The sequence below is a fragment of the Tursiops truncatus genome, chromosome 7 (assembly GCF_011762595.2).
Source record: "Tursiops truncatus isolate mTurTru1 chromosome 7, mTurTru1.mat.Y, whole genome shotgun sequence".
NCBI classification, from domain to species: Eukaryota; Metazoa; Chordata; class Mammalia; order Artiodactyla; family Delphinidae; genus Tursiops; species Tursiops truncatus.
This window is the reverse complement of record NC_047040.1, coordinates 24158707-24230795: the sequence shown is the minus strand read 5'-3', so window position 1 is coordinate 24230795 and position 72089 is coordinate 24158707. Positions and strand designations below refer to the sequence as shown.

Sequence of the window (72089 nt, the reverse complement as noted above, 5' to 3'; positions counted from 1 at the left end):
ACTTACTTCACTCTGTATGACAAACTCTAGGTCCATCCACCTCATGACAAATAGCTCAATTTCGCTTCTTTTTATGGCTGAGTAATATTCCACTGTATATATATGCCACATCTTCTTTATCCATTCATCTGCCAATGGACACGTAGGTTGTTTCCATGTCCTGGCTATTGTAAATAGAGCTGCAATGAATATTTTGGAACATGACACTTTTTGAATTATGGTTTTCTCAGGGTATATGCCCAGTAGTGGGACTGCTGGGTCATATGGTAGTTCTATTTTTAGTTTTTTAAGAAACCTCCATATAGTTCTCCATACTAGCTGTATCAATTTACATTCCCACCAACAGTGGAAGAGAATTCCCTTTTCTCCACACCCTCTCCAGCATTTACTGTTCATAGATTTTTTGATGATGGCCATTTGACTGGTGTGAGGTGATACCTCATTGTAGTTTTGATTTGCATTTCTCTAATAATTAGTGATGTTGAGCATTCTTTTGTGTGTTTGTTGGCAATCTGTATATCCTCTTTGGAGAAATGTCTATTTAGATCTTCTGCCCATTTTTGGATTGGGTTGTTTGTTTTTTTGATATTGAGCTGCATGAGCTGCCTATATATTTTGGAGATTAATCCTTTGTCAGTTGCTTCGTTTGCAAATATTTTCTCCCATTCTGAGGGTTGTCTTTTCGTCTTGTTTACAGTCTCCTTTGCTGTGCAAAGGCTTTTAAGTTTCATTAGATTCCATTTGGTTATTTTTGTTTTTATTTCCATTTCTCTAGGAGGTGGATTAAAAACGATCTTGCTGTGATGTATGCCATAGAGTATTCTGCCTACGTTTTCCTCTAAGAGTTTTATAGTGTCTGGCCTTACATTTAGGTCTTTAATACACTTTGAGTTTATTTTTGTGTATGGTGTTAGGGAGTGATCTAATCTCATACTTTTACATGTACCTGTCCAGTTTTCCCAGCACCACTTATTGAAGAGGCTGTCCTTTCTCCACTGTACATTCCTGCCTCCTTTATCAAAGATAAGGTGACCATATGTGCGTGGGTTTATCTCTGGGCTTTCTATCCTGTTCCATTGATCTATATTTCTGTTTTTGTGCCAGTACCATAGCGTCTTGATTACTGTAGCTTTGTAGTATAGTCTGAGGCCCAGGAGCCTGATTCCTCCAGCTCTGTTTTTCTTTCTCAATATTGCTTTGGCTGTTTGGTGTCTTTTGTGTTTCCATACAAATGGTGAAAATTTTTATCCTAGTTCTGTGAAAAATGCCATTGATAGTTTGATAGGGATTGCATTGAATCTGTAGATTGCTTTGGGTAGTATAGTCATTTTCACAATGTTGATTCTTCTAATCCAAGAACATGGTCTATCTCTCCATCTGTTTGTATCACCTTTAATTTCTTTCATCAGTGTCTTATACATTTCTGCATACAGATCTTTTGTCTCCTTAGGTAGGTTTATTCCTAGGTATTTTATTCTTTTTGTTGCAATGGTAAATGGGAGTGTTTCCTTAATTTCTCTTTCAGATTTTTCATCATTAGTGTATAAGAATGCAAGAGATTTCTGTGCATTAATTTTATATCCTGCTACTTTTCCAAATTCATTGATTAGCACTAGTAGTTTTATGGTAGCACCTTTGGGACTCTCTATGTATAGTATCATGACATCTGCAAACAGTGACAGTTTTACTTCTTTTCCAATTTGGATTCCATTTATTTATTTTTCGTCTGATTGCTGTGGCTAAAACTTTCCAAACTATGTTGAATAACAGTGGTGTGAGTGGGCAACCTTGTCTTGTTCCTGATCTTAGTGGAGATGGTTTCACTTTTTCACCACTGAGAACAATGTTGGCTGTGGGTTTGTCATATATGGCCTTTATTATGTTGAGGTAAATTCCCACTGTGCCTACTTCTGGAGAGTTTTTATCATAAATGGGTGCTGAATTGTGTTGAAAGCTTTTTCTGCATCTATTGAGATGATCATATGGTTTTTCTCCTTCAGTTTGTTAATATGGTTTATCACATGGATTGATTTGTGTATATTGAAGAATCCTTGCATTCCTGGGATAAACCCCACTTGATCATGGTGTATGATCCTTTTAATGTGCTGTTGGTTTCTGTTTGCTAGTATTTTGTTGAGGATTTTTGCATCTATGTTCATCAGGGATATCGGTCTGTAGTTTTCTTTTTTTGTGACATCTTTGTCTGGTTTTGGTATCAGGATGATGGTGGCCTCGCAGAATGAGTTTGGGAGTGTTCCTCCCTCTGCTATATTTTGGAAGAGTTTGAGAAGGATAGGTGTTAGCTCTTCACTAAATGTTTCATAGAATTCGCCTGTGAAGCCATCTCGTCCTGGGCTTTTGTTTGTTGGAAGACTTTTAATCACAGTTTCAATTTCAGTGCTTGTTACTGGTCTGTTTACATTTTCTATTTTGTCCTGATTCAGTCTTGGGAGGTTGTGCTTTTCTATGAATTTGTCCATTTCTTCCAGGATGTCCATTTTATTGGCATATAGTTGCTTGTAGTAATCTCTCATGATCCTTTGTATTTCTGCAGTGCCAGCTGTTATTTCTCCTTTTTCCTTTCTATTTCTGTTGATTTGTGTCTTCTCCCTTTTTCTCTTGATGAGTCTGACTAGTGGTTTATCAATTTTGTTTATCTTCTCAAATAACCAGCTTTTAGTTTTATTGATCTTAGCTACTGTTTCCTTCATTTCATTTTCATTTATTTCTGATCGGATCTTATGATTTCTTTCCTTCTGCTAACTTTGGGTTTTTTTTTTTTTTGTTCTTCTTTCTCTAATTGCTTTAGGTGTAAGGTTAGGTTGTTTATTTGAGATCTGTCTTGTTTCTTGAGGTAGGATTGTAGTACTATAAAGTTCCCTCTTAAAACTGCTTTTTTTTTTTTTTTTTTTTTTTTTTTTTTTGTGGTACGTGGGCCTCTCACTGCCATGGCCTCTCCCATTGTGGAGCACAGACTCCGGACACACAGGCCCAGTGGCCATGGCCCACGAGCCCAGCCACTCCGCTGCATGTGGGATCCTCCTGGACCGGGGCACAAACCCGTGTCTCCCGCATCGGCAGGCAGACTCCTAAACACTGCACCACCAGGGAAGCCCTAGAACTGCTTTTGCTGCATCCCATAGGTTTGGGGTCATCGTGTTTTCATTGTCATTTGTTTCTAGGTATTTTTTGCTTTCCTCTTTGATTTCTTCAGTGATCTCTTGGTTATTTAGTAGTGTACTGTTTAGCCTCCATGTATTTGTATTTTTTACAGATTTTTTCCTGTAACTGATATCTAGTCTCATAGCGTTGTGGTTGGAAAAGATACTTGATATGATTTCAATTTTCTTAAATTTACAAAGGCTTGATTTGTGACCCAAGATATGATCTGTCCTGGAGAATGTTCCATGAACACTTGAAAAGAAAGTGTATTCTGTTGTTTTTGGATGAAATGTCCTATAAATATCAATTAAGTCCATCTTGTATAATGTATCATTTAAAGCTTGTGTCTCCTTATTTATTTTCGTTTTGGATGATCTGTCCATTGGTGAAAATGGGGTGTTAACGTCCCCTACTATGATTGTGTTACTGTCAAGTTTCCCTTTTATGGTTGTTAGCATTTGCCTTATGTATTGAGGTGCTCCTATGTTGGGTGCATAAATATTTACAATTGTTGTATCTTCTTCTTGGATTGTTCCCTTGATCATTATGTAGTGTCCTTCTTTGTCTCTTGTAATAGTCTTTATTTTAAAGTCTAGCTTGTCTTATATGAGAATTGCTACTCCAGCTTTCTTTTGATTTGCATTTGCATGGAGTATCTTTTTCCATCCCCTCACTTTCAGTCTGTATGTGTCCCTAGGTCTGAAGTGTGTCTCTTGTAGACAGCATATATACGGGTCTTGTTTTTGTATCCACTCAGCTAGTCTATGTCTTTTGGTTGGAGCATTTAATCCATTTACATTTAAGGCAGTTGTTGATATGTGTGTTCCTATTACCATTTTCTTAACTGTTTTGAGTTTGTTATTGTAGGTCTTTTCCTTCTCTTGTTTTTCCTGCCTAGAGAAAGAAGTTCCTTTAGCATTTGTTGTAAAGCTGGTTTGGTGGTGCTGAATCTCTTAGCTTTTGCTTGTCTGTAAAGGTCTTAATTTCTCCATTGAATCTGAATGAGATCCTTGCAGGGTAGAGTAATCTTAGTTGTAGGTTTTTCTCTTTCATCACTTTAAATATATCCTGACACTCCCTTTTGGCGTGCAGAGTTTCTGCTGAAAGATCAGCTGTTAACCTTATAGGGATTCCCTTGTATATTATTTGTTGTTTTCCCTGCTGCTTTTAATATTTTTTCTTTGTATTTAATTTTTAATAGTTTGATTAATATGTGTCTTGGTATGCTTCTCCTTGGATTTATCCTGTATGGGACTGTCTGTGCTTCCTGGACTTGACTATTTCCTTTCCCATATTAGGGAAGTTTTCAACTATAATCTCTTCAAATATTTTCTCAGCCCTTTCTTTTTCTCTTCTTCCCTGGGGCCCCTATAATTTGAATGTTGGTGCCCTTAATGTTGTCCCAGAGGCCTCTGAGACTGCCCTCAAATCTTTTCATTCTTTTTTCTTTATTCTGCTCTGCAGTAGTTATTTCTACTCTTCTATCTTCAAGGTCACTTATGCGTTCTTCTGTCTCAGTTATTCTGCTATTGATTCCTTCCTGAGAATTTTTTTTTTTTTTTTTTTTTTGTGGTACCCAGGCCTCTCACTGCCGTGCCCTCTCCCGTTGTGGAGCACAGGCTCCGGACGCGCAGGCTCAGCAGCCATGGCCCATGGGCCCAGCCCTCCACAGCACGTGGGATCCTCCCAGACTGGGGCATGAACCCACGTCCCCTGCATCAGCAAGCAGACTCTCAACCACTGTGCCACCAAGGAAGCCCCCTGAGAATTTTTAATTTCATTTATTTTGTTGTTCATCACTGTTTGCTCTTTAGTTCTTCTAGGTCCTTGTTACACATTTCTTGTATTTTTCTCCATTCTATTTCCAAGATTTTGCATCATCTTTACTATCATTACTCTGAATTCTTTTTCAGGCAGACTGCCTATTTCCTCTTCATTTTTTTGTTCTGGTGGGTTTTTACCTTTCTCCTTCATCTGCTGTGTGTTTCTCTGTCTTCTCATTTTGCCTAACTTACTGTCTTTGGGGTCTCCTTTTTGCATGCTGCAGTTCTGTAGTTCCTGTTGTGTTTGGTGTTTTCCCCCAGTGGCTAAGGTTGGTTCAGTGGGTTGTGTAGGTTTCCTGGTGGAGGGGACTGCTGCCTGTGTTCGGGTGGTTGAGGTTGTATCTTGTGTTTCTGTTGGGCAGGACCACATCCGGTCGTGTGTTTCGGGGGTGTCTGTGACATTATTATGATTCTAGGCAGCCTCTCTGCCAATGGGTGGGGTTGTGTTCCTGTCTTGCCAGTTGTTTGGCATAAGGTGTCCAGCACTGTAGCTTGCTGGTTGTTTAATGGAGGTGGGTGTTAGCACTGAGATGGAGATCTCTGGGAGAGCTTACACCGTTTGATATTACATGGAGCTGGGAGGTCTCTGGTGGATCAATATCCTGAACTCATCTGTCCCACCTCAGAGGCACAGGCCTGACACCTGCATGGAGCACAAAGACACTGTCAGCCACATGGCTCAGAAGATAAGGGAGAAAAAAAAGAAAGAAAGAAAGAAAAAGAAAAGAATAAAATAAATTTATTAAAATAAATTTTTTTTAATTTTAATAAAAAAAATAGAAATAAAAAAAGAAAAAAGAAAGAAAGAAGAGAGCAACCAAACACAAAAAATCCACTAATAATAACAAGTGCTAAAAACTATACTAAAAAAAAAAAGAAAAAAGAAAAAAAAAATGGACAGACAGTACCCTAGGACAAATGGTAAAAGCAAAGCTATACAGAGAAAAGCATACACATACACACCCACAAAAAGAGAAAAGGGGAAAAAAAAATATATATATATATATATATAAAGAAAAAGGAACAGAGCAACCAAATCAGTAAACAAATCTACCAATGATAAGAAACTCTAAATACTAAACTAAGATAAACATAAAACCAGAAACATATTAGATGCAGAAAGCAAGCCCCAAGTCTACAGTTGCTCCCAATGTCCACTTCCTCAATTTGGGGATGATTCGTTGTCTATTCAGGTATTCCAGAGATGCTGGCTACATCAAGTTGACTGTGGAGATTTAATCTGCTGCTCCTGAGGCTGCTGGGAGAGATTTCCCTTTCTCTTCTTTGTTCTCACAGCTCCTGGGGTTCAGCTTCGGATTTGGCCCCACCTCTGTCTGTAGATCATCTGAGAGCATCTGTTCTCAACTCAGACAGGACAGGGTTAAAAGAGCAACTGATTAGGGGGCTCTGGCTCACTCAGGGCGAGGGGAGGGAGGGGTATGGAATGTGGGGCGAGCCTGTGGCGGCAGAGGCTGGTGTGACGTTGCAACAGCCTGAGGCGTGCCGTGAGTTCTCCTGGGGAAGTTGTCCCTGTATCATGGGACCCTGGCAGTGGTGGGCTGCAGAGGGTCTTGGGAGGGGAGGTGTGGATAGTGACCTGCGCTTGCACACAGGCTTCTTGGTGGCTGCAGGAGCATCCTTAGCGTTTCATGCCCATCTCTGGTGTCCACACTGATAGTCACAGCTCGTGCCCGTCTCTGGAGCTCGTTTAGGCAGTGCTCTCAATCCCCTCTCCTCGCACCCTGAAACCATGGTCTCTTGTCTCTTAGGCAGGTCCAGACTTTTTCCTGGACTCCTCCCGGTTAGCTGTTGCACACTAGTCCCCTTCAGGCTGTGTTCACGTAGCCAACCCCAGTCCTCTCCCTGGGATCTGACCTCTGAAGCTCGAGCCTCAGCTCCCAGACCCCACCCACACCGGCAGGTGAGCAGACAAGCCTCCAGGCTGGTTGAGTGCTGGTTGGCAATGATCCTTTGTGCAGGAATCTCTCCGCTTTGCCCTCCGCACTACTGTTGCTGCTCTCTTTTCCGTGGCTCCGAAGCTTCTCCCCCCGCCCACCCCTGTCTCCACCAGTGAAGGGGCTTCCTAGTGTGTGGAAACCTTTCCTCCTTCACAGCTCCCTCCCACTGGTGCAGGTCCCGTCCCTATTCTTTTGCCTCTGTTTTTCCTTTTTTCTTTTGCCCTACCCAGGTACGTGGGGAGTTTCTTGCCTTTTGGGAGGTCTGAGGTCTTCTGCCAGCGTTCAGTAGGTCTTCTGTAGGAGTTGTTCCACATGTAGATGTATTTCTGATGTATTTGTGGGGAGGAAGGTGATCTCCACGTCTTACTGCTCTGCCATCTTGAAGGTCTCTCTAAGGTTTAGTTCTTACTTACGTAACGTTGCTGAGGGGCTGCAGTTACTCTACAACATCAGGAACATAGTTACATCTTATAACTCTGCCATCTTACACAAGTTACTTCCAAGGTTGCTATTACAAGATAAGAAAACAGGGGAGGGGGAACATGACGTCTGAGAGACGGATGTTGGGATCACAATGTAAGAGAGAGGGATTCTGGGAACATTATCAGAGATTGAGAGAGAGAGAGATGCTGGTAACATGAAGTCAGAGAGAGATTCTGGGGACATATTGCCAGAGGAAGGGATCCCTGCAACACCCTCAGAGGGATGCCAGAACACCCATCAGAGAAGGGATCCTGGGAACATCCCTTCAGAGAAAGCTGATGTACCAAGGCCTGTTATTACCTATCCGTGGGGTCCTTATTCAGAAGTTTAAGTGTGCAAAGGGAGGATCCTGAGATGTTTAAGGTATTAAATGGTACAGACAGTAAATGTATTAATTCTCTGAGTAGTTGTGATTGTTTTAAATCTTATACTTGTTTAATTAAAGTTCATATTGTCTTTCTTTGGCTGGGGAAAAAAAACGAAAACAAAAAACACCCTGGCTTTTTAACTGTTTCAGCTCAGATGCAACACAAGCCACTTCTGCTCATAGTTCAGTAGTCAGAACTAGTGACATGGCCCCCACATAACTGAAAGGGAGTCTGAGAAATGTGGAGGACCACATGACCTGTTGGATGAGTGCTGTTTCTCCCACAGTTGAAAATTTAAAAATTCTGTATTTCTTTTAGAAATCCATCTAATTCAACAAGTATCTTTGAGCTCTGCAACAACACGTTGTTGAACGTACAAAGTTACCTAAGACTTCCCTTTCTTCAGTGGATTAATTACTGTTATTTTAACATGCAGGTAATTATTAACCATTAATAGAATCACAAAAGGATCATTTTTTGCCATGACAAACCCAGTCTCACTGATATGAAAAAGGCTTGGTTTTCTATAGCTTATAAATTCCAAAATTTACCTGGGCAACATTCTACTCAGAAGCTGAGAAACAGAGAATACTGTGGTGATAAGACCTCAGGACTTATAGCAATAATTAAAGTTTTAAAGTATTTATAACCACAAATGAATATGTGCTGTGATTAAAAGCAATGTTTTGGGCTTTAAAATTTTCAGATGCTATTTACCATGTGGAGACAAAGATGCTTAATAAGAGTGAGTGACATATGGGATTTGTTTTAAAATTTTTATTTGGGCAAATAAAGTAATGCTAGTTGCAGAAAAGATGACAGATACAGGTTTAAAGGGAAATAAAATAAAAATCTCCCTAATTCCATCACCCAAATATGACCTCTGTTAACATTTTGGCATAGTTGATATAATTTACTTAAATGGGCTCCTGTTCCCTCAAACTGTATTTTTCCCTGTCCCCTGAATAGTATACCTTTCTATGTTACTGAATAATCCTTTATTGTTCCCAACATAATGCCATTGTAGGGATTGTTACAATATATTTAAGCATGACCCCCAAATCCTTCAATATTAAGGATGTTTGATGGATACTTGATTTTTGGCTGCCCATCATCACCTCCATCTTCACTTGGTAACAACCCATATTGTCTTTGGGGGAATTTCCTTTCTCCCAACTTTTGCAGGCTTGTTGAGAATATAAACAAAGGTTCGTGCTCATCCAATCTCCAAATTAGGTGAGTGTGTTTTCAGTTAATACATATAAAGTACGGAGAACATTATGTGACACTTAATAAGGATTCAACAAAAAATATGAGCTATGACATGTCAGATGATCAAAGCCACTGCTCTTTCACAAATGGCAAACTGATGATTTCGCACATGGTGTCAGTCTAAATTAATATGCTTCATGGTTTTCTTTTAGGATTCCTCTCATAGTTTACTGTGGAATAATTTAGGGAGGTAGAAAATTAAGGAAGGAAGCAAGAAAGTGAGGAAGGAAGGAAAGAAGGAAGGATTTATTGATGGAGTGAAAGATTTAATGTCATTAATTAACTTAATTTCAGAGACATACCTTGTAAGGCCAAAGTATTTTCTGACCTGTTTCAATTTCTTTATCTTACCTATATCTGTACATTGTTGTAAATTGTCTTCACTCTTCTTACTCAAATCTATAAAATAGATTTAAGCTTCAAGAGCAGAAAGCAAGTTCAGGGTAATATTTTCTTGTTATATTGTGCCTCTTAAAGCAATAGCTTCTTTTCTTGTCCATTTCAAAATCCCTGTGTGAATATTTCATTTTAATGTCTTCAAATTCCACTGAATAAAAAAGGCTTTGGTGTTTTTCCCAAGACCCTAAATCTATTTTTAACTTAGAGCTACTAACTTTTATCATATCATTTCATATATTTTAAATGGTTATTGTGGTACCATTTGCCAAATAATACACTAAGTACTGGCAAACCCCAAGTGTTCCGTATATTTGTCTCATGAAGGTCCTTCCTATAAATAAAATTTCTTCTCCCTTACCTTTCTCTATTTCCCCCCTATTTTTCCACATAAAAATATTTATTCAATACCATATTTGACCATGATAATATCATAAATAATCCATCACTTGGGTGGCACTCATTGAACTATGTTTCGGGTGCTCAGAGGAAGTAGGACAGTGACTAGAGTAATATATCATATTCTGAAGTCCACGATCAATAACACCAAACTGCAAAGGGAATGAGAGCCACTAATGCTCAGATGTTCTGGACTTTTGCTGAACACGGGACGTGGAATGAGATTAAATATTTAACAACCATTATTGCAAACCAAGTCTTCCAGGACCCCAGAGACAATAGTATTCAGTAAGTATTTTTTAACACTTTCTATGAGCAAACCTTGGTGTTCATGGTGCTATAAGGTAAACACTGAAAAATATAACCTACCCTCCATTTAAAAACAAGATTACAATCCAGTAGTAAGATAAGTAAGTGACTATCTAAAGATAGACCATGGTAAATACCATAAGAGAGACGCTTATAACTTGCCAGTCAGTAAGAGATCAAAGGAGGAAGCAAGTGCATCTGCTGAAGGCAAGGAGAGAGCAGGATTCAGCAGCAGCATGAACCTCGAATGACATTGGCTCCAGCCTCAAGTCTGATCATCTAATTTTACATGAGGGCTGGAAATCTGAATTTCTATGTGTAATATCCTTCTACAATGTTGAAATTTATTTTTAAAAAATCAGTGTGCAACTTTAAGACAGCAGAGGCACTATATTCAGAAATATCATTAGAAGAAGCAGAACAGGATTTGGAATCAGAATGTGGAAATCTTTGCAGCATTTAGGATTTTATCCTTAAGAGAGTAGGAAATGGGGATAATTGAGGGGTTATTAAAAGAGACATGAAATGAAATGGCTAAAACAATGCTTAAGAAAGCCAAGTTTAGCAGCAGTAGGTAGATTGGATTGGAAGGCTGAACTGAAAGGAAAGAAGTCGATTAGGAGACTGTTGCAATGGATCAATAAGAAAGTGATCAGGGTGATAGAAGTGACAATGGAGAATAAGGCAGAGATGGTGGTTAGAATGTAGAAACACATGCAAAGTTCACAGGATGCTGCTCACGCTAACTCTTTCTTCCTAACATAACGTAATTTCATTTGAAAATTCATTTTTTGAAAAGCAGGCTAGCCCCTTCATATATATATATTCCCTGGTACACAGTAGCAATTAAAATAAACGTTCAACTATTTAAAATAATACTAACCATTGGAGTACATAATCACTTATTTTTTATATACAGAATCTCCCCCACTGACTTCCCTTGCCAATCCTATTCACCTCCCTCTTCATGACTGCTCCATGAAAAGTAAGACGTCAAATTACATAGTGCCAAATATTTACACCGTATCAGAGATATTTTGCAGAGAAGAGAGGATTTCCACCAAACCTTTGGTGGAACAATTATTTGTTGGAACAACCCTTTGGTGACAGTTACTCTGTCTTCATTGCCCTTGTAACTGTTTACAGCTAACTTTTGGTCCTGATATAGGTAGAGAAATACAGACATATTCTCTAGTAAATATGTTTATATACACACACTATAAATATACTATAGATAAGCTATAGCTACTGTTCTAACATCTAAGTTTTTTTTTTTTTTCATTTTGTTGATTTCATAGTACCAAGTAGGGCATGTTTTCATTACTACCACTTAATAAATGTGTGTTATGATACAATTAATTTCTGATATTCTAAGTAACCCCTCCCCATTAAAGTGACCTTATTCAGAAACATAAGTGAGGGTGAGACAAGAAAAGCTGTATTCTCTCATCTAACTCTTTTTATTACCTTTTAAATCTGAAGCATCTAACTTCCTCCTCCCTTCAGGTGGCCTGAGCCATGACTAAGGCGTCATGGTTGTTTGCTATGTACCTTCAGGTATGCCCTCATGGGGATTTGCAACTCAATAGCTTCGATTTGGAATAGGGAAATCCTACTAGATTTTTCATTTCATTTAATTTGCATCTCTTAGGTGTCTTCTATATCCAAGAGAGTCAGGCAACTTGGACAGACAGAGGGGTAAATCAATTGCCTGGATTTTGTACTATATAATAGAGAAGACAACTCTAGAAAAGTTTAAGAACAGATGTTCAGTGTTATAATTAGCAATTTTAGCCATAAAGAATTATAGTTCCTATAGGACTCTTGGACTGAGTCAAGAAGATAAAATGGCTGCAAGAAGTAGCTGAAAGTTGGTGAAATAATTAACTTGTTGCCCTCTCTATCCAGAGGTTTTACTTATGTTGATTTCCACATGAAAGTTAAGACACCTGCCAAAACCCCACAACTTTTCCTCTGACATAGTTGCTGTAGAGTTTCTCAGACAAGAACCAACCAGTAAACCAACCAAAAGGTTCAGTTGCTTCCTCAGCCACACCTGGTTGAAAGAAACCTGACATCCTTTATGAAACCTGGCTCATCTCAAGTGCATCTTATCTCTCAACATGACCGTGAACTTTGTAGTTTCTGCCTTTATGCTGAGTCAGGCATTCTCTTCATATCCTCGCTAGTTAAATTTGCTGTTGTGCCTTCAAAATTTCACGCTGTGCAATTCTAATCCAGTAGCAATGAGTGATCTAGAAGAGAAATCTTCCCATTTTAGTTATAGCAAAGAACTTTGATTGCATAACCATCCATTATTTTTCATGAAAGTTACTGGACCTTTAAACCGTGAAACCACATCTCTTTTAAGTAGCAGCTTTTTAACATCTATAGCAGAAGAAAATTTAGGGATCTCAAACTGTTGCAGTTATTAAAGTAGTTAGCTCCCTTTCGAATCTTTACTTTCGCAAATTTTTCTCTGCTTGATGTTTTAGGTGCCCAAGTACACAGAACATAAAACACTGAGTAGCATTGAGTGGTACAATATAAAGGGTATAACATAAACAAAGAGAAATAAAAGGAAATAATTAAGGAAAAACAATAGTAGCGTATACCAAAACAACTGCTTGTTTTTTGTTGTTTCAAGCCAGATAATCTTGGGAAAGAGACAAATAATCTTGGGAAGGAATGGTAATATGGGGGAATGGGGAGTGGGGTGCAGAGGAATAAAAGAGTTACCCTAGAAAGTACAAACCTCTCTGGTCAACAACTAGAGTTGACTAGACTCTAGTCAATTTGTTGACTAGACTACAAATTCTATTTCTTGAAGGGAAATGATAACCTATTTTCCAATAAACATTGATATATTAGTTTAAATTTAAGAATGATAAAACTAAGTTACTTTCTGTGACTATTCTGTTTCAGCGAATTGAATAGCAAAATAATTTTCTGATGAATGAAAGCTGTTCTTTCTTTGTAAGTCTATATGTGTTGTCATCAGATAACCTCCTTTCCAAAATAATTTCAAGCAAAGGTAGCAAAATAATGAGGAAATAACTCTGAACTTTGAGACCAGAGATTTCTTTGAGGCTGGATCTCTGTCTATTATTGTATAATCTTGGCTGATCATTTAAGTTCTTCAGCTTCAGTTTCATCTACTAGATCAAACGGAAAAACCTTCAAAGCCAGGAAGCCAAGCGATACCCACCTTTGTATCCCCAGCATCTAACAGAGTGCCAGGCACAAAAAGGATTTTAATAAGTATATATTTAAAAAATAAATTTAAAAATGGGGATAAAATCATTTACTTTACAAGGTGATTATAGCAATCAAAAAAGTAATCAAATGCAATCATTTTTAAATCTGTAAATTATGCATAAATATAAAATATTTCATTATTATCTCATGAACAAAAAAATTTATTTTGTATTGTATACAGTTTTATAAGCAACCTGATTTATTTTTCTTGAATAGACTCTCAGTACATGTGTGTGTATTTGTGTGTGAATATATATATTTTATATATATATATATATATATATATATATAAAATTCAATTGATCTAAGCCTGCATGTCCTCACCAGTTAATTTAAGAATTGTAGACTTGTGTTAATTATCTTCAATAACTTCTGGCGGGCAATCAACTTATGATCTAATGTTTTATATGAATATTAGATACACTTACATCAGATGAAATATTAAGTAAGTTATTAGAATTTCTTTTTATCTAAGTGATATTTTTAAGTAGACATCAAGGTCATACAGCTCTTTTTTTACCTCATGGAATGCTCAGTTTATTGTAATGCAGAAACAAACATTTCAATAAACTATCAAAATACAAAAATCAAATTACAAAAAACTATAAAAATTTACCAAAATAAATTATCAAAAAATACAGAAAACCAAAACTTCAAAAATCCTGTCAAATATTTTTATTGATCATTGACTGACATCCTCAAACAATTTGAAAAGGGTGTTTAGAAGTGTAGAAATTCCCTGAACTCAAGGAATTTGCAGTCTAATTGATGAAACCAAACCATCCTATAAGAGAAGTAGCAATTAACTCAAGACAAACTATAACTAAATATCAGGAGTTATATAGACTCTAAATGCTATAGAGATTCAGATAAGTGCTTTGGAAAAACAAAAAAAAGGGAAGACATGTCAAGAAAATGAAACCTGAAAGATAAATAAAACTTGACAAAAGACAGTGAGAAGAACCTTCCAGGCAGAGGGTATAAATCAAGTTGTGGAAGCAGAAAAAACCTGATTTGTTCATTGAAAGTGAAGAAATCAAATCTGACCAAAAAACAAGCATATGTTTCGGGAAATAATAGGAAATAAGATTGGTAGGAAAAAGGGGGAAACAATATAGGAATTCCTTGAAGAACTGTAAATAGAGGAATAATATATTGGCATGTGGTAAGCCCAGAATTGAGGAGAACAGCTAGGAAGGAGGTGTAATCACTAATGTGGTAACCATGGGAATGGAGAAAACGCAGTGTAAGAGACGAATCTCTGCATAGATAACTAATAAATGATCCCTCATTCATCTTCAATCAAACTAAAGCCATGTCTATTCTTATCTTTCAACCCAGTGACATAATTTTTCAGGCACTAGATGTCACTGTTCCACCTAAGCAAAATAAAATCTAGTCATTCTGAAGCCACAATTGCATCTACCTAATAATTACATCTACCTCTATGTAGATCTGAGTCTGCTTTACTTGGTCCAGATAATTTCAAAATAAACCTAGGGATTAGTACCTACTGCAGTCTGAAGAAAAACCAGCTCTGAAGTTCTCTTTGACATTTTCTTAAAGTCTTCCTTTTTTGTAAAGAACAAATACAACAAAATTGTTAAAATGTTTTTAATTCAACAGGGAAATAAATAATTTATACCATTGAAGAATAGGAAATTTTCTACTAGTAGAAAATGGCTTTGCTAATTTCTATAAAAACAAAATAAAACAAAACTAACATCATTTCTTCACAATGAGTCCATATTTGATTTGATTATAAACCTACCTATAGAGAATCCTATATAATTTTCTTTTATCTGTTCAGAATCCCACAGTTGGACATTTGACCTCCTTTTTGAAATTCCTCTTTGGGCTTATCATGAAAGTATAGTCAGTCTCACACTAAAAACAGCCTAAAGGACTAATCTGTTCGCTGTCTGCTGACTCAAGTTTGATCAACGGGACACTGGAACTTCTGACTCTTGAGTGATGCAAGGATATGGGATTGTTGGAGGTATTTCTTTAGAAGCCATGGGGGTGCTATCCTGATACTGACCAGACTGACTGTTCCCACTAAAGGCTGTCTCTGCACTTCCTGTGGCCGATCGCTCTAGTGTCCCCGTGACTCCTGGGTGTTCCCAAGCCTGGCTCTCCAGCTTCTGGTTGACTCCATGAGACTCCCACCCCAATACCACCACAACCCCAAGACACACATACAAACACATACAGACCCACACACATAATAACACTACAATAAATATCCTTTTCTTTATGGCAGCCAGGGTCAGTTTCTGTTGCCTGCAATCACACAAAACAAAACAAAAACCTAAATTCACAGCATGCAGAACAATGCAAATATTGTGCTGGTATTAAACTACCAGCTCTGTCTTGTCAAGTTCATGCTTACTGAACCTCTAAGGACTGGGAGAAATACAAAGGAAATGGTTCTCAAAAAAGAAATATTTTATGTACCTAAAGACTGCAATTCTGAACTCTAGCATCCTTTTCTTCTAGAAGTGTTCAGGTACTTAATTATCCTCAACCTCTAAGGTTCTAGTTTTTGGACATCAGTCTTTGGACACCCTAGTTGGTATTTCCATGAGAAATATGAAGTAACTGAAAGACTAGAATTTTTTAAACTACTGGCAATATAGTCAGTTACCAAAGCATCCCCAGAAGCTGCAGGAATGCAGGTTGGCATTTTAGAATTGACAAAGGGCCCAGCAGCAAAGAAAGAAAATTAGTTTAGAAGCAGTTTCCTGCCCCAATCCTAGATGTTATGATTTCTTTCTGAGAGATGACCTGGTATGGTAGAAAGGTCACAGATTTTACCTATAGGTTTTCTATTCCTAACTCAGCTATTTGTTAGATGTATTAACTTTGATAATTTAGTATAATTCTCAGTTTTGTTTTTTCAAACAGAAAAATAATGCTGCTTCTAAGGGTGGCTGTGAAGTAGATGTAAAGTTCCTTGCAAGGAGTACGGTAGAAATGCAATCTCATGTCCTCTTTTCTGTCTCTCCCCTCACTCCTAACCCACCCCAAGGAACCTGTTCTGGAGGCCTCAGATGTGGATACCTGGAAATAGATGACTAAAAGTGAAGGGAGCATGAAAAACACCCACACATTAAGCACCTGGAGACAGTCATAGAATTACTAATTTTTGGAGCTTGAGAGAATCTTATTGATCTTATACATATGTGAAAGGAACCAATGCTCAGAATTTTAGATTTTTCCAAGGCCACAGCTAATTCATAACTAGAAGCATATAAGTGCCTTATTTCACAAAAATTTCCAATCAATAGTTTTATATTACTGAAAAACACGACCTGAAAATCTGATGCACTGAAAGGTACTTGTGCTATAATGACACTTGCCTAGAGAATCTGCATTTTAAACTACTGACAGAGAGATAAGTATACAATATTATATTTGGGTGATATTTTTTTTTTTTTTGCACGGGGTTCATTCCTACCTGTCCTCAATTAACATAAGGCATGTGTCCGCCTATGTGAACAGGTGCAGCTACTTGAGTCTGAAGAGACTGCAAAGACAGAAGCGTCTGGAGGCTCATTTCTTTTCCTTTTCATACTGTTTTGGTTTAAAAATATTAGAAAATACAAAAATATAAAGAAGAAAATAAAAGTTTTTTCTAATTTGACCACCAAGGAATAACAACTGTTAAATCATTGCTTTCCCTTGGCCTCACATTCTCTTTTTCCTGCTCTTTCTCTCTCTGTAATATATGAATATTTCACAAAAATGTGATCTTTCACAATTTTTCCACTTAGTCCAGACTTATGGAAGGCTTAATTTGAAGTGAATAGTAGCCAGCAAACCTATAGGACTTCATAGCTTAAAAGTACTTTCTGGTACATTATCTTTTACACTTTATGACCACAGGTCTTTGGGGGAGAAGGGACAGCAGATAATGTTTAGAAAAGAAAACAATGGTAGAGTTACATCAACAAACACAAGTCCTTCTTTCTATGCAAGAGGATCATTCTGGAGAAGAAAATACTAGCACAGTGCAAAGACTGGCTATGTGTTCTTTACATCAAAAAGTAAGGTGTCCTTACCCAACGAAAATTGATTTTTTCAAGGAAAAAGATACCTACAATACATGTTCAAATAAAGACTGCAAGACAGAATTCAAAACAGAATTCAAAACAGAATTTATAATGCCCTGCAGCCCTGAGATCTCCCTATGCTGTACAAATGTGATATTAATCTCTACAGTAAAGTAATATTAATGGTCTCAGAAAGGAAAAATAATTTTAAATCTTATGTGCATACTAATTTAGAAATATAGAGATTAAAAAAGGAGAGAAAGAGTGGAAGTCAAAGGCATTAAACTTTAAGTGTTACTGTCTAGTTGATTATTGGAGTGGGTACTGTTCAGTGTTGCCTTATTTCAAATCTTTTTAAAAATGTGGATATATTCCAGAGGCTAGGAATCACATCTATCTTGTACACTGGTGTATCTCTAATACCTCAGTGTATCTCTCATACTAAGCACAAGCCTGCAAAAAAGGAGCTTAGCGAATATAGTCAACCAATTAAGATAACTTAATTAAGATAACTTGGTAACTTATAGTTACCAATTAAGAAGAACAGAAGTACCTCAAACAGCCCATATTCCAAAATTAACATTTTTATGACTTTGAAATGAATGTTTAATTTGTTTTAATTATGCATCAATTAATGAACATACAATATTTATTGAGACTCTGTTTTCTGCAATATGATATATCCGAAGGGAAAACACACACTATTCCTGCCCTCCAAGAGCACATTCCCTAGTTAAGAAATGTGTCTGATAGGCTGAAAAATGCACATCTGAAAGGAAATAATGAATCCATTATTTTGCTTTTCATTGACGGACACTTCCCTAACCTTAACTTCATTCGGGGATTGTATGACTATGTATGACTACGCTTTCAGGTCACTTACTGTAAAGTAGCTTTAAATTTATGTGAACAAAATGCATCCAGGACTTCAAGGGAAATCGGGTCAAACTATGCGTGCCAAATGGACCTCTAAAACTATGATAAAGAAAAAAAAAGGTGGATAAAACACTGTGTGTCCTGGAGTGGAGACACCCAAAAGAGGCAGGAAACACAAAGAGAGAAGATCAAAGGTTATAAAACACATACTTACTTATCTGATAATTTACCTATGATTTTCCCTGCTGGTCGATGTGGGTTAGCTGACAATGAAATGGGATAAAGTACCTAAGGTTCTTAACTCTTACACAGGGCCTGAGTGGAAAAATGTTAACTTGTTGTATGTGTGTTAGAGCATATAAAGTGTGTTGAAACAGGTATTAAAGTCTAGGGCCAGGAATCATTTTGAAATGGTCTTTAAGTCTATACTGTTTCTCTTATCCTCTCAAATGAAATTTGTCTTTTCTGTTTTTTTTTTTTTTTTTTTAGCGGCGGAGCAATGGCTCCAGACGCGCAGGTTCAGCGGCCATGGCTCACGGGCCCAGCCACTCCGCGGCATGTGGGATCTTCCCGGATCGGGGCACGAACCCGTGTCCCCTGCATCGGCAGGCGGACTCTCAACCACTGCGCCACCAGGGAAGCCCTGTCTTTTCTGTTTTTATGTGTATTCATCATCTGTTCCGCCATACTGAAGACCAGACCAAATGGCCTTTTTTGATTAATGGCATAGGGACTAATGGCTGATAAAGAAAATAATTTATTAATTGCTACAGATAGAAAGCTAAGTATGGATTTTCAGGTACAGTAGCCTGTACTAACTCTGCCCACAAGGAAGATAAGGCCTTAGAGAGAAGTTGATGGAACATTTGCAGAAAAAGATCAATGTTAACAATGTTATGGTATTCCTTAGCACGGGTGGTACAAAGGTCATATAGATTCTCAGCCAAAGAAGAAAATCATAAAAATTTCCTGAAAGGGCAAGGCCAATACTTATTTTTAAAATTAAATATAAGGTAATGCTGAAGACTTTTATATGTTCTGCCAGTGGATGTATGCATTTGATGTATTTGTGTGCCTTTATCAAGACGAATACAGCCAACTAAACAGTTCTGTTTTCTCAGGTACCTTGTTTACACTGTTTTGTTCTGATCTTTTTAAGATAATGACACAGAATCTCTTAAAATCCAATTTCCTGTTCATGCTTCTAAAAACCCTTGATGTTTGTCTATGATCAATTTATTCAAAAGACAGAAATTTATTTATTTATTTATTTATCACAGCTTTTCATGCATAAAACTCAAAATCATTAGAAAAAGATTGAGTTAAAAGAGTTTAAAAAAATCCACCTCTTGGGAAATGAAGTTTAGCCTTAGAATGGATTCTATGGGAGATAAGGAACATGATGGTGACTTACCTTCTCATGCCCAAGCTACATTTAGAATCAATATTTAAAACTTTCTAGTGAAAATTCGAAATACAATGATCAATCATTGATTGTGGTATGAAGAAGGAATTAAAAATAGGTGTTTCATTTTGGGATTATGCCATATACATTTCCTCATATAGGGTTCCTTAGTTCCTCAATTACTCTTCCTCTCCACCTTTCAATCAATGCTATTGAACCCAATGCTATTGAACCCACTGATCTCTGATGAGTTCTTTTTACTGGACTCCTTACTTGGCCCAAATTGCTCCTGTCTATCTCTGGAATTATAGGGACTCTGCTATGGGTCAGGACACTTGGTCACAAGCAAATATCAAGGCCAGAAAAGAATGGCCAGGAGTATTCGGGGAGAAGATAGTTAAAATCTCTGTGGTCCTTGAGAATGTACCCACTACATTCCTCTATAGGACTCCATTCTTCCCACCATAAGTAAATTCTTTATCTGTGTATAAATTCAACCACATCAGAAAGTCCCTGATGGGGACTTCCCTGTGGACCAGTGGGTAAGACTCTGAGCTCCCAGTGCAGGGGACCCAGGTTCGATCCCTGGTCAGGGAACTAGATCCTGCATGCATGCTGCAACTAAGAGTTCGCATGCCACAACAAAGATCTCGCATCCTGCAATGAAGATCCCACATGGCGCAACAAAGATCGTGCATGCCGCACGAATACCTTGCACAGCCTAAATAAATAAATAAATAAATCTATATATATATATATATATATATATATATATATATATTAAAAAGAAAGAAAAAAGAAAATCCCTGATGGACCAGGTAGGATTATCTGGTGGGGTAGCCTATGAGGAATACAATTTAGATCAACTCAATGAGACAGACGAGATTTATATCTTTCAAAACAAGAAATGGAGGTGCAGTTTCAAAGTTTTAAAACGAATTGTGAAATCATTTTAAACAACTGTTCTAAGCAGTAGGAAAGAATAAGCAGAACTAATTGGTGTTTCCTGCCTATAATCTTATGGCTTAATTTACACAGGCACTAGAGCACTAACCTATGGAATAAATTTGACATACAAAATTGTTCAATATGTGCATCCACAACATCCACATGAATATGTTCATGTTACATAAACATATGGAACACATCAAACAAATCCAGAAAAACTTGGAGTTCAAATACCATATTGGGATCTTTTTTTTCTGACCTAAACAAATGTTGCTTATGAACAGCTGGTGAGTGGGTTATTAGGAAGGAAAGTATGGCAAAGGAAATACATGCAAGAAAGTTTTCAAGAGCACACTAAGGAGCACATTCAACCATTTGAATATATCAAATAGTTAACTTGTAAAGAAATGACTCACCTCTTCTTTGTCAGCGTCTGAAGAATTTCCTCAGCACTCAAAGTAGTCTTTTTTTTTTTTTTTTGTGGTACGCGGGCCTCTCACTGTTGTGGCCTCTCCCGTTGCGGAGCGCAGGCTCAGCAGCCACGGCTCACGGGCCCAGCCACTCCGCGGCATGTGGGATCTTCCCGGACCGGGGCACGAACCCGTGTCCCCTGCATCAGCAGGCGGACTCTCAACCACTGCGCCACCAGGGAAGCTCCTCAAAGTAGTCCTTTTTAATGGCAATAATAGGTACCATTTAGTGAAAACCTACATCATAGACAGCACTAGGCACTTTATAAATATTTATCTTGTTCTCACAGTACCACTCTTTAAAAGTTATGATAAAATGCTTACTTTAGTTTTCAATTTTCAGTGAGAAGACCACAAACTAAGGGACAAATAAAAAAATACTTGATAACATTACTACAGCAATTGCCGGCTGATAGCGTGATCTCAGCTATGCCAATAAAGATACTCTACACCACAGTGGAATAATAAAACTGGGCCATTTTTATTATTCCACAAAAAAACCCCACAGTATGTGTTGTGGTAGGCTGACCCCAAAGTAGTAAGGATCTTAGAAATCATCTGATCTAATGTTTTCATTTTACAGATGGGGCAAGCTAAGGCCCAAAGAGTTTGTGTAACTTGCCCAAAGTCAAACAGTGAGTCAGTGGAGTGAATAAGATTAAGCATTATAGTTTATTAATTAAATCTGAAACGCAGATTATTTTCAATGTAGAATATTGCCCCTAAGGCTAAAATTTCTTCTATTTAAAAAAGTAATAATTCAGATCTTCAGAAATTGTGTTTTTGCTTTGATTTTTGTTTATTGTGCATGTTTGTGTGTTTGTGTGTGTGTGTGTGTGTGTGTATTTTGTGTTATGAACGATTAGAAGTATCACCAAAAGGTCAAAAAGGTCACACATCAGAAAAGATTCTCTTTTCAGTTTTACTGATACATTTGAACAGTTTAAATTTATTGAAATTCTCCTTGAAATCTACATGCTTCAGTCTACATATCAAAGACAAATGATATACTCTTTCTTGCCTATATAATACTGAGTTCCTCAGCCATAAAGGAATACCAAGTGAGGTATGGTTTATTTCCTTTATAGCCAAATGGATAATTTTAAGGCTCATTAAAATTATAATTTCATTTTGAATGGCTGAATGAAGATGGTGGTAGTTTCCCCAGCTGGTTTCTTTCAGCCTCACAGTGTTACCACAAAAGCTTTATTAATTATCTGCTGAGGTTTTCATCATGATAATGTTAATCAAGGAATAACAATTTTGTTTATCAAGAAATACATGAAAGCTATTAATTTGGCCAAATGATTAAAATAAAACAGCAAGAAAGTACATTAATATTTATTTATATATAAATGAAGTGGAAGTTAGATGGAAACTTTGAGATGGTTGATATGCTAAAAAACTTTGTTATTCTTCACAATGAAAAAGTTAAAATATAAGCATCAAATTATCAATGTAACTATTAATTTAGAATTAATCTTATGATAGAATATGGATATTGAGTTTGAGACTTTTTTTCCATGTAATTAAGTAATGTTATAGGCAATATGATGGCAAGCTCTAGAGTTGAGTTACTAAAATAGCATCCTGGTCCCACCAGTTACTTACTATGTGACCTTAGATAAATTACTTGAGCTTCCTATGCATCAATTCCAGGGCAATATTATTAACAATATCATTGATTTGGAGTGTGAATTAAATGTATAGCATCTAGAATAGTGACTAGAACATAGTAAGCACTCAATAAATGCTGGCTGTAATTATTATTATTAGAATATATTTACTGTTACACATACTAATATCTGCAAGGCTTGTATACGTAGTTTTACAGAGATTATAGTAACAAGTGATCCACAAACCTAATGATGTTTACTTTTACTACAGTAACCCTCATTAAGTTACTAAATCAACAACAGTAAATAATGCAATTCGACTCATTTGTTACTATAATTTTTGCTAATGGCTGCAAGGAAGCTCTTTCTTTTGAACTGGACAAAAGTCCCAACCTCTAGGATACTCCAGCCTCTAGGGTATAACATTATTGAATACATAGATGAGAGTATTGATATGATAAAAATGATACCCTTAATACTACCAGAAGGAATAAATTGTCACATCTTTTCAAGAAGAAAGTTTGGAAACATATGATAATCACCTTTTGACTTAGTAATTTTACTTCCAGGAATCTACTCTGCAAGAGTAGACATGCAGACAATTTACACCCAAAGATACTCATCACTGTAATATATACAATAAAAAAAGTAGAGAAAATCTAAAAATCAAACAAGGCAAATTCCTGAATTAATTAAGATATATCTACGTGATAGAATAATTTGTAGTCATGAATAGGTGTATTCATGCATCGTGAATAGATTTTTTTCATTTCTCTACCTTTAATATTCTCATTATCAATAAATCAATACTGAATACTTCTGTATCCATGGCTCTGTAAAAGGTGTTACAATTAGTAAGAGATAGAAAATCCTGCATCAGATCCCCATTTCCTGCCCCAGAGTATTCTTACTGATTTTAAAGGAATAGGCTTTACAAGTTAGAAAATAATATGGTATAACATATGGTAGGTTTCAAGTAAGTGGCACAATACAACCCTCATTTCATCCCTAGATAATGTGCTTCAATATGATACAGTTAACTTATATGTCTTTTAAAATTAGCCATAGAACACATGTTGTTATCTTATAAAGAATTTCTGGAGAAAAAAATCCTGTCTTGTCCTAATACCCAGAAAACTTATCCATTCCATTAGTGATTGGCAAGTTTTTAATCTCAAAAATATTGTAAACTTCAGAATTAATCAAATTTTCCCTCTTTTAGCTTTTAGCTTTTGGAAAACTTAGAGCCATATATGTGGCCCACTATGGTGGGTATGTATTTTTTGCTTCATCTTTCATCCTACTCTATTATTCCCATCTTTGTTTTCATTAATTTGCCTAGACTTTAATTGGGGCTGCTTTATTTATTTTATATGTCTTTGTAAACCACCTTATATCCTTGCTAAATATACACACTATATATATATATATATATATATATATATATATATATATACACATTACATACACATTAATAGAAGTAATGCAAGGAATTAGGAGAATGTGTCAGACAGTTTAGGCTAAGTTATGATGTCCTAACAAACTACCTCACTTTTTCAATGGCTCACAAACCAAAAAGGTCAGTACTTGATCATACCACATGTTCATCAGAATAAGCTTCAGTTAGGTTCAATATTGTCTTTATTCTAGGATTCACACTGAAAGAGTAGCCCTGGACTAGTATACTGCAGGTCTCATGGAAGGGGGAAAAGCACAGCTCTTTGAAGCTTCTGCTCATAATTGGTCCATATCACTTTCACACATACTTCTTTGGCCACAGCAAGTAATTTACCAAACCTGATATCAATGGAACAGGGAGGTACTCTTCCCATAGGGAGAGACCACAAATAAATGAATAGCACTATAATCTAGTCCATGGAAGAAGGAATAATTGTGCTTTGAGGTTTTTGAAGATGTCTACAGCTAGAGGACAGGATATATGATGCAAAGTGCTAGATGGCATTCCTCAGTTTCTCTACCTGCAAAATGGGGATGATAACATCTTTATCATGTTGCTTTTAAGAGGGAATGAAATAAAATATGTAAAATATTCAATTAATGTTGGTTCTCATTACTTCATTTTGTAGATCCTTGGGAAGCCAACAGAAGGAGCAGGAAAGTAATCATGTCAAACTGAGCTCTTGTCTTTTGTTTCCAATCATCTTGCATTTACAGTTTCCCCATCTCAATGGATGACTAGTCCATTCTTCTAGTTGTTCAGGCAAAATCCCTGCAGTCAACATGATCTCCTCTCTTAAGTTCCACATCCAACCTACCAGTAAATTCTGTCCGCTGTCACTCTGAAACATATTCAGAACCCAACCATTTCCTACCACCTCCACTGCTACCACCTTCACCTGAGCCATCAAAGCTTTTGCCTGCATTACTGCAGTAGCCTCCCAAATACTCTCTCCACTTTACCTTTCCTCCACCAAATTCTGCTCCCAATATCACAGCCAAGTTTTCTGTAAAACACATAAATGAAATCATTCCTTGCTCAGAACCCTTCAATGATTCTGCATTGCACTCAGTAAAGACCACAACCCTTTAAATGAGCTCCAAGGCCCTAAATGAGCTTATTCCCTGTTATCTCTCTGACCTCACTTCCCACTCCTCTCCACTTTGTTCAACCTCTGAACCTTTCCACATTTCAGCCATTCTTTCTATCCCTAGAATGTGCCAAGTACACTCTCACTTTTGGATCATTGCAGGCTCTTCCATGTGCCTGGAGGGCATTATCCACAGATTATCCTTGCCTCCTTCAGAGCTTTGTTCAAATGCCACCACCTCGTAAGACCTCCTGTGGACACCCAATACCTCAGAAATCCTCCCTCACCTTATTCTACTTTGTCATTTTTCATGGCACTTTTCACCTTCTATCATCCTGTATAATGATTTGTTATATCCATTGTTTATCATCTCTCCCTGCTGGAATGTTTGTTCTATGAGAGCAGAGCTCTGCATTTGATTCATGGATGTATCCTGAGCACCTAGAAGAGTACAGCACTCAGTAAACATTTGTTGGATTAAGGAGTGTAATATCGTGAAGATAGTATCTGCAAGACTTTGGTGAGTGACTGGGTGTGGTAGAGGGGATGTAGCACTTAGGGTTGGGGACGAAGGGAGGAAAACAGATACTGCAAGGTTCTTAGCCTGCACTTTTGGAACTCTTTTGTTATGAAAATAGGCCTTGGTGTAGAAATCTACTGAAAAACTATCCATTCAAGGGTAGTTGAATTTTACAACTCAACCAGTCAAATTTATGCCTAACAAAAAATTACCCAATAAAACATGAATTTTACATAATAGAAAGTTTACATAAGTTAAGTTTACATAATAATTAAGTTTACATAATAGAAAGGACTGATAGATTTACCATGAGGTGTTTAAAAAATAAATAAATAAAACTTGGAGGGGATCACTATGAAAGAACCATGCAGAAATAATTTAACTCTTTTTTTCCCCAGTTTGTGCTCCACTTGGCCTTGGAAGGAGGTGAAGAAATGGCACAATACAGTTAATCTTTAAATAATAAAATATCATATATTCTCCCCTCTCTATAATTTTCTCTCTTCCAAAATGGACAGGTTGGCTAAGGAAAGATAAGCAGGATTATTGTGCAGATTAATAATTCATTTACTATTTTACTATATAGGGATATTTAGAATAAGGTATATTATTTAATTAGTACATTAAATTTTATTATATCTACACCATATATATTATATATGTGTGTGGGTATATATATATATATATATATATATATTATACATATGGTATGGCTCATTAGACTAGTGACAAATAGGGATTAAAAACAAGGGTCTGAAAGACTCAGATAAGAGGGAATGTGAAAGCATCTTAAAGGTAGTTGCCATGTTTTATACTGCTATACTGTTATCTGCATCAAACACAGGGCAACATACATAGTAAGAGTTTGGAAGTTATTTGTTGATAGATTAAACAAGAGACGAATTACTTGTAGTTTAAATACCAGCTATACTGTAGACTTGGCTTGAAGGCCAGATGTGCTCAGAGAGACCCTAAATCATTAATCTAGAAAACTGCTGAAGCCTAGCTTTATTAGAGCATAAGTATCTTTTTCTTTTTTTATTAGTCACAGCAATTCTTTCTAGAGCATAGCTTGCAAAGGGCATTATGTTAATCAAAGTCCTGGAAGAAAACATATTGAAACTTGCTAATTGAAGAGAGTTTAATAAAAAGGATTAATTTGAAGGTGTGGATAGGGTTTACAGGAAGAGTACAGCAAGTGATAGTGCAGTCTCCCAGGGGAGCTATCCCTACACTCTCCTCCACCACACCCCCACCCCCAGCCTGGGCCTAAAGGATCTGAGGATAGAGCAGTTACTGAAACCTGGAGAAAATAATTCTATGGTGAAGGCCACTTGTCAGGAGTTGCAGCAAATTGCCTGAAGATATAAATACCCTGACTAAATCCAACTGGAAGCCAGGGGCAAGAGAACCCATGGAAGTAGTCCATGGAGGTCCACCTCCCAGGGCACAGGACAGCCAGGAGAAGAAAGCAGGTAAACTGAATTGAAAAATGGAAAACATCAAGCACAGGTACAAATCACTCACTCCACTAAATGTGGTAAGAAGCAGATGTCACAGCAATTCCTATACTAATGAATAAAGCAAATTAGAATCATGTTTCCTTGACATATGCAAATGAACACTGACTTCATTGGGAATTGTGTATTTAGTCTCTAGAAAAATTTTATATACACAAAAAATACATATTTTTATTATGTTAATAGATTACAGAAATAGGTAAAATATGATCAATTGGAAGTCAAATGAATAAATCTTTTAAAAATTTTATACTGGAAATAGATTTTGAAACTTTCTTCTATGAATTGCTTACCACTTTTGCACTTCTACAAAAATACCATTCCCATTAATATTATATGAATATTTTATGGCTAATTTCACAATTACAGTTCCACTAATATGTTGCTTATAATGTTGTCCATTCACAAAATTCATTTTTGTGAAGTACATTGATCTATTTTAATTTTACATTGTATGATATAAAACCTTTCTATTTGCTTTATAATCACCAGACTTTTATCCATTTTATTTGTCAACCTGTTAAGTATCGTTTGACTCACTGACAGCTTCAATTCCTCCTCAAAGTTTATTCCTTAGTTTTGTTACTATAGAAGTCTCATTCTATGAAGTGTGCTGATACAAATATAGTGACTGCACATATACTTAAAAATAAAAACTACTGTTTAAATTGCCTTTGGTAATTTGTCATTTTCTCCCTTCTATGGTCTGTACTGCAGGAGCTAAAAAATTGGAGCTAAATTTCCAAGTATCCCTGCCATTAGAATCCATCAGTGAGAGTCTCTTGCATGGGATTCTGAAGGTAAAAGAGAAACAAAACACAAAACTATTGTTTCTCCAAGTTGAGCAGCTGTGACCATCACTGGTATTTCCTATGGATCCTGCAATCTCTGGACTGCGAGAAATGAACACAGATTTAGAAGCAGGATTTCTGACTTTAAATCCTCCTACCTTTCCTATGGATTTATAAGCAAGCACCTAACTTACTGTTAATAAATACTGCTCTACAAATATACGTTCTTGCTTGAAACACTTCAAGTTGTTTCTGTTTTCCTGACCTGATATGAACAGACACAAAATTTGGCTTAAAAAGGGAGAGGGCCACTGCCAAACAATAACCAAAAATATGTAGCACTGCTTGTTGGATGGGTAATAGGAGGTGAAGAAATTATCAGAGAGCCTGCAAATACGGATATGCAATAGAAAAAATATTTGGGTAAACTGTCACATGAGATAATTTGGAAGGTGTACCCACTGAACACCTCCATAGAGAAGACCATGAATCTAGAGAACAATGGTGTGCAGAAAAGAGTTAAAACAGCAGAACAGAGATTGCTACCCTTAGAAAAGCCTGCTTGCAAAGTTGGCCCCAGGCTGGTGTCTGAAAACTTAGATTTCAAGGAGGGTCCTTCTCACCATAAGAATGGCTTGCTGTGCCTAAAATATTTGTGAAGCAATATGGTTTATGCTAAATACCTGCTTTCCTTCTGGGAGACTGAAACTTTGGTACGTGCTAGGCAGAAGGTGCTTACATGACCAGTTCCCAGTGAAAATCCTAGGCAATTAGTTGCTAATGAGCTTCCCTGCTAGACAACGTTTCACATGGATTATCACAGCTTGCTGAGGGAGTTAAGCACATCCTATGTGAATCCACTGGAACAGGGCTCTTGGAAGCTTTACCTGGTTTCCTCCAGACTTTACACCATATGCCTTTTTTCTTCCCTGATTTGGCTTTGTACCCTTTTGCTGTAGTAAATCATAGCCATGAGTATGACTATATCCTGAGTCCCATTAATCCTCCTAGTAAGTCATCTAAGCTGAGGACAGTCTTGGAAATTGCCAATACAAATGGGAAATCAAGTTCCTCCCAGATTGTGTAACAGGGGCCTAATTAAGAAATTTCCCTCATTCCTAAGGTACAGAGTCTTCATGCGTCCTACCCAGCTGACTGAATCACCTCCCTGGTTATGGACCAGTGACTGCTATGTGTCTCCCATTCTTCTCCTTTCTGAATGGGCAATTTTACTGTAGTTGTCTTGTGTCTGCTCCACCATGGAGAACTGTATAGGTGTCTTGTCTATCAGCTTCTAACCCACCCTCCTATACAGTATCTTCTTTGTGATGTCATCCTGAGGCTCTGAAAACCACATTTCTGCTTTGCCAGCTTGTCCCCTGGCAATGCTATGCCCAAAGAGGATACTTGTGGCAGCCCAGAAGGCTGGAAAAGAAAGAAGAGACACTATACTTCCCGTTTGTTCTTGTTTGTGTCTGTGCCACACCAGCCGCACTGGAAGTGGCAGTTCATTTCAGTAGCAGCAGTTGAATCCATTTTGCAGTTTTCTCCAATCCCCACAGAACCAGCTTCATTGCAGCTCCTCAGAGGCATCAACACCAGTGGAGCAATGTCCCATCCTCAGAGGTTGGGGTCCCAGCCCTATAGAGCACCTTCCTCCAAATTTAGAGATACCAGCAGTGGTTGATCAGCAACTCTTTTATGAATTCTACATTTCAGCTTCACAGAGTCTCTTCTCCAAGCTTCTAAATGTTAATAATTCAAACCTCTTCCCTTTACTCCCTATGTCCTAGTGGTGGTAGCTACAACTTTCTGTGACCTCTTAGAATTCTTATTTTGACTCCGTTTTTCAAGGACCAGTTATTAACACTTTGTATTAAATCCTCTTTTAAAATAGCTGATGTGATCTCTGACTCCTGATTGCATCCTGTTTGTGGCAGGTGTGGGGGGGAGGCAGTAAAGTGGGGAAGGTAACAATTTGTCTTACAGTTCATAGGTCACCTGACCATGAAAAGCCCCACCCAGACTTAATGAAGAACACTGCATCATCTAGAGACCCTGGGCTACCAGCCTGCTGCAGTGATTGGAAAGAACTTTCTGTTGTCTCTCTTGGAGAGTGTGTAAGCTTCAAATGTGGCAGGAAGTGTGAAATGGGTGTTAGGTGGACAGAAGGGCAGACTGTGGCAGAGACCATTTAGCTGTTCACCAAACTTGTTCCCCTTTCCTCCTAGGTAAATAGCTAAATTACAGTTTCCAGAGACTTTGCTTTTAGGTGTGGTCACATGATGGCTCTGGCTCAAACTGGGTGGCTTAACCAAGAGTAATTTATTGTCTCCCAGTTCTAGAGGCTAGAAGTCTAAGACCAAGGTGTTAGCAGGGTTGGTTCCTTCTGAGGGCTGGGAGGGAGAAGCTATTCCATGCCTCTCTCCTAGCTTCTGCTGGTTGGGACAATCTTTGGCATTCCTTGACTTGTAGAGGCATTACTCTGATCTCTGATGTCTGAATTCATGTTGACATGGTATTCCCCCTGGTTGTATATCTGTCTCCAAATCCCCCCTTTTCATAAGGACGTCAGTCATATTGGATTAGTTAACTATGTCTACAATGACCCTATTTCCAAATAAGGTCACATTCAGAGATAGTGTGGGTTAAGATTCACCATGTGAATTTTAGGGGGACACGATTCAACCAATAACACTGACGACAAAATGTAGTGTGATGTATACCACTCCCAGGTTGGGCCCATAAAAACACCCATATTATATATGCTCTCTTTCCCATGCCTTCCTCTTAGATATCAAGCTCTAGGGACCTTGAAATCCACATACTGAAGAAGCCTGGAACCTTGAGTGATGTATAGAGCAGAACCCCAAATGCCACCTCATCCTTATGCTGACTGGACTCTTTGTGAGTGAGAAACATCTGCTACATTGAGACACAGAGGTTTCTGCAGCTATCTGTTATAGCAGCTAGCATTACCTTAGCTAACACAACTACTTTGTTGAAAGTAAGTACTCTTTAAAAAGAGTATCATTATTCCACCTAGACTTTTATCTACACTTCTGGGACAGCACTTTAATAGAATAGTTACCTTATATATGCCTAATCTTCCTCTAAGCAAAGAGCTCCCAGAGGGTAGGATTTATGCTTCATTTTTTATCTCCTACACTGTCTAGCACAAGTTTTTGAATTAGCACTGAAAAATATTTGTTCAGTTGAATAAAGGAAAATAAAGGTCCAAGCAAACAGGGAAATTATATTAATACAGAGTCCATATGCATTGATTCATTGTGATTGTCAAAATTCTTAACTAATCAATTTAAACAATTTTCTTTAAAGTAAACCTATGCATTTTAATGAAATTTTCCATTCAGAAGAGTGAAGAGGATTCATGCCTAGAAAGCCTAAGGAAAATGATTCTAAAGAATTTCACCTGGTCATCAGACCACAAAGCTGATGCAGTCATTGAGAATATTTAACACTGAAAGGGGGACAGACACGTGCACAGACCCAAGTCACAGAACATAAGCCAGAGAATCAAACGACAGATTTCTTGAGTAAATAGAAAAAAAGAAATATTATGGACATTTGTAGAAAAGCACTGGTGAAATTTCCTGAAGGAAAAAGTATGTCTAAACTGCAGTTGTTTCTGAACTTAAAAGTAAACTGTCAGTTCTTCAAACTAGTGGTTACCAGTCAGGAGAGGAAAGCAGGGAGGGGCAAGACAAGGGTAGGGGATCAAGAGGTACAAACTATTAGGTATAAAATAAGCATTAAGAGGCACAAACTATTAGGTATAAAATGAGCTATATTGTACAACATGGGGAATATAGCAAATATCTTACAATAACTATAAATGGAATATAACCTTTAAAATTGTGAGTCACTATATTTTATACCAGTCACATATAATATTACATATCAACTATAGTTCAAAAAAATTTTTTTAATAAATAAACTGTCAGTTCTTAGTGAGAGTTTGATATTGAGAAGCACTAAAAAAAGTCACTAAAAACACTATTCTCTGTATGAGGAAGGATTAGATTTTACAGTCATCTGAAAAAGTAAAAATTCCAGAAATTTTGGCAAAGGGAAAGATATTGTATTTCTCCATAAATTAGCATATTGAAAATACCTTCAGGAACTTCTCAGCTTTATGTATGAAAAAAAATGGTTGAAGTGAAAACCAACTTGAACCCCTGTATTTCTAGAGAATGCAAGAACGCTATTTTAATACATTATATAGTTAGCTGCTAGCAGGTCAGCATAAATCAACCATTTGTTTTGAGTATTCCAGGTACTTAGAAAGAGAAATGTGTTTAAAGTCATCAAATTTACTAATCTAAGACATTTTCCCCTGGTTATCTGGTGAAATGCAGTACTAATTGGAAGACTCATGTTGGCCTTCCACTATGTAATCATGGGTTTTCAACACAAATCTAGGAAATTGAGTTTCTGAAAATAGAATAATAGAATGATGTCTTTCGTTCAGATAGATAATGTTGACAGGAATGACTTTCCAGGTAACCATTTTGATGGAAATTACTGAATTGCACCCAAGCTAAGAAATTGAAAAAAAAAATTCATTTGCCACAATATAGGTTAATATTTATTTGTGATAATAGTACAAAAATAAGGATGATAAGGTACAAGAAAAAGAGAAAAAAATGTTGAATGTAAAATATCAATAGCGTACTTTTAGAAAATAATTTTAAAAGATAGGGAATTGAATATGAATACATGGAAATTATATAGATTTAAATGCAATAGTATAATTTAGATACAGGAAGTACAACACTATATCTGGAAGGCAGAGTTACTATTCTTTCTCTTAATTGGGCAAACCAGAGTTACCATCTTATCTCCTTTTGAAATGAAAGAAATCCCAGGAGCTGAACCCATAGGAGTCAGCAAATATTTATTCAGTATTCACAAGAAATGAAATGTTAGAAGGGACTTTGGAGAAAGAAGATTCTTTATGAAAGGGAATAATCCAGCTGGCTCTAGATTCCTGAAATTATCAAAACAAACTACCTCAATAAATAAATTTAAGTAAAGTTCAGTAAAAATTTTTATGGACAATTTCAGCATGTAAGAGACCTTCTGCAAGTCACTTAAGCTCTCTGAATCTCAACTTTCCTTTCTGTGAAAGGGGAAAATAATGGCTAATTGCTGGAACCCGTGAAAAGTACAGGAGCGAATATATGCACATCCTCCAGAATATCTTCCAGCTAACACTTTCTTTGTAGAATGCCTTTTGGTTTAGAGTACACAAATTTCATGGAATGTACGTATTTCTCAAGATAATGCTTTTGGCTGATGTTTACAAAGAAACAATGTAATGCTCAAAACTCACTACACTTTTAACAAAATAATGTGTAGGAAATATCTCTAATTACCTTCCAAATACAATTGTTAGACCATCAAAATCACATTTAGACCTTTTGAAAACAAGGTGTCAACAAAGGAAATATATAGTATGCTTCCAAACACATATATGGGAAACAATATATTGATTGGTGATCAATAATTGACAGTTTAATTATTTTGCTTCTTAACATGGTGTGTGTAACTCACACACAGGCAGTTTACTTTGTCTTCTTTACCTTTTAAGAAACTGAATGGGGGCTATGAGTGGAAAAGAAACACCTTAAAATATTTCACATTTTTAAAGAAAGGGGAATAGTCTACCAGTCAGTACTATTGTACAGAGTATCAGATTTTCATGATTTTGTCACTGACACCAAGCAGGTGATGACTATATATCCAACATAACTGCCACTTAGTAGGGGATCAAAATATGTAAAGAATCTTATAATAAACCATGATAAGAAAGAGAAACCAGATCCTTTATCACTATATATTTTTGAGAATGTTGTTGTTAAACACAGTATAATAAAATACTTATCTACCAGAACTGTCATTAAAAGAAGTTCATACTCAGAATTACAATATCACTATTTTAAATCAAATATACATATTTAAAACCTATTTTTGATTGTTAAAAAGTTTTACTTTGTCAGAAATGTTTTAAACTGTTTTCAATATTTTTTGATGGATGTGTATAAAATACAAACACATGTGCTCTTTTAATTGTCTGGAAAGAGTTTGTATTCATGCAGAGCTGCCACATTTTCATTTAAGACTTCCAATCTGTTGCCAAATTTTATTATTCTTTTGTATCTGCTGTGATTGCCAAGCACCATATCAATAAACAGATACTCTCTTAGAGAGAACCATACAGTGCTAAGAAAAATGAAGAAGCTAAACAGGGTCTCTGAGGATGCAACCACATTACAGTAGTTTTCTATTTTTGTGGAGATGCTAAGGACCATTTATTATTTAGGTTATAACTCCATTCACTTATTTGTGAATACCTCAAGAAGTATTTTGTGATATTTAATCTATTTGTAATATTTAACAATACTGATATTATGGAACAGTGGTTAAGTTTTGAGCCACCTATATTTGAATTAATTTCTGATTATTTTTAATAACTAAAAATCAGATATTTTTCTTTTCTGTACAGATAACATTTTTATTTAAAACTCTTATGAAAGTAATATGAAGAAACATAGCTTGAAACATATCCAATGAAAGGAAAGCAGAAGTAGAAATGTGTCCTCAAGAGATAAAAGATTATAGTCAGTTGCAGTATGAACTCCAATATATTATTTTATAAGCCCCAATATTCTGTAGCTTCCACACTCAGTCATCTCTACTCTCTCTTTCCATTGGTATAATTATCTTTTTGCTTAAAATTGGCCATTTTGAAGTAATAGAAATAAATGATAGAATTTTAGAAATGATGTGTCACTTAGAGACTATTGAGGTAAAATTTTTATTCATCTCTATATTCCCAGAATGTATTCCCAGCTTCCCATAGTAGGCATTCAAAGCATATTTTTGTATAAATATATCAACCAATCTAGCCCACTGTTTCCCAACGTTTTTCACATTATAGAATACATGGGAAAAGATCATTTTGTATGGCACTCTTGGGTAAATGGAGCAGGCTACTTAAAGCAAAAGGTCACTGGCCCAAAGACTCTGGCCAGCCTAGGTGTTGTCCTGCTGCCTTGAGTGGCAGCACAGGGACTGGAAGCCAAATGTACTGAATTGAGATCCATTGGACGATGCCAATCCCAGCTACCCTGAAAAAAAATAATACCACTTCCAAATCAGGCTAAAGTTCTAAAGCCTAGCTCTTAATTTGTTCTGAAGAAAACTTCATCAGAAACACTTGAATAAGGTGTCTTTTTTCCAAAATAGTATTTTTAAAGTTACATATTTGTTTTGTTTTCCTATAGAAATGAGTCTTAATTACACCCAAATATATATGTAGCAATAACATGAAATCAGAGACAATCTCTGGCATTTGCTTGTAGATGCTATATTGCCTTTGATATCTCCGTAGCCTATAGAGGTACATGACTACTATTTGACTTTTGGGTATCTGGTACACTATCTAGATGTTTGATGAGATTCTGCTTTCATACCCCAGGGTCATTTTCAAGACTTTAAGTAATTACCCATATTAAGTAATTCATCCTGTGCTCCATGATTTCCTTAGCACTAAATTCTGGGTCCTCACTGGATTTAAAATGGAAAGAAAGACAATAAATGGGTGGGAAAATGACACTTTTGGAAGTCTATGCAGCATGAGTGCCTTTTATCTTCTATCTTCTTTGCTCCATTAAGGATGAAACACCTCTTTAGGGCAATAATCTTGGGCTGAAATATTTCATGTTCTCTTTGGAATATTTTTGTCCAATTATCAGAAACATCAATTTATCAGCCAAATAAACAAATTCCCTTGGTTAATATTCATCCTACTTCATTGATGAACAAGGTATAAGTCATCATTACCCTGAAAAGACTCTTAACATAAGGGTGTTCCCTGTATTATGTTAACATTTAAATGCGCTTCCTTCATAGAATCATCAAAGACAAAATCAACACCAAAAAATGCTGTCAAGCTTGCTCAGCAATCGTGAAATTACATGTGCGTGTATGGAGTGCAGCTCTTACCTAACAGGAAATTATCTATCAACTATAACAACAGAATATTGTGGCAAGTGTGGGAATAAAGTGAATATAAACTAGCCTGTGAAGGGAAAAATATATTCATTAAAGAACCAGTGGAACATCTCGGATCAGCAAAGTTCTGACGCACATTGCAAAAGAGACCTTCCTAATTCTCATACTACATCCTTCTTCCTGGGTCACTAAAAATCAAATCCAGTAGATCTTCCAAGGACTTAATAGAGCATCTCATTTCTTTATTTAATAAATAACACTGGATATCTACTAATTATTTCAAGATCTATTAAAAAACAAAGTTTATGCCTTCATAGAATTTGCATTCTAAATATACAAAATGCCTGAAAATGCTATGAAGAAAAAAAAGAGGGGAGAGATAGAATGATGGAGTCAAGGTACATTTTTCGATGGGGTAGCCAAGGAAGATCTCCTTACAAGGGGGAAGTTTGAGGATCAAAGAGAAGGTATAAAATGACTGCCTGGGGAACTGAACTGGTAGAAGCAGGAAGGTTACTGAACACTGAGGAACCACCTCAAATCTGTGATCATTTTAAACTGTGACCAGTCAGTATGGCCATGGATTATTCTCTAGCTACACAGAGCTGCTCAGGTACAGGTGGAGAACAGGCAGAAAGATGGATTTCATCAGGTTTGGGGCAAGAACGTCAGGAGAAAGAAGCAAGGGAGCTGAGGGTGATTTCTATGACTGATCTTAGAACCTGACACAATGAAATGAGGTTGGGATGGTATGATGGAGAGTGAAAAGGAGATTGGGCAACGGTTTAAAACTCCTGGTGTGGTTGAAGTGAACTTGGAGTATTGCCTAGAGAGCTGAAAGATAACTTGAATTCTGTGCCAGAAAAGGCCTTGAGAAAGTCAGAAACTCATGCTAACTAAACATGGCAATAAAGTCTTTCTCCTGAGGGCCTAGTCAAGCTCTCAGGAGAAACAAGCAAACAAAAGAAACAAAACCAAAAAATAACTGCTTTATCCAGAGAAACCCAACCATGATCATTGCTTTTTGTCTCCTAGTGACTTGTGTGGGTGAGTTTAAAATACATATGTAACAGCCTCACGCTGCTAGAAACTGAAATCAAAACTTTACATTTTGGGCTTCCCTGGTGGCGCAGTGGTTGAGAGTCCGCCTGCCGATGCAGGGGACGCGGCTTCGTGCCCCGCAGTCCGGGAGGATCCCACATGCCGCGGAGCGGCTGGGCCCGTGAGCCATGGCCGCTGAGCCTGCGCGTCTGAAGCTTGTGCTCCGCAACGGGAGAGGCCACAACAGTGAGAGCCCCGCGTACCGCAAAAACAAACAAACAAGCAAACAAAACCTTTACATTTTGATTGATTTCCAGGTGAAATTCAACAGTGAACCAAACTAAAATATTCCATTTATCTACATTCTTGACACAGATAATTTTTCTAGGTGAGTTACTTTCTTTTTTTTCCCTAATCCTGATGGTTGGAACTTCTTAACCGGACTAAAAACTCATTGCCTGTTCTACATCACCTACCAAAATCACCTTTTTCTGTGATTATTCGATCCTAACAGTGGCAGTTTGCTTTCTCTCTCCTTTTCCATCTTGTATACTTTAAGTCCCTTCTCAAATTTCATGTTTTGAAAGATAATTTCAATGTCTAGATTTTCTCAGCAAGTGGGGGAGTGACTCTGAAACTACTGAATAAAAATTACATATGCTTTCTCGACCTTTAATTACGGTTCTGAATATAAAGATTGATGTAAGTATTCTCAAGTTGAGTGAGATACGTAAGTACATTGTAATGACAGTGAGTCAGCTCACCACACCTCCCCTCGAAAGCTACTTTGAAATTAGACGTTCTTCCAAAAATTGGACGGATGTTCTGCTCATTATTGATGAGACTAACTAAACATATGAGTGCAGGGTTCTATGTACTCCAATCACAGTGGGTTAAGTCTCATCAGAGAGTATGATATAATTGTAGCCGAGAAAGATGTGCTCTAATCAGTGTATTATTTCAGGACTAAAGAAAAACTATGTAACAGAGAGATATACCCTGGAACCCCAGCAGTGACTCTCACCACCCCCCAACCGCCTGCCCTGTTGCAATATCTGACAGCAAAACAGTGGAAATTTACCCTGAATTTAAAAGGCAAACACTAAAAGCAAACACACATATAAGATAAAAGAATTAAGGCCCCAACTACCTTGTATACATAGTTGCAGTGGTGGTCTCCTTCACCTTTTATGAGAAGCATCTGTACGTTTGCAGCAACAAAGCTAGTCCTAATGAAGCCTTTTCCATTTTACAAAAGTAAACCTATGCTAGTTTTTATAAAATATTTTTTATGATAAAACAAAACAATGTATAGAAACAATACATCTTTCTCTCCCCAGAACCCTACTACCCTTTCTCTCCTCTCTTTTTCCTCTCTCTAAAATTGAATCCTGGGACTTCCCTGGTGGTCCAGTGGTTAAGACTTCACCTTCCAATGCAGGGGGTTGCAGATTCGATCCCTGGTCGGGGAGCTAAGATCCCATATGCCTCCCGGCCAAAAAACCAAAACATGAAACAGAATATTGTAACAAATTCAATAAAGACTTTAAAAATGGTCCACACACACACACACAAAATCTTAAAAAATAAATAAATAAATAAAATCTTCTCTCTCCTTGCAAATATGGCCATCCTCTTTCCCTCTGTTTCCATTTTCCATACTCAGAAATAGTCTCCTCCACCCCAAGGTTGTTATCCATTATTCCTCTGTTATGTTTTTGTTCATTTACTACTTATGGATTCCTCCATAAACAATTCAACCTACTGTTTCGTGTGTTTTTCAAATATGATCTATTGTATCAGATTGTATGTATCCTTTTGCAACTTAACATATTTTTGAGATACACGTACACATATTATGGAAATATATAAAAGTGCTATGGACTGAATGTTTATGTTCCCGCAAATTCGTATGTCAAAGTCCTATAGTCCTCAGTGTGATAGTATTTGGAGGCATAGCCTTTGAGAGTTAATTGGATTTATATGAGGTCATGAGAGTGGAGCCCCCATGGCAGGATTAGTGCATTTATAAGGAGAGACCAGGGAGCTTGTCCTCTCTCTTCATCATGTGAGAATACAGCAGGAAGGCAGCTATCTCCAAACTAGGAGGAAGGTTCTCACCAGACCCCAGATTTGCCGGCACCTTGATCTTAGACTTCCCAACCTTCAGAACTGTGAGAGATAAATGTTGTTGTTTCAGCCACCACTAGTATTTTGTTACAGCAGCTTGAACTAACACAGAGAGGAATACATGTCTATCGAATTCATTCATTTTAACTGCTGTAGTATAATATTCTACCTTATGAACAAATCACCCTGTGTTCGCTCATTCCTTTTTGAGAAGGGGTGCCAGGTTTGGCATTCTACTTCTTATGGACAATAATGTTATTTCCACATTTTTACTCTTATAAACAATGTCATAGTAAACATCCCTGAACCCATGAATAAATTGGTTGAAGACAGACACCAGAAGAGAAACTGCTGGGTTGAAGTAAATGAATATCCCCCTATATTAAGTATCATTAAATGCTGGATCTAAGTGTATGAACATCTTCTTATACTTGGTATTCTAAAATTGCTCTCCAAAGGGTTTGTAATTGATACTCTAACAGCAACAGCTAAGGGTTCCTGTTTCCCCCCATCTTGACTAATATGGTTATTATTATTAAATTTTCCATTCTGTTGGAAATGAAAAGGTATCTCATTGTTGTTTTACTTTGCATTCCCTTGGCTGTTAGTGAAGTCCAGCACGACACTTACCTAAGCAATGTATTAAGTAGCTCTATAGAATAGTTACATGGGATGGCACATCAGGATATTATGCTTCTCCTGTTGTTTCATTATGTGAGCACTACGAATGGTTCCGGGTAGAGGAGAGAGATGGTCATAGTCTCTGAACTCCGAGTCTTAGGGGATGTTGACTAAATGAGAACCTGAAGAAAGGAATGAAAATTTAGTTGTGAAGAGTCCCTCAATTCCCCTAACAACCTCAAAGGGCTTGCATGACCATGTGAATGGCCTTTAATACATTTAATTTCCAGGTTGTACAGAAGTGAACTATTACAGCTGTCTTGCTTGTACAACAAAGACTAATAATTAACTCATAGCTACATATGGGTGACAATAAGCCTGATGTTACCTAGAGATTCCTGAAGAGAACAATGGGCTTTTACAGTTTATCAAGGCACGGCATAAACTAGGCTGTTGGTCTATATCAGTTACCATCAAGCCCCTGCCTCGGCCTCCAGCTCAATTCTGAAGAATTTCCTTTCTTATTAAAGTCAGCAAGTATGTATGATGTAGGAACATGGAATGGACTCCCCTCGTGCATCAAAGCAAATCTTCTTAGCTTCACGTCTTATTTTAGCCACTGCCACAGAAACCAGGTGTGTAACAGAGGGGCAACCTGACCACATCTTACATCAGGCTTAGATGGGGGGGTTCTTTAGCTTTCATCCAGCCAGGGGTTTCTTTGATACCACGTTGTGGGACACCTGAGGGAACCCACTTCTTACGCATGCACTCGCATCTTGGAATGCAGACGAGATGACGATTTATGGGGCAGCGCTCGACCAATGCGGATGGGATCCAATGGATAAATGCTTCTCTCTTTCTTTCCCCAGGTGAACTCTCTTGACACATACTTTATAAGGATCTAGGAACTAGTCTTATCTTTAAGGTAGATAAAAGTTGGGGAATCCAGCAAAGCCAACTATGAAGGTGATGCAAGTGAGATAAGAAGAAAACCAGGAGAGGGAAAGGAATCATTGTGGGAGCAAATTCTTAAGGAGGTAGGAATGAGATGCAGTACATAAGTGGAGGGGATGGCTATAGATTGGAACAGGGGAGTGCGTCCATTGTATGACGATGAACGTTAAAATGTATGAGGTAAATATGGTGGCAGAAGGATAATGTTCTCTTCTGATTTCATTAATGCATTCAGGAAAATTTAAAGTATTGTCATCATCTAAGGGGTAGAAGAAGAGGTGAGGTTTTCAAAGTTTGAGAAGAGAAAACATGTGTAATAGTTGATGAGAAACAGAAGTCCTAGAGAGGGAGTGAAGTGATTAGGGAAAGAAGTAGAATTAGTGGCAACATCTACCTTCTTGATTTATTTCCCATGCACTATCCAATTTAAAAAAGACATTTTCATAATTATTACAATTTTAAGTCCTGCATTTTTAGAACATATTAGGCTACTGCAGTGGTTCTCAAAGTGAGAACCCTGGACCAGCACATCAACATCACCTGGAAACTGGTTAGAAATGAAAATACTGAGGTCTTCCCTAGATCTTCTGAATTTGAAACTGTGGGGTGGGGTCCAGCAATCTGTGTTTTTAAAAGCCCTCCAGGGGATTCTTATGAGAGCTAAAAGTCAGAATCCACTAGCTACCGTATGTCCTTACTCAATTTACCTTTACACAACTTAACTGTGTATATTTGATTTATAGAAGTATTCTTTTATAATAAAAATGCTATAAGATGAACACAAACTTTCTTTTTAGAGTATGTTAATATCTAGAGCCGCCCACTTTCTTTAAATTATAAAGTCAAAATATATAATAGAACACCAACGATACTACTTTTCAACCAAAGCTATTATAACTACTATGATTTGAGTTTGAGGCATTCCAAAATCTTATAAAATGTAAAAACATTTTTTCTATATGTGTTAACTGATGTACAGCCTAATTTCCTTATTGCATTTTTAAGAACTGACAGCTGTTGCTTCACATTAGATCACAATATTGGAATTAATTCTGGATGTTAATGAGGCATACATTTGCCCAGATTTTACACTGATATTTTATATTGGAATTGAAATGAATTTATTTTAAAAAATGATGATACTGAACATTTCCTTCTATTATTTGACCTTTTGTTATGCTAAATTACTAACCAATTTATATGTGTTTTCAATGCCATCAATATGCTTAAGAACAAAAACACTTTTAAAGATAATTAGGCACATTCTACAACATAAAAAGAACTGTAAAGTAAATAAGACATTTTTATTACCATTGAAATGCATGTTGAAAAGAATCTTTATTTCAATAGCTTGACACTTAAAGGCATAATAAAAGTGCAGCTCTATTATCAGTAGTTACTGATGAGAAACACAAAAGTATATGAATCTAAAATACCCGTTTTATCAATCTCAATAAAGTGGTTTCAATGTGGGAGTTATTTGGCTACTACATAGATTATCTTGAACATAATATACAGCATACAAAAGAGTTCTTCTGCCAAGAACACCTCCCACGGTGCACTGTAAGGAAATGCCCCCTGTATTTGGTCAGTAATGAAAAAAACAAAATAGTGCTTGATATCACAACATCATCAATGATTCCCAATTTCTTACCATCTGGGGACTGCTACAACCTAGTCTATCTCCTTCACTGTCTGATGCCCACTCAGGAATTATTTGCCACACATTGTAGGGAAGTCATCGTCAACATAATCATCGTAAAGATATATTAAATATTGATTTCTGTACAAAATGAATAAAAGAGACATGTTTTTTGTCTTCTTTGAGTAAAACAAAAATGAGGACTTTTCACTGCATTTTGCTGGGCTTTGTTTCATATTATTCCTGTGTTCCTCTTTTTTTTTTTTTTTTTTTTTTTTCTAACTGTTTTTATGACATTCTAACATAAAATAAAGTTTAAAAAAGACCAGGATGATCTGACACAATATCTGATTTGCTACAAAATACTCCTGTGGTGGGTATGGAGCAGAAATGGGAGGATATAAATGAAATAAGATTTGACATTTATTGATAACTGTTGAACCTGGATCAATGGGTCCATAGAGGTTTGTTGCTCTTTTCTTACTACTGAATATGTTTGAAATTTTCCACAAGAAAAAGTGAAAACCAACTTTAATCACATTTAATTTTGTTTGGGAATTAAGAACTTTAATGCAATCTTTGAAATAACTGGAGGCATACTGGAGTGTTGCAAAACAAAGATTGAGAATTAATGTTGAAGCTTGTGGGACAAATTTTCACAGTAAGAATTTTTAAAAATATCTTTCTAGAGATTGATAGGGAAACAGCACCAATTTTCTCATCACTTTCAATTGGTGGTAATTATGAATAATTCCCAAGTCTCTCCAGGGTGTTTCTGGTGTGATTTGACATCTGAACTGAACCCAGTCTCAGATACAGCCGGTTACCATGGAAAACAGCTCAGCTCCAGCCTGAGATTTTGCTGTCTACACAGGCATGGTCTTAGACAAGGCATGGGTGGGTATAAAGCATAGTGGAATGAGATGACAGAATTTTGAGAGAGAAATACACCAACGAGCTCAATAACTGGATGAAATCACAGAGCTTTCACAGGTATCCTACAAAAGCGTACTGTACACAGACTTCAGCGACAGCAGGTCTGTGTTTGAATTCCTTGTCTGTCTCTTAGTTTCTGTGTCACCAGGGATAACTTACTTTTCCTCTGAAGCTTTGTCTCTGTTTCTGTTTTTCTTTCATTTGTAAAATGAAGATGATGATACATATCAGAAAAAGGTATTGTAAGGATTCAGTAATATTTGTGCATGTAACATTCCTGAAACATACTAGACAAAAAAGCAGATGTAACAATTCATCCTAACATGTATTCATGCCACTACAACTGAAATCGACTAAGCTCTGATTCCCTGACATTCATGGATGCAAGTGATAGGAAAAGAGACACCCTATTCCCACATATGACTGTGCAAATTCCAACTATCCCTTCAGTGAGACTTTGTTAACCAGAGGTTCAACCAGACAGTTCAGAGCTGGCCATGGTAACATTGTCTGGAAATGCAGCTTTTGGATGGTTTGGTTAAGTAGAAAGGGGAAAATCCTGATGGGAACACTGGACATCTCTCTAATATTGACAAATCTAGACAGATTAAGGAGGCGCTGGATGGCAGACAATAACTATCTTAGAATGTCATGGAGCTATAAGGCAAATATTTTGTTTTATGGATTTTGTTTTTTTAAAGACCTACTTACTTTAGACAATAAGAAAGTAGATGGTAATCTTGGTGTGAATAATTTTTGCTTACACCTTAAGAGTGTCTTGGTTGTTGTATACCCAACACCTAATACTGGCATTTAGATCTTATCCATTTATTCATTGATCAAACAATTACTAAGTGTGTACTAAGTTCTAGGTACTGCTCCAGGCACTGAGGATACAGCAGGGAATGAAGTAAAGTTCCCTCATAGAGCTCATATTCTGGAAGCAAAGGCAAAAAATCAATGTTGGGAGTTTGGTATTAACATATACACACTACTATAATGAAAATAGATAACCAACAAGGACTTACTGTCTAGCCCAGGGAACTCGGCTCAATATTCTGTAATAACCTAAACGGAAAAAGAATTTGAAAAAGAATAGACACTTGTATGAGTATAACTGAATCACTTTGCTGTACACCTGTAACTAACACCTCACTGTTAATCAACTATACTCCAATATAAAATTTAAAATTTTTTAAAATTAACCATCAGAAAACAATCAGTGTTTTCTAAATTAATGGGTACTTTAAGAAGCCCCTCCAAAACAGGCTCAAAACTTTCCACAGAAAGTAAGTTGGAGCCTGTTCAAGACCCAACTTTCTGCACTATCACATGAAAAGAATAATCTTTGTCTGAAAGATTATTTTCCAGCAGCATTTTCCCAATGCCTAACTGTATGATTAGATTTTGAGCAGAATTCTCACTTGTTTAGTAAATCAAGATAATGTATTTCAGGTACCTACATAAATAAGTAAACCCCTCGACTACTACCTTTTTTAGTGTAATTCATCTAGATGCCAAAATTTTGCTAAATATAAATTTAGGTTTGTCGCTAAATAAAATGTACATGATCAGAAAAATGTGAGAAAGTTAAAATAGACCTTCTTTTAATTTAAAGGTGATAACTATTTGAAACCAATATTTACATAGTCACTAGTAAATATAAATAATAGTATTTGTTAATATATATGATATTTAATTACCAAGTAATAGGTATTGTTTTAAGCACTATAGATACATAAACTCTCCTAATCCCCACAAAACCCTATGAAGTAAAGACTCCTATTATCTCCATTTTATGGATGAAAAAACTGGGGCACAGATGGGATTAAGTTATGTGCCCGAGCTAAGTAAAGGGATGAATCAGAGTTTGAACCTAAAGTTTGTGCTTATAATCACATTATGTATCCTCTAAGAAGATAAACAAGTACATTTCAACTGGTACATCCACAGATCACAAAGGAAGTACATTTTAACTTTAATGTGATAACAAAACAAAATACGTTTATATTGGCTTCTCTGGCAATGACTCCTTGGTAGACGTTGTTTTACATGTACTCTTAAATTATTTAAGTGGCTTTAGTAAACTGCTCCAGATTTAGAATTTCCCTAATTATTGAGTTTATTTTGAAAATTGATAATGTACTCTAATCTAGAAACTTGTTTTTCTTATTCAGAAAGGAAGAGAAATTTTATTGAGCATGTATTGTATGTTTACACTCAATTACCTTATCTCATTTAATCCACAAAACAGTACTGAAAAATAGGCACTGTTCCCTGTATTTTATAGAGGAAGAAAATGAGACCCAGAAATATCACAGAACTTGCTCAAGATCATACAACTATTAGTTAAAAGGTCTGAGAGCCAAACATAAGTCTTATGCTTTGCCTGAGTTTTTGAATCAAATAAATTTTAAACTTTGGTTATATTTTACTTACATATATTGTATTATAACTACACAACTGTTGCAAATTTTTACCAATACACAGTTACTCAATACTAAGGCATCAGAATTACACAGAAGAAATCTATGATCTTACAATTGTGTTATGCTGATCATTTGAATCCTAAAAACATAAAGATGAGAGTTTTGCAATTACATTGTACATTTGAGGGCGGCCCTTTGTATGATGTTTGATTCCCTAATTTTTAAAAACATGTTATAGAAAATACTAGAAGTGTTCTAACCTCTCAACATGTTTCCAGTCAGCATGGAAATAATTTGCTAGGAGTTTTGGGGAAATGGTCATTTTCATAATTCAAACACAAACTTCTACATCCCGCTAAATATTGAACAAAATGAATGAATTGATGAGGCTTTTGTCTTATTTGAAGTCAATAAAACTGGCATCTCCTGACTACCAGTTATATTCCCTAGAAGATTCAAGCATGAATGAAATTAAGCTCGGAGTTAGAAGATTCGGTTTTTCATTTCAGTTCTGCTGCTAGTTGGCTCTATGACTTTGGGAAAATATTTCAGATATTTGGGACTCAGTATTCTCCTCCATAAAAGGAAGGAGTTAAATAGCAGATTTGAGGGTTTCTTTCATTCTATGCTGCCTGCAGTTTACTTTAGTTTTCATTTTGGAAAATTATCATGCTCAACTTCCTGTTGAAAATGTATTTGATATAATGTGACCAGATCTACAAAATCTATGTTAGTCTGTCAGATTAACTTCCTACTCAGTTCTATCCAAATATTACATCTGTAAAAACGTATCCCACAGATATGCACTACAAGAACGTATGACGTATATTAGAATGTGCAAAACAAGAACACTGTTTAATTGTCTAAGCTCTATTTGCTCCTTCCCCTCTCCCTCCTTCATCCCTTCCTTCCTTCCTCCCTTCCTCCCTCCCTTCCTTCCTTCCTTTTTTCTAAAATAGTTAAGTATCTACTCTGTGGCAGGAACTGAGAAAACCCTGAAAATTTATATATAGTTAAAATTCACCACATTTTGTGCTTTTATCTGTAGTTCTTTTCCTTCCTGCTAGAATGTAAATTCCAGGAAAGCAGGAATCTTAGTTTTGTTCATCGATGATCACTGGTGATACTTTTATTCTATGCTTTAGTGACTTATTTCTTAAATAACTGCTCTGAGCCTTCTCTGTTAGTCTCCTTGTTCCTGGCAGTTTCAAGGATGATTCACATCACACCAATAACTTCAGGGTACCTGGTATTATCCAGAGTCAAAAGTCCTTTCCCATGCTTGCCTTTCACACAGTGAAAATTCTTGGCCATTTATCTCTTTTTTCTTTTCTTCATGATTTTATCTACCAGATCACCATTTTTCATTAGTTGGTGATTCTTAACGTTTTGAAGGTCATTATTCCTCTGATTAAAATTTGGGGTCATATCCTTTGAAAATGCACATATTCATATACATTCACAAAAATTTGGCATTTGATTTCAGGGGTTTCAGTGAACCTCAAAAGCCTCAGAACCATGGAACCAGTGTTAAGAAGTTCTGATTTAAAAGTATGGCATGGTATACATAAAGACAAATGAAGACAACAGAAAGAGTTTTACACACACACACACACACACACACACCAGAAATCTACAGTATGTTACTTTCATTTTCACAAACTTCTACTTCTTCAGTAATGCAAAATTAACCCTTGACAAATGTAAAACCACTCAATTCATGGTTCAACTTGTATATCTAAATAGTTTGGAAGCAGTAACTATTAACAATTACAGTAAAGTTTATATTCACAGCTGCTCTGATTGATGTGAGATTCATTTGTAGTTGTCCATGTATGAAAGTGATATTGTATAAAGCACTGTTCTCTGTTGTACCAAATCCATTTAGTTTGACGCTGTTTCCTTCAAAACTCCTTTGTCAGATACTGAAAATGCTTCTAGTGTGATTCAGACTGATACTCCAACTGATATTCCTGATAAGAATTACAACAGGAACAACTTAGTTACAAAACACTAAGGCACTCCTGTTTGTTCAAAGTGCCCTAATGTTTCCATGGTAACTTTCTCTGCTGTTTCCATGTTCAACCTTCCCCACCCACTAATGATACTGTGAAATTTGTTGATTTATTAGTCATCCTCCTTTTCCTTATTTTATTGGCTTTTTTTCCTTTTACTCTTCCCTCCTTCCGTGTCTTCCATGTCCCGACCTCATCCTCACATATCTCTTTCCTACTCTGATATGTATTGATATTTGTCCCCTTTCTCAGTCTCTAATATTATTTCTTTTGTTTCTGTTTTTGAAACAGTGTTCAATTTTCTACGATATATATATATAGATACAGATTCCAGTAGAAGTCCAATTATTTTCAAACCAGTTTAACTGGCAAAATGACACTTCATTCATGAAGTCAGATTGTCATGTTGCTAGGACAACTGCAAACATGATAAAGCTCAAATCCTTCCTCCTGGAACACTACTCATGTTGCCATGACAACCTATAAAACTCGGTTTAAGTGTCATTTCTGTATGGAAGATCTGCATATACTTTGGTTAAAATCAGGAACATTTGACAAATTTCTGTAAATTTTTACACTTCAGATTCACTTCAAACTTCCAAACTAAAAGTAATCAAATCTGATAGCAGCTTAGAACATGCGGATTTTTACCATTCTACAGAGTCAAAAAGTGATATGGTTGATATGGAATATATAAAGCAGTGGAAGTTATGACTTATTGTGATCTTTTAAAAGCTACTGGTAACTTGTGAATTGTTTTGCCTGATTAATATTTGAAATTTGGGTGTGTAATGATGAAACCTGTGGGTCCTTACTATCTATATAGTAGTGGAGTAAGTTCTGAATCAGTGGTACCTATTTCTTAAATCCAGTGATCCTTCAAATCATAATACATAATGAACATTAAATGTTTAAAAAAAAGGAAGTTTTGATAAGAGTGAAATTTTATTGCTCTGCTAATTGTGTCTCTCTCTTCTAAAAGGTTTCAATGATTCATTGATTCAGAAGGCTTTACATGCCCTTTTTTGTGATCTAAAACCTTTCTTTTCACTTTACTCAATCTTCTATTACTAATATCTACATTGGATACTGAATTGCTGACAGAGTAAAAACTGCATTATAAATCTTTCTTCTTAAAAACAATTTTTATTCTCTGTTCTTTATCATCTCTAGAACATATCCCATGTCACATTTCTTTACAAATAAATCAACAGTGGCTTTTTACTATTCCCTTTCTTTTTTCCTGTTTTATAAATCTCAAATTAATACCATCTCCAATCCTTTAGCATCATTTCTTTGGCACTGATATGGAAGAATTGTGATTCAAGTAATACTCAGTGAGTTTTCTAATGTCACACTCAACCTTATGCTCTCAAGATCCTAATTACATGAATTCAGAGCAGAGCTCCTGGGAGAGTTCGTGGATGGGCTTCAGAGTGTCCAAAAATGTGCCTAAAATTGTATACAAAGTTTTAAGTGTATGTTCACATGTACATCTTTATGGGAGAAAAGCCCACAACTGGCATAGCATTAAGAAAGGAAGTATTACTAAAAATTATTAAGGAACATTACTTTAGGGCATAATATGGCATTGCAAAGTATTCATGATGAAGTGGAATGAGCTGATTTTGAGTCAAAAGAGCTGGTTTTTAAATCCCAAATTTTCCCTACCAGAGTGACACATATGAGAAAACATATAGGGATTATGTATCCTACTATAAATTTTAGAATATACTAATGACTGATAATTCTGGAAAACAGTGAAGTCTATTATAGGAAATTAAAAATTAAATGCAGGTAAAATCATTAATAGTAATTCAGCTTAGAGTCTTTCATTGATGCAAATTAACTTCCATATAATATTCCTCAAAGAACTGTCAAGGAAGATGTTTTTTAAAGGACTGCATTGTCTCCAAGGGACAAGAACAGAAAAAAAAAATACTGGAAAAAACTGAAAATTTTAATATGGTATATATTACAGATATCTTTTTTTATATAATTTTATTTATTTTTGGCTGCAGGTCTTCATTGTGGTGCATGGCTTCTCACTGCAGTGGCTTCTCTTGTTGCAGAGCACAGGCTCTAGGCACATGGCTGGTTTCAGTAGGTGCAGCACGCAGGCTCAGTAGTTGCAGCATGAGGGCCCTAGAGCGCATGGGCCTCAGTAGTTTTGGCTCGCAGGCTATAGAGTGCAGGCTCAGTAGCTGTGGCTCATGGACTTTGTTGTTCCATGGCATGTGAGATCTTCCCAGACCAGGGCTCAAACCCATGTCCCCTGCATTGGCAGGTGGATTCTTAACCAGTGCGCCACCAGGGAAGTCCCTATTATAGATCTCTAAATAAGTCATTGCCCCTCGGTTATAAATTCCTTAAAATGAAAAACTTTAACATCTTTATAACTGCAATGTATGATTAGCATTAATTGGTTTAGTAGGTTCCCCAAAAAATCAATGGACATACTTCCTAAAGGATCTTCAAAATCAAATTAGGTGTCGTCTCCCTCCACATGAACAACTTCTCTTGCACATATGAAGAACGACTGCCCTTAAGTAAACACAGAAAATGAGCTTCAGGTAAAGAAAACTGAAGCAATGGAAAATCGTGTAACAAATACCTACTACAGTGCCATAAACAGATACCAAACCAAAGGAAATAATATCTCAAACTCAGTGGCATCTCAGTGGATATGGTGAACATTAAAAAAGCAAAAGATTGGGCTTCCCTGGTGGTGCAGTGGTTGAGAGTCCGCCTGCTGATGTAGGGGACGTGGGTTCGTGCCCCGGTCCAGGAAGATCCCACATGCCGTGGAGCGGCTGGGCCGGTGAGCCATGGCTGCTGGGCCTGCACGTCCGGAGCCTGTGCTCCGCAACGGGAGAGGCCACAACAGTGAGAGGCCCGCGTACCGCAAAAAAGAAAAAAAAAAAAAAAAAAAAGCAAAAGATTAGCTAATGGAAAATATATGCCCAAGAAAACGATAAATCAAGAAGAATACCAAGTTAAGGAAATATTACTTATATGAAATAAATACTCCTCTGAAAATTTTATTTACTAGAGGATTAAGCTAATGTTTAATTTAGCACTGAACTTAGAACTCCACCCAAGTAAGTTAGTTTGGAAGGAGAAAACTTTTGTCTCAAATCACCTGGATTAAGTATCTCATAAACATGCAGGGGTTTCAAGAACAGGTGAATGACTGAAATCATAAGCAGTTCGGTGGTGAAAACTGAAGGGGGGGTGTTTCCCTAACACCATCTACACTATTACTATAAACATTTGTTCTTTGTCTCTAAAATGTATTGGGTGCCTCCTACACATATAGCACTGATATAAACAATTGTTAGAATGTATCACAAAAGGTGATGTGAGGCTGGAAGGAAAACGGGAGCACCGAGAATACCTTTTACCAAGCAGAGTCAGGCAAGGATATTGACGCCCTAGCAGCCAGCATACATGGGGCAGTTGACTCAGGGGCTGAGTCAGACTAAATTAGCTCTCAGCCTGGAAAGCCCTGACAAGGAGGGAAGACTGAGAAAGCCATGGAAATGGTGCCAGAGTGTTCCAGCTCAGGCATGACAAGTCAAGCTAGCCCGGGCTGAGAAAGATAAATACCCGGTCAAGTGGACTGTGACGGTAAAGTGCAAATTAGGAGAGCACAGCTGGCCAAGGAATGAGAGCTTCTGCAGTGGGTCAGATCCAGGGCAACAGTAAATAGAGGAAGTAAGTTTCTGCAGCAAGGCCTGAGGTTAAGAAACATTCACGACAGTATTTTTAGTGGGGAATAACTATACACAATGGAAGCCCTCCTTGTCTTAAAGGAACCACTTTGTAAAGGTGAACGGGACCTTAAGATAAATTTCTTTTTTTTTTTTTTTTGAGCTCAGAGAACATCCTTTTTTATTTTTTTAATTTACTTTTTAATTTTCTAAATTTATTTTTAATTTTTTTTATAGATCTTAATTGGAGTATAATTGCTTAACAATACTTTGTTAGTTTGTGTTGTACAACAAAGTGAATCAGCCTATTCATACATAATCAGCCTATGCATACGTATATCCCCATATCCCTCCCTCTTAAGCCTCCCTCCCACCCTCCCTATCCCACCCCTCTAGGTGGTCACAAAGCACCGAGCTGATCTCCCTGTGCTATGCGGCTGCTTCCCACTAGCTAACTATTTCACATTCGGTAGTGTATATATGTTGCTGCTACTATGCGTTAGCATACGGTATTTGTTTTTCTCTTTCTGACTTACTTCACTCTGTATTACAGACTCTAGGTCCATCCACCTCACTACAAATAACTCAATTTAGTTTCTTTTTATGGCTGAGTAAAATTCCATGTATATATGTGTCACACCTTCTTTATCCATTCATCTGTCAATGGACATTTAGGTTGCTTCCATGTCCTGGCTATTGTAAATAGTGCTGCAACGAACACTGTGGTACATGACTCTTTTTGAATTATGGTTTTCTCAGGGTATATGTGCAGTAGTGGGATTGCTGGGTCATATGGTAGTTATATTTTTAGTTTTGTAAGGAACCTCCATACTGTTTTCCATAGTGGTTATATGAATTTACATTCCCACCAACAGAGCAGGAAGGTTCCCTTTTCACCACACCCTTTCCAGCATTTATTGTTTCTAGATTTTTTGATGATGGCCATTCTGACTGGTGTGAGGTGATACCTTATTGTAGTTTTTATTTGCATTTCTTTAATAATTAGTGATGTTGAGCATCTTTTCATGTGCCTCTTGGCCATCTGTATGTCTTCTTTGGTGAAATGTCTATTTAGGTCTTCTGCCCAATGCAAGGATTCTTCAATATACGCAAATTCATCAATGTGATATACCACATTAACATATTAAGGAATAAAAACCATATGATCATCTCAATAGATGCAGAAAAAGCTTCTGACAAAATCCAACACCATTTAAGATAAAAACTCTTCAGAAAATGGGCACAGAGGGAATCTACCTAAACATAATAAAGGCCATATATGACAAACCCACAGCAAACATCATACTCAATGGTGAAAAACTGAAAGCATTTCCACTAGGATCAGGAACAAGACAAGAATGTCCACTTTTGCCACTCTTATTCAACATAGTTTCTGAAGTCCTAGCCATGGCAATCAGAGAAGAAAAAGAAATAAAAGGAATCCAAATTGGAAAAAAAGTAAAACTGTCACTGTTTGCAGATGACATGATACTATGCATAGAAAATCCTAAAGATGCCACCAGAAAACTAATAGAACTAATCAATGAATTTGGTAAGGTTGCAGGATACAAAATTAATGCACAGAAATCTCTGGCATTCCTATACAGTAACAATGAAAAATCAGAAAGAGAAATTAAGGAAACAATCCCATTCACCATCGCAACAAAAAGAATAAAATACCTAGGAATAAACCAACCTAAGGAGGCAAAAGATCTGTACTCAGAAAACTATAAAACACTGGTGAAAGAAATCAAAGATGACATAAACAGATGGAGAACTATACCATGTTCTTGAATTGGAAGAATCAATGTTGTGAAAATGACTACACTACCCAAAGCAATCTACAGATTCAATGCAATCTCTATCAAACTAGCAATGTCATTCTTCACAGATTTAGAACAAAAAATTTTACAATTCATACAGAAACACAAAAGACTGTGAATAGCCAAGTCAATCTTGAAAAAGAAAAATGGAGCTGGAGGAATCAGGCTCCCCAACTTCAAACTATACTACAAAGCTACAGTAATCAAGACAGTATGGTACTGGCACAAAAACAGAAATATAGATCAATGGTACAGGATAGAAAGCCTAGAGATAGACCCACGCACCTATCATCACGTAATTTACAACAAAGGAGGCAAGAACATACAATGGAGAGAAGACAGCCTCTCCAATAAGTGGTGCTGGGAAAACTGGACAGCTACATGTAAAAGAATGAAATTAGAACACTACCTAACACCATATACAAAAATAAACTACAAATGGATTAAAGACCTAAATGGAAGGCCAGACACTATGAAACTCTTAGAGGAAAACATGGGAAAAACACTCTTTGACATAAACCACAGCAAGATATTTTTTGACCCACCTCCTAGAGTAATGAAAATAAAAACAAACAAATGGGACCTAATGAAACTTAAAAGCTTTTGTACAGCAAAGGAAACCATAAACAAGACAAAAAGACAACCCTCAGAATGGGAGAAAATATTTGCAAATGAAACAATGGACAAAGAATTAATCTCCAAAATATACAAATAGCTCATGGAGCTCAATATCAAAAAAAAATGAACAATCCAATTAGATAAATTTCTAACAGACATAAGTCACTGCCCTTGCTGCCACGAAGTTCCAGAGACAAGACACATACATAAAAATGCAAATAAAAAATGTTATTGTGTTTGTACTGCATACAAGACATCATGTGAAGCCTTTGTAGAAGATACAAAAAAAATGAGATTAACATGATCACTACCCTTAAGTTTTTATAGTTTAATAAAAAGGTAAATATGAAAACTATGTTCATGGTTTTGCAGAAGTGCCAGGTACGTGGAAGTAAGTGTAAGGCCAGGTCTAAAATGACAGAACTGTGAACAGCTAGGAAACTACAATGGCACTTAGATCACATTGGCAAACAGTACTTAAACACAGGGTTAATCATTTCAAGCACATGTTTCCTTCATGAAAAGAAAAGTTCTGCTAATAGCAGATTGATACCTGAAAAGATTGCCCATTTAGTTAAGCAGTAATGGAAGCTAGAGCTGTTGACTTATCACTTCAGCCACACCTACATCAAGAAACATGACACCTGAGCACAAAGTGTGTCTGTGTGTGTGTGTGTGTGTGTGTGTGTGTGTGTGTGTGTGTGAGAGAGAGAGAGAGAGAGAGAGAGAGAGAGAGAGAGAATTCTTAAAAATTGACAGTCTTCCTTAAATACTTCCATTCCTTTTCTCATTATCCAAGAGAGATTTTCTTAACCTCTAATTTAAAGACATACAGTCAGTTACTGTACGTTTGCTCCCATTTACTTTCTTTTTTTTCTTTTTCCAGAATGGAAAAAAATTTTACCTGAAAATTCACAAGTTAGTTTTCTTTGCCACTTCTCTCCCTTCCACCAAGAAACTATCTTTGTGTTTGTAAGCAAAGTATAAATATAAAATGCCAATGAAACTCAGATGGACCATCTGAAAATCAAAAATTGAATCTACATAAAGCATAATTTCTAAACAGAAATTGTGCTTTCCTACTAGTTTTATACTGTACTAGTGTCAACATATACTAAAGAAAGAGTGGAAACTTGGTCAATGTGATTTTATATTAAAAATTCTAATTAAGTAGTTGAAAAACTGGTTCTGAAGTATGTCCTAAAGGAATTGGTTTAACCATAGAATCTCTAAAGACTTCAAGTTCAGCTGTTCAAGAAAGTCAATACTCTCATGAATCGGAAATTATGGGTGCGGTAATGGAGAATTATAAAAATTGGAAAGAAAGAAAAATTATTTCAGAACACATAATTATATAACCGAAAAATGTAAGCAAATCAACTTAAAAACTTCTATGGATGGAAAACGGAAAGGGAGTTAGGACTCACATACCTGCTGTAGTAACTGAAAAAAAGTTCAAGAATTGTCAAGTGAGCCTGTGTGGCTTATGTGGAGGTCTGATACCATGTCCACAGATCTTCACCTGGTCGGTTCATTAGTTCCTCGCCATGGTCATATTGACCATTTTACGCTTTTTGAATTGTTTTTATTCTTAGCCATATATTAATTAACATATTCATGATGGATTGTGTATTAAAAACAGGAAACATGAATGTTGAAACACAACCTCTTTTTTGAAGGTTGTAGAAAATTTGGTATTTTTGCCCATCTACTTAAGATAATTCATTCATTTATCAACAAATACAGAGTGAATGACTTCTATATATCAAGTATTGTGGTAAATTTGGGGCCTAAAATGAACAAAACAAAGATACTCTCATGGATTTTATAGTTTAGTTGGTGAGGAAGAAAAAAAAGGAATAAATATATAATTATAAACTCTTATGAGCACTATGAAGAAAATGAGTAAGGTACAATAAGAACATAACCTAAATTGGAAGTCAAATAAGATGTCTCAGGGCTTCCCTGGTGGTGCAGTGGTTGAGAGTACGCCTGCCGATGCAAGGGACACGGGTTCATGCCCCAGTCCAGGAAGATCCCACATGCCGCGGAGCGGCTAGGTCCGTGAGCCATGGCCGCTGAGTCTGCACGTCCGGAGCCTGTGCTCCGCAAAGGGAGAGGCCGCAGAGTGAGAGGCCCGCGTACCGCAAAAAAAAAAAAAAAAAGATATCTCTTGATGAGTCTGGCTAATAGTTTATCAATTTTGTTTATCTTCTCAAAGAACCAGCTTTTAGTTTTATTGATCTTTGCTATTGTTTCCTTCATTTCTTTTTCATTTGTTTCTGATTTGATCTTTATGATTTCTTTCCTTTTGCTAACTTTGGGGGATTTTTTGTTCTTCTTTCTCTAATTGCTTTAGGTGTAAGGTTAGGTTGTTTATCTGAGATGTTTCTTGAGGTAGGATTGTATTGCTATAAACTTCCCTCTTAGAACTGCTTTTGCTGCATCCCATAGGTTTTGGGTCGTCATGTTTTCATTGTCATTTGTTTCTAGGTATATTTTGATTTCCTCTATGTATAGCTGATTCACTTTGTTATAAAGCAGAAACTAACACACCATTGTAAAGCAATTATACTCCAATAAAGATGTTTAAATAAATTAATTAAATAATAAAATAAAAAATAAATTGCAAGTAAGATATCTCTGAAAAAAATAAATATTTAAGATGAGATGAGAATGATGGAAATTTGGAGGCTCTGGAAAAAGGAAATGGAAAAGAGGTTGGCACAATTGGGTAACAAAACAATACCACTGGGGCTAGAGTGTGGTATCCAGATGAAACTTGCACTTAGAGAGTTAGGCAGTAGAAGATCTTTATTGTCCCTAGTAAGTAAATGAACTTTTATTCTGAGTATACTTGGAACCATTAAGCAGTGGAATGATGTGATTTGCATTGTCAATGATTATTATAACTTCTATGTAGAACTGGCTAATGGAGTGGCAAGGATGGAAGGATGAATAACACATAGGAGGCTACTGCTGTTTTCCAGGGAAGAATTTACTTTGGTAAGTGCAATAGGCAAGTCCACAGAGTGACTTGGACTATGGTGGGGTCAGTGGGGATAGAGAGAACTGGATATATTTGAGAAAGTTTTGGCAGTGGACTGAACAGGATTTAATGATGGATTTTGCAAATGGAGGATAAGAAAAATGAAGAGGTAAAGTTTATCTTTCGTTGAATGTCCAACACCTAGAATAATACCTGGCACAAAATGCTTAAAAATTATTTGTTGAATGAATGTATGAAGTTCTTGTCCTGTACAACTAAATCAATGCAGGTGTTATTTACTAAAACGAAAAACACTGGAGAAGTTTTTTGACAGACAATGAGTTCGATATGTCTGTGAGAATTCAGAGTGGACCATTAGAAATATATCTGGAGCTAAGAAGAGAGATCAGAATCCAAGGTATGAGTTTTGGGAGTCACAGATATAATGATGGTATTTAAAGCCAGTGAGCACACACAATGAGAAAAGCAGAGGACTCTAGATTGAGCCTTGAAAAAGTCCAATATTTAGAGGATGGGCAAAGAAAGAGGAGTTTATAAAGAAGACTGACGAGGAGTACCCAAGTAGGGAGGCAACATCCTGGATAGTGCAACATCAAGGATGCGAAGACAGACAGTGATTTAAAAAGGATGGAGTAGTCAACTCTGCTAAGACATTTAGTTATACGAAAAATTTAACGTCCATTAGATTTTTGCAACACTGAAATCCTTGATAACCCCTGTGAGAGCAAGGTTTATGAATGATAGAGGCTGAATAGTGAAGGAGGGGTAAGGAAGTGGGAACCACATAAGTGGCAACTCAATTATGTTACATTTATCTGATTCAGACTCTTACCTAGCATATGCAAATGTTTCTAGAACTCTAGAAACTTAATGTAATGAGATAATATAAGAATGATTATGTGTAGCTTTTATTTATTGGGAAGAACAGCTATCCACATTTAAAAACCATTTTTATTTTATTATTTAAAATCAAATCTCAAGAAAAATAAGGATCTATTTATGTTCTAAAACAAAATTTCAGATTTTAAAATATCAATCACGAATGCTATTTTTGTCTATTTTTGATGTTGTAACTTATAGAAAATAATAAAGCGTTAGGGGGTGGAGGAGTAAAAATAGAATGACTGTGGAGCAGAGCACGGCTGCTTATTAGAATGCTTGGCTCAGACTATCACATATGAGAGACATACACTTACTGAATTTTAAAGATTTCTTCATAGTCACTGAGACTACGACAACTAATACACTGACCTCAAAATAAAATACTTCTTACTTAAACCATTTGCTTATCATATAAAGTGCAAAAATAATTTGAACTTTTTTTTAATTCTAGAGTTTCTGAGATTTATTTTACCATGAACTGGTTCAATCAATGGTTGGGAAACTTAACTCTGGAGGAAAAGCTACAATTTTCTACTGCTGAGATTCTAGGAGATGCCCTGGTTCCTATCCTTTCTGTGACCTCTCCTCTCCCTCAAGTCTGTCCCCCTATTTTTTCCACATAAGCTAACTTGTGTTGGCTCCTTGCACTGCCAAAAATTTAACGAATGAATTGTTTTTAGAAGCAGCCAAGAGAAGAAAAACAGAGAGGCTGCATTCTTTAATACTAGCATTTGGGAAAAGGAATCCTAAGAGACTAAGTGACAACATTTGTGTTAAGGTCTAAAATTCCTCACACATACACACCAGATGGAGAGCATGAGAAAATGATCAGGAACTGTGGTGACACTGAAAATGAATTAGTTGAATTGATCTTCATGATAGTAAACTGATATTTACTTCCCTCAATTTAGTTAACTTGTTTAATGACTTCTTAATCCACACTTCTAGTTTAAATTTTCATTTAAATGGAAAGATAAATTTTAAAACCAAACTGTTTCCTCTTAGCCTTATCTTGTGGCGTTTTAGTTCAAGTAAAGGCACATCTATAAATAAGAACAGACAAAACAGAATACACTAAAAAAAATCCCTTCAACCATGGTTTCTTCAAACAACATCAAAGAATAGTTAAGGGTTACTGAATCAAAACAACTTTTTTTCTGAAGTTCTACAACAGGAGAAAAATGAATTACCTGAAAGAATTAACCACTCTATTTTACATTCTGCTTGGGTGCAAACACAAACACACATACACATAACTATCCACGCAAACACACACTCACACATCACACTATTTTTAAGTTTTACTAAAAAATGATTGTGAATAGTCCAACCTTTCTTTCACTTTAATTCAAAAGATTAGGTTGCTTAAACACAGATGGTAAGAGCAGTACTTCACCAAGATCAGACCACACTTGGAATATTTTGCCTAGTTCTGGACTCCAAAATTTGGGCAGACATTGACAAAATACACATGGTTGACGGATTATGTCATGTAAGAACTGATTGATGGGACTAGTGCCATTTAGTCTAAAGAGGGGATATAATAACTATCCTCAAACATTTGTGAGGCCATCATCTGAAAGGTGTCCAGCCTCTCCGGCCCCACAACAGGTACCCCAGGGAAGTGAGGTCCGAGTACACTATTAGGGCCCTCAGATTCTGGAAACACTTGTTTTAAGACTGCAGCACTTAGAGCTGACGGAGACAAATCAAAACTTGTCAAAGCTTGGACCAGTGCTGGTGGCCATCCAAACAAGGCGTTAATCTGAATAGACTGCAAGTAAGAATAAATTGAACACAAATGTTGGAGTTCAAATGAGGTCAAAGTTTAAAGTTAAGACAGAGGTGGAGGCCTGGCTTAAAATCGGCTCGATATTTAGAACCAATTATCACTTTGCTGAAATTTGATTTTTATGGTTTCAGAAAGAGGTGGTGAGGGAAATCCCCAAGGTCTTAAAGGAATGCTTGGGCTTTGATGGAATAAACTCAACACTTTTTATAAGTTACTAATTACCAGGCATTTTACATGTATTACTTCATTTAACCCACACCACCATTTTAAGGTCACTTGCACTATTATGACTGTCATCCTCATTCTACAGATGAGGCTTAGCTACTACACCACGCTACCTCTCTACAAGGGACTGAGTGATTACATACGACACATGTGAAGAGAACCAGGGCCCTATCCACAGCAGTACAGAAAGAGGCAAGTTTTAAATAACTGTAATTCTCTGTAGAACTTTCTGAAAATGGAAGAAGCTGCCTCAGGATGGAATGAGGTTCCCATCATTTAGTGGGTTCAAGAAGAGCTAAGAGATATGCAGAGAAGTTATGCATTAGGTTAAATAAGAAAGTCTTTAAGGTTTCTTCCCATTTGAAGATTCTAATTCTACAAATGGAGTAAAAGGAGTTAAGTGTTTAATTATTTTAAGCAAAGGAATTAGGTTAAGGTAACCTGGATCCAAATCTTAGGCAGTCTATCCACTGCCAGCTGTTTGATTTTGATCGAGTTACATAACATTCTTAAGCACCAGTGTCCTATCTTTACTGATGGAGAGAACAGTATTGACCTCACAAAGGTGTATATAAAACTATGAGAGACAGTATAGGTAACGTGCTAAGCACAGTGTCTGACACACAATGAGCATCACTAAATGGTAGCTGGAGTTCATACAGTTCAACAAATTACACATGGTTTAAATTTTGTCAACAAACAAGAACTTTCATGACTTTTTCATGATTAAGGAGATGTAAACTCTGGCTTCAGAGTGTCTAATTCATCATAAAAGTTGAACTTGAAGAGATCTGGGGTAACGAGGGGAAGAAAGAAGAAAGAAAATAATAAAAGACAGTAGGCCTTTGTGAATCTTCCCATCAGCCATCTTGTTCAGATTCCCTGAGTTACCTAAATGGTAGTTTTCACTGATAAGGTAATCAGATGACACAAAACAATGTGAAACAATGTGGAAGCACCACAATGAGAACCAGAATTCTTCCAGCCAGAAATTAACTATCAGGACTGATACTATATGACAGCAAGATATTTTCAATTTTTTAATAAAAATCTTGTTCCAGGAAGAAATCATCTTATTATTCTATATCAATTTTGATCATCCCTTTTTTAATTTCCTCTCTTTTTTCTTTCCAGGATATCTGTAATCACAGAATCAGCCTTTGCCCTGAATTTTTTTTTTTTTAAAAATTGCAACTTGAGGGAAGGGAGCTATAGAGATCTGATACGCAGGAAATATGAAGTAAAACACTTCATTATTAAATACCATAAAAAAAAAAGAGGGCTTCCCTGGTGGTGCAGTGGTTGAGAGTCCGCCTGCCGATGCAGGGGACACGGGTTCGTGCCCCGGTCCGGGAAGATCCCACATACCGCGGAGCGGCTGGGCCCGTGAGCCATGGCCGCTGAGCCTGCGCATCCGGAGCCTGTACTCCGCAACAGGAGAGGCCACAGCAGTGAGAGGCCCGCGTACCGCAAAAAAAAAAAAAAAAATAAGAATTACAAAGGAAACAATACAGCAAGCAATTAATCCACTGATGTTAAAGAATTCCAAAAATGCTTGTCTTTGTAGATATTTAAACAAAATCAAATATAATAAGGAAACCCAAGCATCCAGCTGAGAATAAATGTTTAATTTGGAAAGGGGAGCTGGGTAGCAAGTAGTTTTCAGCTACAACTCATTTTAATATGTACCCTAAGATCTCTGGAAAAGATCTAAAGGTACATCCTTGGAATTATACAAAAAGAGTTCAATTTATTCTGTTTGACCATAGTGAACAAATCCAATTCTCAAGCACAGAGGGGCTTCATCCTGATAGGCCTCCAGGGTAGTAGTATGGTCACTGACTTAAGAGGTCTACTTATGTTGGAATTTTAGGAGAGATGAACAGTTTAGAAACCCTCTTTGGGTGGCTTTAATAGAGTTTATGACTTTAGAGGCTCTCAGTTCAATGGAGATACTATAACAATCCATTATAGTTCATTGAACCTCCTCTGCTCTGTACGTACACTTGGTTATTGTTGAGTTTCTCAAATGAGTGTCCCCAGGGACACTAGCTGGCCCTGCAGACCATTCTCACTGGCCCTGGTCTATACTGACAGGACATAGTTTACTTTTGACAATTTAAAAATCATTATTTAGGGGCTTCCCTGGTGGCACAGTGGTTGAGAATCCGCCTGCCAATGCAGGGGCCACGGGCTCAAGCCCTGGTCTGGGAAGATCCCACATGCTATGGAGCAACCAAGCCTGTGCACCACAGCTACTGAGCCTGTGCTCTAGAGCCCGCGAGCCACAACTACTGTGGCCCGTGCCCCTAGAGCCTGTTCTCCACAACAAGAGAAGCCACGGCAATGCAAAGCCCACGCACCACAATGAAGAGTGGCACCTGCTCACTGCAACTAGAGAAAGCCCACGTGCAGCAACAAAGACCATTGGCCAAAAATAAATAAATAAATAAATAAATAAAAATCATTATTTAATCAAATTGAAAAATTCATAACATTGAAAGAAAACTATAAAAAAAGTATCAAATAGGAATGTGTTTACTTGTAAATACCAAAAATTAATAATAGTAAGTATAGGGACTATAGAAAAAGGAGGGTGTTATTTATCTCACAATCAGGAAGTCAAACCTAGGTATCTAGGGCTAGCGTAGCAGCTAAATGATGGCATCAGGAATCTCGGCTCTTTAAAGTTTTTACAATCCTTAAAAAGTGGCTTCTGAAAAAGGGAACCTTCTGGTACTTGCTTTAGGACTCAACCCAATGATACTAAGATTGATGTACAAAGTTGCTGTGTATTAAGTGGTTTTCACTTTTATATAGTAAAATGAATGTACCACTATTTATTTATTCATTCACATATTAATGAGTATTGGGGCTGTTTCCAGTTTTTATATTACCGACAGTGCTGCCATGAACATTCTTTTCCATGTCTCATATTGTTCTTAAGGACAATTATAGTATTTGTTCATTTTTATCCTCATTATCCAAGGTTTTGTCACCTAGTGGAAACCCAGAGAGGAAAAAAATATATATTTCCATTTACTTCCAACTTAAAAGAAAATAAAACTATGGGGTAAAAAAAGATGCTGTATTCATGGAAACTCTGACATGGTACAAATAAAAAGAAAGACTAATGGTAGCCTGAAAAGTGAAAAAAAATCAAGTGAAAAAAAATCAATCAAGGTAATCTGTATTCTTGTCTTGTGGTTGTTAAGATACAGTCCCATGCTAAATAAATAACCTTATACATAAATATTCTCATAAATATATGAGAATAACCTTGAAATCTTTTCAAACATTTCCTTCTCATTAACTTCTAAGAGTCTTTGGCATTAATGCAAATATGAAGGACTGCCACATTCCCATGCCTGTTCTGCACTTACTGTACAAGTACATCCAGGAGGTCATAGAAACTTGGAAAGTACTTTATTAAACCATAGGAAAACCCTCTTGTTAATCCTAATACAATTTAATGTGCTGCCACTGGTCTTCATTTAATTCAATTTTTTCTTCACTGATTTTTGTTCTATACCATCTACAGTTTTATGAACCTCTGTCATGTGAAATAATTTACATCTGAACTCTCAGCAAGCTCACAGTGAAAGCTTTTCACTTTTATACCTTCCTCCTTAGAGACTGAACAATAAATTAGCTTCCTTAAAGTACCTATGTCCTTAAAGTACCTTGTTTCTTTTTCTGCGGTACGCGGGCCTCTCACTGCTGTGGCCTCTCCCGTTGTGGAGCACAGGCTCCAGATGCGCAGGCTCAGCGGCCATGGCTCATGGGCCCAGCCGCTCCGCGGCATGTGGGATCCTCCTGGACCGGGGCACAAACCCATGTCCCCTGCAACAGCAGGCAGACTCTCAACCACTGCGCCACCAGGGAAGCCCGCACACATATTCTTGATTGAATCATTTAGTGGCCTAACCCATTAGAAACCGTGGAATTCTTTTTTCCCAATATACAACAATTCCAATCATGTTAGGTTAACAGGAAGGAAGAACCATGTGACTGAATGCCACCAGTATATTGCTAGGGAAAGGGAAACTACTTCTAAGTTGTTGGCATTTAAAAATGTATATTTTCAACAACTGTTAAAAATAAAAGCTAACTTGGGAATTCAAATGTCAAGGCTCCAAGAATGATGCCGCGAGGGAACACAGTAACTCTGTTTTCATTACCTTCAGTAGATATTCTCTCAGTCTCTAAAAAGAAACAAGGTTAGATACCTCAATTTTAGGTAAGACTTAAAAAACTATTGCCTTTTGTTACATTAATTTATACCTACCAGTTGGAAGCAAATTGTGTCAGATGTACTTCAGAAAATCCCATTTCTTTTCATCAAATGTTCATCTTACGGTAAAGGGAAATCACTTACTGTAAAGGGAAATCAAGAAACTTCTATATATTCATTTTTAAAACAGCATCCTTTTGAAATTGGGCAATAAGAAAACCAGACATAAACATTCTGAGAGAATTAAATTACCCACTTGTACTGCCTAGTACAAAGTTTTTTGGGGTTTTTTTTGCGGTACATGGGCCTCTCACTGTTGTGGCCTCTCCCGTTGCGGAGCACAGGCTCCGGACACGCAGGCTCAGCGGCCATGGCTCACGGGCCCAGCTGCTCCGCAGCATGTGGGATCTTCCCGGACCGGGGCACAAACCCGTGTCCCCTGCATCGGCAGGCGGACTCTCAACCACTGCGCCACCATGGAAGCCCCTAGTACAAAGTTTTTAATCTTTAATGCTGACATACAGATGGTATTCTCTTCTGTTTTCTTAAGGGTCAGCAACGTAGGTATAATTCTTCCTAAGAATGATATTAAGTTATAAACTTTTGTGATACTCAAAAGTCTTGTACTTGTAATAAGCCTTGCCAAAAAAATAAACACAAAAACAAACCAAACAAACAACAACAAACAGACTGTCTGCCTGTTTATAATCCACCTGGAGCACCGATCTTGCATGCAGCCATTTGGTCTTAGCTGATCTACTAGTAGCTGAATATTTTGAGACACAGGAACTCAGGGGCTGTGGAAGATTCATCATCATATTTCAGGAAACTAGAGACTAAAGGTGAGATTAGGAAGTGAAAGAAGACAGGAGTTGGGTTGAGGTTGACACTTTCCCAGGGTGGAGAGAAGCAACAGGTGAGGACACGATAAAGAAGGACTTTCAAGACATTTCCTTGAACCTGAGAGTTCCAATGTGACTTTTCACATCCATCCTGAAATTTAGATCCTCTGATACCAAACCTTCCATAGGTGTCTAGTTGTTCGAGCTCTGGAACAAATTCTCATAAAAGTAAAACATTTAATTTATGGTGAAGGAAAAGATTAGGATAAACAAGGAGATGAGGGTGAAAGATGCTAACTTGTTCAATTCATCTGTTCAATCTGTCTGGTAGAACTACGAACCCCTTACCCCCCCACCCCTGTACCCACCCCTCAGGCCACTGTATACAATTAGAAGTAGACTACGGTGGGGGAAAAAACAAAATAATAAGAGGCTTCCTTTAGCTTCTTCAAGGCTGAGTTAGATAGTATCTGTAGGCATTAAAATTTATTTTTCAAGTCAGGTCAGTGGACCAGTGAAGGTAGAAGGTAGATGAAGAGTTAAATTATATAACTTTTCCACCAGCTCTCCATGTCAGGCACCCTGACCTCCAACAGCATCTCTCCAAAACACTACTCTTAAAGCACAGGCTCCAATTACTTATTACTTCTGAGAGCTCTAACTCATGGGAGTGATGGACCAACAGAACAAACTGCAAAGGGACACTCTTGCTTGAATTTCTGTTAAGAGACATGTAAACATCTATGTATCTTGGGAAGAAATACCCTGACTCTGGGTATGTGTAATAAAGCACACATAAGTTCCCAGCTACAGAATCAGAACTATATGTGTGGATGGAGGGGTATTGGTGCAAAGGGACAGGATGGTAAAACCCACTGAGAAAAGAAAGAGACCTTTAGAACTCACAAGAGTTACCTTTCTAGCTGAAGACATCAGAGCACGAGGCCTTCTGAATAAAATAAAGCCTTCTTCTGTTATCTATAAAACCATGATGTTAGTGACATTGTAAGGAGAATATTTTGCTTCAGCACTGCTGATATCAGAATATTTATTACCTTTCTATTATTTATTGACTGTCCCATTTGCTATGTATGCTTGTATATTGGAGGAATACAAGTTGATCCAATAGAAATAATTTTCCAAATTATTGGCACAGCTAAACCCAGGAATGATACAGTACAAAATGATATTAGGAAAACACTCGATTACTGGTATCAAACACTCCCTCTAGCAAGCTTGTAGAAAAAGGGACATTCTATTCAGCGAACACAGAAGTGCTTCAGACTATCCACATATAGAATAAAAACTAATCTCAATTAGAGACTTGAATGAGAAAATGGAAAATTCTCAGGAATCCAAGAAGTATGTCTTTCTTTTACTACAACTGGTTGATTCTTCTCTCTCTAAACCTTGACTGCCTTTGCCTCTCTAATTATTTGGTGTAACGTCTGTCTTGCATTTGCAAGTTTCCATGTTCCAGATCCACAGAGAGTGAACAGCTCTCTCTTAGTCCCAACTCCAGCTTCTGGAAACAGAATATGGACATCCCAGCTTGAATCTGATGTGACCTCTGGTCCAGTAGGTTACGGACTGAGAGGAGAAAGTGTTGAAATCACACACATACATGATATCTCTCTGACTTAGGAAAGTGTGCCTTAGAAAACAGAGGGGGAAATAAATAACTCATTGGCAAAACAGACCAGCTAAAATTGTTAGCAATGATGGTAATGATGTTGTTGTTGGTGGTGGTGATGATGATGACGACATGACGTTTAAGAATTCAAGCGCTCAATAAAGTTTCACAAACATATTACCCCTTAACCCTGCAATTTAACTCCTGAGTTTCTATTCAAGACAAATGAATGGACATTCTACCAAAAGACATAAACAAGAATGTTCACAGCAGTTCTATTTATAAACGATGAAACCTGGAAGCAACCCAAATGTCCTTCAACAATACACTGAATAAATTGTGATATAATCACAACGGATGTCTGAAGATATTTAAGAACACCTCTGAAACTATAGGACAATGTCTTTGATCTCAACAATGAATTGGAGGGAAAAAGTTTTCTAAATAATATAAAAGTAATTGATAGTACTTTTCCTCTCTGCCTGGCTCTAAATGTTTTACATTTATTTAGACCTCACAACAGTTTTCACAGAAATTCCATTTTATAGATGAGAAAACTGAGGCACTAATTACTTGCACAAATAAGTAGTGGGACGAGTATCTGAATCCAGTTGAGACTCAGTCAGAGTTGGGATGAGTTTGGAAGATTTCTACTTTGTACTTCCATCTACAGTTATGGTTTCATCTAGTAGTATGTGACATCATGTGGAGTAAAAAGAGTTATTTTAATACATAAAAAAATCCAAAAGACAGCCAGTAATAACTGGTCTCTCTTTTCCCAAATTATTCCAGACTCAACATAATGCTTTCCTTTCAAGGACTGTATGCAGGGTCTTAGGACACAAATGTTTAGGAACAGATAATGTCTCACCCAGAGTCATGGGGAGATGACTGCTATGCCTGGTGGCCGCAGGGTGTACCACAAGCTGCAATATTCTAGATGCATGAAAACTTATGCATCCTGTCCATTCTACTAGGGACAGATATAATTAAGGAACTAATTAAAGTGCATAAATATAATCATTCTGCTTATTTTAAGTTTTCAGATAATAAATATATGATTTTTCATCAACATACAAAAATATGTATATTATATTTCAGAAAATTTTTTATTTTTGAAAATAGTTTGTGATGTAACTATACATACTTTAAAAATCTGTCAGGAAATAAGGAAATATTTCAAGAAATTGTGTGACGTTACTGATGCTTAGTACTCTCTTCGGGGCAATGCACTGTGTAGTTTCCTACCTGTAATTCTGCACTGCTTTACCATCCACCTCAGGCCCACTCATCTTTCTCTCAGCCTCACACTGACTTAGGCATTCAGCTCCTTTTAGTTGCACTTGAATTGAACTTGGGCTTTTTAGGTCAAAAGACCCACAGGGCATTTAGACCCTTGATGTTGCCAAGATCCTGGGACAGTTTTATGTTAAAAAAGTTGGCATCTCTTCCTCCGCCTTTATGAGCACTACCAAAGGGTCTTTGGGGCTTTCTCCTGGTCCCAGGAGATGGAGGAGAAAATAATCTATCCAACATATACAGACAGGTGAATAGACACAGCTTCATATACATCATGTTTAATGTATTATCAATCACTTTACTTCAAACATTATTGTAAAAGATTGTGCTTAAATAAATTTCAAAATATACACAAAACTGTTATCTATAAACTTATCACCTCTACTTTGGTAAATGTGCCTTCCACTCTCTCTTGCCTCATTCAAAATGTTTCATGTCAAGATACTTCAAAAATATTTGACATCTCTTTTAATTCTGTGTGGTCACTAAATCGAGCAATATTCCATTTCACTTAAGCCCCAAATACTGACCTCTCCAGCCATTATCTTGGAGGGAAGCCACTCAAATGGAATTTTCAAATGTGTGTGCATTGTTAGAAGCCATGCTTTTGCTTCTCACTCATCATTTTAGCCCTCTGGACCATGCACACAATACAAGAAAAACAGGAATGTCTGCATAAGGCTCGATCAAGCACAACATGTCAGTGGAAATATTTTCAAATTCAAACTACCAATCACTGCTGGATATGACTTGTTGACACCCAGTACCATCCCTGCCTTCTGAGCTCTCCTCCTGAGCTTGCAGGAGTATAAAGCCTGCAAACTACATTTCCAGATCCTTTTGCCAGCAAGGATCCAGGGAGAGTCCTTCAGTGAGAGAAGCTTGTGTGAGAGCTGGAAGGCAGAAAAGAAAGAGAAACCCTTGTTCTCAGGTCGCAGTTGGGGCAGGTGTGGTCTGGTCAGAGGGCTCAGGAGCTTTTGCCCAAGGCTTTGGGTCATTTCCTGAGATGTACGCGTGTTCGTTGCTACAGGCATCTGAGACTGTTGGCCCAGCTCCTCTCAAGTTCCGCCCTTTCAGATTCCCTACATTACACCTCCTTTCTACAGTAAAGACCTAGGGTGGTTTTTACTTTCCTGACCCAAATCACTTACACATCAAACAAATACACAAATGTTCAAACAATAATTCAAATTATGATTTTCCTTTCACATAGACGGTACTGCACTGCTACAGAATTACACTCACCGTGCTGTACATAAGGTCCTCAGGACTTACCCTTCTTCCAACTAAAAATCTGAGCCCTTTGATCTGCATCACCCCACTTCCCCTGCCCCCCAGGCCCTGGCAACCATCATTCTGTTCTCTGTTTCTATAAAATCAGCTTTTTTTTTTAAGAGTCCACATATAAGTGATACCATACAATATTTTCCTTTCTCTTTCTGGCCTATTTCACTTAGCATAATGCGCTCCAGATTAATCCATGTAGTTAATAATATATTATATACTTGAAAGTTGCTGAGAGTAGATCTTAAGCATTCTCATCACACACACACACACACACACACACACACACACACACACACGAAAAAGAGTTAGCTATATTAACTACATGAGGTATGGATGTGTTTATTATCTTGATCTTGGTAATCATTCTGTAATGTGTGTGTGTCTGCGTATAAAATCATTATGTTGTATACTTTAAATATATGCAACTATATTTGTGATTATTCCTCAAAAAAGTTAAAAAGTAACTTTCAGTTCACAGATTTCACAACACATCTTCATCCAACCTCACAACAATCTTACAAAATTGATGTAGTTGGTATTAGTGGTCTTATTAGTGGTCTTACATGAGGAAACTTAGACACTTCTAGGCCACACTGAATGTGTGCTTCTCTCCTTTTTCAATGCCTAACCAGATTAAATGATAAAGTATATAAGATGCAATGCAAGGATCCACCTGCAATTTCATCTAAGCTCTAACTTTTAACCTTGTCTTTGTGAGCATTCCCCATAAGGTAGAAGCCCTCTTAACTGACCTTCCTTTAAGTGGCCCACTGGGTTCACATTAATTAACAATTTCCATTTCCATCAGTAGTGTCTGATATGATTGCACACTGAGTGATCCCAGCTAGTACGAATCCCACAAGTTAAGTTTATCAACAATCAGTTGTGTTTATTCCCAATCTTGTTTTACCAGCTGCACCCGCTATTAGACTTATGCAATTCAATAAATATTACATAAATAATTACATTGTTAGCAAATATTTATAGAGAAGTTCCTATGTTCCTGGCACTGTTCTATATACTTTATATAAATTAATCCACTTAACAACCATCCTATGTAGTAGACAGTATTATTATCTCCCTCTTAGAGGTGAGAAAACTGAGGCCCAAAGAATCTAGGAAACTTTTCCAAAGTCATACAGATAGTAAGTTGCAGATTTAAACACAAACAATCTAACTTTAGAATCCATGCTTGCTCTTAACCGCTATGCAAATAAGAGTTCAAAAGGAAAGAGTTATTTCTATTAAGACTAAACCACAAAAGCTCATAAAGAAATGTTCATAGCAAAATTATTTATAATTGTCAAAAGTGGAAACAGTTCAAAACACCATCAACTAATGAATGGATAACAAAGTATGGCTTATCTGTACAATGAAATATTATTCATCCATAAAGGTGCAGGCAATACAGACACATGTTACAATATGGATGAATCTTGAAAACATGCTAAGTGGAAAAGCCAGGCACAAACTCCAATCATATAAAAGTTATGACTCCATTTATTCAAAATGTTCAAAATAAGCAAATCCATAGAGGTAGAAAATAGACGGGTGGTTGCCTAGGGCTAGGGATTTAGGGACAAATGGAGAGTGGTTGCTAATGGATATGGGAATTCCTTTTTGAAGTAATGCATATCTTCTAAAATTGACTGTGGTAATGGATGTATAATTCTTTGAATATACTAAAAACTACTGTATTAGGGGAAAAAAACCCAATTAATTGCTTTGGAAAGGCTTTAAATAAAGGTGATCTGCTAAGAGAAATATCAATACAGTGGAAATACAATGCAAAAAAGACTTGGGAAAAAAAACATAAAAAATCTATAAGGACTCTGCCACTGGAATATTTCAAAATTATTCTTACCTCTTGCTTCATTTTAAAGAAGCTAAAACTGGAAATAATAAACATTGTATTACAGATGTGGGTAATACAAAAAATAAAAGTCAAGTCCTAAAAAGCAATGCATGAAGGACTGGGGGAGCCCTGAAATGGGGAAGCATGGGAAATCAGGAAAGGTTTCACAGAAGGGGTGACACTGAATGTCTTCTAAACAGTGTTCACGAAACCCTGAAAAGTGCAGATGGTTTTTCAAACAGGAGCATGAAAGTCATGTGATCAGAATATGGTTAAAAGCTCTTATGTGCCTGGAACACGAGGCAGGTGCAAGAGAAGGAAAGAGGAAGGAAATGCAAATGGAGAGGTAAGTCAGGGCAAAGATGTCTTACTAAGGATTATACACCTTATTTTGTCAGTCCAGGAGATCCAACAAAGAGGTTTAAGTGAGGATCAAGCAGTGATGCAAACCTGCATGCATTAAAGAAACAGGAGGTTCTGTCAGCAATGCAGACTGATTGGAGGGAAAACAATGGAGGCACAGAAACCAACTTTGTGGCTATTCACTATCAAAGCAGGAAATGCTGAGACCCAAACCACAGCAGTGACTATGAAGACAGAGAAGAGAGGATGTGTTGGTATCTTTATATAGAATAGAAAGAGCTGAGTGACAAGAACAGAGGATAAACTCCATGAGGACAGGAAGCAGGTGGTTTTGCTAACAATTTTACCCCCAGAGCCACAAGTGTTCAATATTTATGAAGTAAATAAGTGACTTCTGAATGTGAAGGGGGGAAAGAGAAGGATGATCATTTTCTTCATTTTCTAGCATTATTTTCTAGGTTTGATGATGAGATCTTCAAATGGAAATGAAGATTGCAAGAGAGAGATTTCAAAGGGGAAATGGT

General features: G+C 36.9%; 1 long non-coding RNA gene across 1 annotated transcript; it reads right to left on the bottom strand.

The window, feature by feature from the left end:
• Window positions 1–21020: 21020 nt before the first annotated feature.
• On the bottom strand, window positions 21021–64399 carry LOC141279061 (uncharacterized). The gene is made up of 4 exons (XR_012332811.1): window positions 64341–64399; window positions 44574–44613; window positions 40020–40192; window positions 21021–21381 (listed from the first exon to the last, which is right to left on the bottom strand). It is a non-coding gene; the product is annotated as an uncharacterized lncRNA (long non-coding RNA).
• Between the last annotated feature and the right edge of the window lie 7690 nt (window positions 64400–72089).